Source organism: Hyla sarda, chromosome 9 (genome assembly GCF_029499605.1).
Source record: "Hyla sarda isolate aHylSar1 chromosome 9, aHylSar1.hap1, whole genome shotgun sequence".
Lineage (NCBI taxonomy): Eukaryota > Metazoa > Chordata > Amphibia > Anura > Hylidae > Hyla > Hyla sarda.
This window is the reverse complement of record NC_079197.1, coordinates 138,630,987-138,703,075: the sequence shown is the minus strand read 5'-3', so window position 1 is coordinate 138,703,075 and position 72,089 is coordinate 138,630,987.

The window sequence follows — 72,089 nt, the reverse complement described above, 5'->3', positions numbered from 1 at the left end:
CCTGACTCCTTCTGACTTCCCACAACAGAACCCTTGTCCCCTAATGTATTCCATGTCTCAGACCTGGGGGGGAAGGACCGCGACATGGAACACAAAAGGAGGCAAGGGCTTTGTTGGGGAAAGTCAAAAGATGCCAGTGGCTCTGTGAGTGGGCTTTGTGAGGGTAGGGGGCTAGAGGCAGAAGCCAGGAAGGGATGGGGATCTAGAAGGCAGAAAGGTTGAAGGAATGTTAGGAGAGGGGGTACAGAAGGTGGCAGGGGGACTGTGTGTGGTACGGGAAAGGGGGAGAGTAGGTGGCTTGAACATTGTCTAGGGCAGAAGCTCAGAAAGTGGTAGGCAGTCTTGAAGGGGAGGTGGGGACATGGATAGCGATGGAAGGTAAGAGGACGAAAGGGCTCTGTTAGAGGAACGGGGGGGAAGCAGTAGGGTTACAGTACTTTAGGGGAAGAGTACAGGGGGGTAATATGTTGCAGAAACAACAGTCTTCCACTCATCCACAGCCCAGAATGGCTTGGATTCACAATGAGTGGCGAAGGGTTAATGGCGGCTGTAATCATTAGGCTATGTTGCAGCAGCTAAGGGATAATGTGGCAGAGACTCTACTGGGTTCAAGGGTACAGAGAATTACGAGAACTATTCGATGGGGTGTAGCATCTGTGGGGGTAGGGAAGAATGGTGCAGAAGATGGAAGTCACCCTGTGGGGCAAAGGTGACATGGTCTCTGTGGAAGGACAGGGGGGGGGGGGGGCACAAAGTGACAGGACAGCAGTCTTCCGGCCTGGGACAGCTGCTTAGCCTGTCCTTAGTGACATCTTAGCAGGAACTGCTGTCCTCACTGCACAGGCAGACATCCGGACATCCACCACCGCTACCCAGCAGAGAGCGCTCCCCCTCCACACACAGATGCACATTGCATCACAATGAGGACAAGGAGAGTCTAGGGGTTAGCTAATTATTAAAGCTACTGACACATGGTGCCACAATGATAACCCCCCCATTATCACTGCAACAAGCCATGCTTGGGTAGCCACGACATGATTAAATAGAAACTTACCACATCATAGCAGCTCCTTGTCGGTTGGGGCAGATATCCGGTAATGCTGAGGCTGATGCAGAGATTGGTAGGATTACTCTCCTGGGTATGTGTCCAGAGTGAGGAGGTGGCGCCAAATGTTCCTGATAATAACAAAAATATATTAAAAATAAACTCTTTGCCGGGCTGTTGTGGCGGGAGTCGAGATGTCTGCCGGTGCAGTGAAGACAGCGGATCCAGCCAAGGAATCACTAATGACAGTCTAAGTTGCGGTCTCAAGTAAGAAGATTACTTGTCTGTCATTTCGTGCCTCTCTGTCCTTCCACAGAGGTACTGTCACCTTTCCCCCACAGAGTGCCTATCACCTTCTGTACCCATTTCCCCCACCCCTACAGAGGCTACTCCCCATCAAGAAGTCCTTGCAACTCTCTGTATCCTGAAACCCAGCAGACCCACTGCCAACATATGTCTCCCTGACCCCTAGGGCCCCTGTCACATTCTGTTCCCCTGAACTCTTCCCCTAAGGCACTGTACCCCTACCACCTTCTCCCTCCTCCTCTAACAGAGCCCTTACAAACTTACCTTCCATCGTAATCCATGGCCCCAGCTCCCCTTCAAGACTTCTTGCCTTCTTCTGAGCCCCGGTCCTAGGTAGAGCCATAGCCACCTACTTTCCCCTCTTTCTCATACCACACACAGTACCCCCTACCACTTTCTGTATCCCCTGCCCTAATAGCGGCCCTTCCACCTTTCTGCCTTCCAAATCCACAACTCCCTCTGGCATCTGTTTCAACCAACCTACCCCTACAAGCCCCCCCTCCACCCACAGAGCCCCTGACTTCTTCTGACTTCCCACAACAGAACCCTTGCCCCCTAATGTATTCCATATCTCAGACCTTGGGGGGAAGGACCGCGACATGGAACACAAAAGGAGGCAAGGGCTTTGTTGGGGAAAGTCAAAAGATGCCAGTGGCTCTGTGAGTGGGCTTTGTGAGGGTAGGGGGCTAGAGGCAGAAGCCAGGAAGGGTTGGGGATCTAGAAGGCAGAAAGGTTGAAGGAATGTTAGGAGAGGGGGTACAAAAGGTGGCAGGGGTACTGTGTGTGGTACTTGAAAGGGGGAGAGTAGGTGGCTAGAACTTTGTCTAGGGTAGAGGCTCAGAAAGTGGTAGGCAGTCTTGAAGGGGAGGTGGGGACATGGATAGCGATGGAAGGTAAGAGGACGAAAGGGCTCTGTTAGAGGAAGGGGGGGGAAGCAGTAGGGTTACAGTACTTTAGGGGAAGAGTACAGGGGGGTAATATGTGGCAGAAACAACAGTCTTCCACTCATCCACAGCCCAGAATGGCTTGGATTCACAATGAGTGGCGAAGGGTTAATGGCGGCTGTAATCATTAGGCTATGTTGCAGCAGCTAAGGGATAATGTGGCAGAGACTCTACTGGGTTCAAGGGTACAGAGAATTGCGAGAACTATTCGATGGGGTGTAGCATCTGTGGGGGTAGGGAAGAATGGTGCAGAAGATGGAAGTCACCCTGTGGGGCAAAGGTGACATGGTCTCTGTGGAAGGACAGGGGGGGGGGGGGGCACAAAGTGACAGGACAGCAGTCTTCCGGCCTGGGACAGCTGCTTAGCCTGCCCTTAGTGACATCTTAGCAGGAACTGCTGTCCTCACTGCACAGGCAGACATCCGGACATCCACCACCGCTACCCAGCAGAGAGCGCTCCCCCTCCACACACAGATGCACATTGCATAACAATGAGGACAAGGAGAGTCTAGGGGTTAGCTAATTATTAAAGCTACTGACACATGGTGCCACAATGATAACCCCCCCATTATCACTGCAACAAGCCATGCTTGGGTAGCCACGACATGATTAAATAGAAACTTACCACATCATAGCAGCTCCTTGTCGGTTGGGGCAGATATCCGGTAATGCTGAGGCTGATGCAGAGGTTGGTAGGATTACTCTCCTGGGTATGTGTCCAGAGTGAGGAGGTGGCGCCAAATGTTCCTGATAATAACAAAAATATATTAAAAATAAACTCTTTGCCGGGCTGTTGTGGCGGGAGTCGAGATGTCTGCCGGTGCAGTGAAAACAGCGGATCCAGCCAAGAAATCACTAAGGACAGTCTAAGTTGCGGTCTCAAGTAAGAAGATTACTTGTCTGTCATTTCGTGCCTCTCTGTCCTTCCACAGAGGTACTGTCACCTTTCCCCCACAGAGGGCCTATCACCTTCTGTACCCATTTCCCCCACCCCTACAGAGGCTACTCCCCATCAAGAAGTCCTTGCAACTCTCTGTATCCTGAAACCCAGCAGACCCACTGCCAACATATGTCTCCCTGACCCCTAGGGCCCCTGTCACATTCTGTTCCCCTGAACTCTTCCCCTAAGGCACTGTACCCCTACCACCTTCTCCCTCCTCCTCTAACAGAGCCCTTACAAACTTACCTTCCATCGTAATCCATGGCCCCAGCTCCCCTTCAAGACTTCTTGCCTCCTTCTGAGCCCCGGTCCAAGGTAGAGCCATAGCCACCTACTTTCCCCTCTATCTCATACCACACACAGTACCCCCTACCACTTTCTATATCCCCTGCCCTAACAGCAGCCCTTCCACCTTTCTGCCTTCCAAATCCACAACTACCTCTGGCATCTGTTTCAACCAACCTACCCCTACAAGCCCCCCCTCCACCCACAGAGCCCCTGACTCCTTCTAACTTCCCACAACAGAACCCTTGTCCCCTAATGTATTCCATGTCTCAGACCTGGGGGGAAGGACCGCGACATGGAACACAAAAGGAGGCAAGGGCTTTGTTGGGGAAAGTCAAAAGATGCCAGTGGCTCTGTGAGTGGCCTTTGTGAGGGTAGGGGGCTAGAGGCAGAAGCCAGGAAGGGATGGGGATCTAGAAGGCAGAAAGGTTGAAGGAATGTTAGGAGAGGGGGTACAGAAGGTGGCAGGGGTACTGTGTGTGGTACGGGAAAGGGGGAGAGTAGGTGGCTTGAACTTTGTCTAGGGCAGAAGCTCAGAAAGTGGTAGGCAGTCTTGAAGGGGAGGTGGGGACATGGATAGCGATGGAAGGTAAGAGGACGAAAGGGCTCTGTTAGAGGAAGGGGGGAGAAGCAGTAGGGTTACAGTACTTTAGGGGAAGAGTACAGGGGGGTAATATGTGGCAGAAACAACAGTCTTCCACTCATCCAAAGCCCAGAATGGCTTGGATTCACAATGAGTGGCTAAGGGTTAATGGCGGCTGTAATCATTAGGCTATGTTGCAGCAGCTAAGGGATAATGTGGCAGAGACTCTACTGGGTTCAAGGGTACAGAGAATTGCGAGAACTATTCGATGGGGTGCAGCATCTGTGGGGGTAGGGAAGAATGGTGCAGAAGATGGAAGTCACCCTGTGGGGCAAAGGTGACATGGTCTCTGTGGAAGGACAGGGGGGGGGGGCACAAAGTGACAGGACAGCAGTCTTCCGGCCTGGGACAGCTGCTTAGCCTGCCCTTAGTGACATCTTAGCAGGAACTGCTGTCCTCACTGCACAGGCAGACATCCGGACATCCACCACCGCTACCCAGCAGAGAGCGCTCCCCCTCCACACACAGATGCACATTGCATCACAATGAGGACAAGGAGAGTCTAGGGGTTAGCTAATTATTAAAGCTACTGACACATGGTGCCACAATGATAACCCCCCATTATCACTGCAACAAGCCATGCTTGGGTAGCCACGACATGATTAAATAGAAACTTACCACATCATAGCAGCTCCTTGTCGGTTGGGGCAGATATCCGGTAATGCTGAGGCTGATGCAGAGGTTGGTAGGATTACTCTCCTGGGTATGTGTCCAGAGTGAGGAGGTGGCGCCAAATGTTCCTGATAATAACAAAAATATATTAAAAATAAACTCTTTGCCGGGCTGTTGTGGCGGGAGTCGAGATGTCTGCCGGTGCAGTGAAGACAGCAGATCCAGCCAAGGAATCACTAAGGACAGTCTAAGTTGCGGTCTCAAGTAAGAAGATTACTTGTCTGTCATTTCGTGCCTCTCTGTCCTTCCACAGAGGTACTGTCACCTTTCCCCCACAGAGTGCCTATCACCTTCTGTACCCATTTCCCCCACCCCTACAGAGGCTACTCCCCATCAAGAAGTCCTTGCAACTCTCTGTATCCTGAAACCCAGCAGACCCACTGCCAACATATGTCTCCCTGACCCCTAGGGCCCCTGTCACATTCTGTTCCCCTGAACTCTTCCCCTAAGGCACTGTACCCCTACCACCTTCTCCATCCTCCTCTAACAGAGCCCTTACAAACTTACCTTCCATCGTAATCCATGGCCCCAGCTCCCCTTCAAGACTTCTTGCCTCCTTCTGAGCCCCGATCCTAGGTAGAGCCATAGCCACCTACTTTCCCCTCTTTCTCATACCACACACAGTAACCCCTACCATTTTCTGTATCCCCTGCCCTAACAGCGGCCCTTCCACCTTTCTGCCTTCCAAATCCACAACTCCCTCTGGCATCTGTTTCAACCAACCTACCCCTACAAGCCCCCCCTCCACCCACAGAGCCCCTGACTCCTTCTGACTTCCCACAACAGAACCCTTGTCCCCTAATGTATTCCATGTCTCAGACCTGGGGGGGAAGGACCGCGACATGGAACACAAAAGGAGGCAAGGGCTTTGTTGGGGAAAGTCAAAAGATGCCAGTGGCTCTGTGAGTGGGCTTTGTGAGGGTAGGGGGCTAGAGGCAGAAGCCAGGAAGGGTTGGGGATCTAGAAGGCAGAAAGGTTGAAGGAATGTTAGGAGAGGGGGTACAAAAGGTGGCAGGGGTACTGTGTGTGGTACGGGAAAGGGGGAGAGTAGGTGGCTAGAACTTTGTCTAGGGTAGAGGCTCAGAAAGTGGTAGGCAGTCTTGAAGGGGAGGTGGGGACATGGATAGCGATGGAAGGTAAGAGGACGAAAGGGCTCTGTTAGAGGAAGGGGGGGGAAGCAGTAGGGTTACAGTACTTTAGGGGAAGAGTACAGGGGGGTAATATGTGGCAGAAACAACAGTCTTCCACTCATCCACAGCCCAGAATGGCTTGGATTCACAATGAGTGGCGAAGGGTTAATGGCGGCTGTAATCATTAGGCTATGTTGCAGCAGCTAAGGGATAATGTGGCAGAGACTCTACTGGGTTCAAGGGTACAGAGAATTGCGAGAACTATTCGATGGGGTGTAGCATCTGTGGGGGTAGGGAAGAATGGTGCAGAAGATGGAAGTCACCCTGTGGGGCAAAGGTGACATGGTCTCTGTGGAAGGACAGGGGGGGGGGGGCACAAAGTGACAGGACAGCAGTCTTCCGGCCTGGGACAGCTGCTTAGCCTGCCCTTAGTGACATCTTAGCAGGAACTGCTGTCCTCACTGCACAGGCAGACATCCGGACATCCACCACCCCTACCCAGCAGAGAGCGCTCCCCCTCCACACACAGATGCACATTGCATCACAATGAGGACAAGGAGAGTCTAGGGGTTAGCTAATTATTAAAGCTACTGACACATGGTGCCACAATGATAACCCCCCCATTATCACTGCAACAAGCCATGCTTGGGTAGCCACTACATGATTAAATAGAAACTTACCACATCATAGCAGCTCCTTGTCGGTTGGGGCAGATATCCGGTAATGCTGAGGCTGATGCAGAGGTTGGTAGGATTACTCTCCTGGGTATGTGTCCAGAGTGAGGAGGTGGCGCCAAATGTTCCTGATAATAACAAAAATATATTAAAAATAAACTCTTTGCCGGGCTGTTGTGGCGGGAGTCGAGATGTCTGCCGGTGCAGTGAAAACAGCGGATCCAGCCAAGAAATCACTAAGGACAGTCTAAGTTGCGGTCTCAAGTAAGAAGATTACTTGTCTGTCATTTCGTGCCTCTCTGTCCTTCCACAGAGGTACTGTCACCTTTCCCCCACAGAGTGCCTATCACCTTCTGTACCCATTTCCCCCACCCCTACAGAGTCTACTCCCCATCAAGAAGTCCTTGCAACTCTCTGTATCCTGAAACCCAGCAGACCCACTGCCAACATATGTCTCCCTGACCCCTAGGGCCCCTGTCACATTCTGTTCCCCTGAACTCTTCCCCTAAGGCACTGTACCCCTACCACCTTCTCCCTCCTCCTCTAACAGAGCCCTTACAAACTTACCTTCCATCGTAATCCATGGCCCCAGCTCCCCTTCAAGACTTCTTGCCTTCTTCTGAGCCCCGGTCCTAGGTAGAGCCATAGCCACCTACTTTCCCCTCTTTCTCATACCACACACAGTACCCCCTACCACTTTCTGTATCCCCTGCCCTAATAGCGGCCCTTCCACCTTTCTGCCTTCCAAATCCACAACTCCCTCTGGCATCTGTTTCAACCAACCTACCCCTACAAGCCCCCCCTCCACCCACAGAGCCCCTGACTTCTTCTGACTTCCCACAACAGAACCCTTGTCCCCTAATGTATTCCATATCTCAGACCTTGGGGGGAAGGACCGCGACATGGAACACAAAAGGAGGCAAGGGCTTTGTTGGGGAAAGTCAAAAGATGCCAGTGGCTCTGTGAGTGGGCTTTGTGAGGGTAGGGGGCTAGAGGCAGAAGCCAGGAAGGGTTGGGGATCTAGAAGGCAGAAAGGTTGAAGGAATGTTAGGAGAGGGGGTACAAAAGGTGGCAGGGGTACTGTGTGTGGTACGGGAAAGGGGGAGAGTAGGTGGCTAGAACTTTGTCTAGGGTAGAGGCTCAGAAAGTGGTAGGCAGTCTTGAAGGGGAGGTGGGGACATGGATAGCGATGGAAGGTAAGAGGACGAAAGGGCTCTGTTAGAGGAAGGGGGGGGAAGCAGTAGGGTTACAGTACTTTAGGGGAAGAGTACAGGGGGGTAATATGTGGCAGAAACAACAGTCTTCCACTCATCCACAGCCCAGAATGGCTTGGATTCACAATGAGTGGCGAAGGGTTAATGGCGGCTGTAATCATTAGGCTATGTTGCAGCAGCTAAGGGATAATGTGGCAGAGACTCTACTGGGTTCAAGGGTACAGAGAATTGCGAGAACTATTCGATGGGGTGTAGCATCTGTGGGGGTAGGGAAGAATGGTGCAGAAGATGGAAGTCACCCTGTGGGGCAAAGGTGACATGGTCTCTGTGGAAGGACAGGGGGGGGGGGGCACAAAGTGACAGGACAGCAGTCTTCCGGCCTGGGACAGCTGCTTAGCCTGCCCTTAGTGACATCTTAGCAGGAACTGCTGTCCTCACTGCACAGGCAGACATCCGGACATCCACCACCCCTACCCAGCAGAGAGCGCTCCCCCTCCACACACAGATGCACATTGCATCACAATGAGGACAAGGAAAGTCTAGGGGTTAGCTAATTATTAAAGCTACTGACACATGGTGCCACAATGATAACCCCCCCCATTATCACTGCAACAAGCCATGCTTGGGTAGCCACGACATGATTAAATAGAAACTTACCACATCATAGCAGCTCCTTGTCGGTTGGGGCAGATATCCGGTAATGCTGAGGCTGATGCAGAGGTTGGTAGGATTACTCTCCTGGGTATGTGTCCAGAGTGTGGAGGTGGCGCCAAATGTTCCTGATAATAACAAAAATATATTAAAAATAAACTCTTTGCCGGGCTGTTGTGGCGGGAGTCGAGATGTCTGCCGGTGCATTGAAGACAGCGGATCCAGCCAAGGAATCACTAAGGACAGTCTAAGTTGCGGTCTCAAGTAAGAAGATTACTTGTCTGTCATTTCGTGCCTCTCTGTCCTTCCACAGAGGTACTGTCACCTTTCCCCCACAGAGTGCCTATCACCTTCTGTACCCATTTCCCCCACCCCTACAGAGGCTACTCCCCATCAAGAAGTCCTTGCAACTCTCTGTATCCTGAAACCCAGCAGACCCACTGCCAACATATGTCTCCCTGACCCCTAGGGCCCCTGTCACATTCTGTTCCCCTGAACTCTTCCCCTAAGGCACTGTACCCCTACCACCTTCTCCCTCCTCCTCTAACAGAGCCCTTACAAACTTACCTTCCATCGTAATCCATGGCCCCAGCTCCCCTTCAAGACTTCTTGCCTCCTTCTGAGCCCCGGTCCTAGGTAGAGCCATAGCCACCTACTTTCCCCTCTTTCTCATACCACACACAGTACCCCCTACCACTTTCTGTATCCCCTGCCCTAATAGCGGCCCTTCCACCTTTCTGCCTTCCAAATCCACAACTCCCTCTGGCATCTGTTTCAACCAACCTACCCCTACAAGCCCCCCCTCCACCCACAGAGCCCCTGACTCCTTCTGACTTCCCACAACAGAACCCTTGTCCCCTAATGTATTCCATATCTCAGACCTTGGGGGGAAGGACCGCGACATGGAACACAAAAGGAGGCAAGGGCTTTGTTGGGGAAAGTCAAAAGATGCCAGTGGCTCTGTGAGTGGGCTTTGTGAGGGTAGGGGGCTAGAGGCAGAAGCCAGGAAGGGTTGGGGATCTAGAAGGCAGAAAGGTTGAAGGAATGTTAGGAGAGGGGGTACAAAAGGTGGCAGGGGTACTGTGTGTGGTACGGGAAAGGGGGAGAGTAGGTGGCTAGAACTTTGTCTAGGGTAGAAGCTCAGAAAGTGGTAGGCAGTCTTGAAGGGGAGGTGGGGACATGGATAGCGATGGAAGGTAAGAGGACGAAAGGGCTCTGTTAGAGGAAGGGGGGAGAAGCAGTAGGGTTACAGTACTTTAGGGGAAGAGTACAGGGGGGTAATATGTGGCAGAAACAACAGTCTTCCACTCATCCAAAGCCCAGAATGGCTTGGATTCACAATGAGTGGCTAAGGGTTAATGGCGGCTGTAATCATTAGGCTATGTTGCAGCAGCTAAGGGATAATGTGGCAGAGACTCTACTGGGTTCAAGGGTACAGAGAATTGCGAGAACTATTCGATGGGGTGCAGCATCTGTGGGGGTAGGGAAGAATGGTGCAGAAGATGGAAGTCACCCTGTGGGGCAAAGGTGACATGGTCTCTGTGGAAGGACAGGGGGGGGGGGCACAAAGTGACAGGACAGCAGTCTTCCGGCCTGGGACAGCTGCTTAGCCTGCCCTTAGTGACATCTTAGCAGGAACTGCTGTCCTCACTGCACAGGCAGACATCCGGACATCCACCACCGCTACCCAGCAGAGAGCGCTCCCCCTCCACACACAGATGCACATTGCATCACAATGAGGACAAGGAGAGTCTAGGGGTTAGCTAATTATTAAAGCTACTGACACATGGTGCCACAATGATAACCCCCCCATTATCACTGCAACAAGCCATGCTTGGGTAGCCACGACATGATTAAATAGAAACTTACCACATCATAGCAGCTCCTTGTCGGTTGGGGCAGATATCCGGTAATGCTGAGGCTGATGCAGAGGTTGGTAGGATTACTCTCCTGGGTATGTGTCCAGAGTGAGGAGGTGGCGCCAAATGTTCCTGATAATAACAAAAATATATTAGAAATAAACTCTTTGCCGGGCTGTTGTGGCGGGAGTCGAGATGTCTGCCGGTGCAGTGAAGACAGCAGATCCAGCCAAGGAATCACTAAGGACAGTCTAAGTTGCGGTCTCAAGTAAGAAGATTACTTGTCTGTCATTTCGTGCCTCTCTGTCCTTCCACAGAGGTACTGTCACCTTTCCCCCACAGAGTGCCTATCACCTTCTGTACCCATTTCCCCCACCCCTACAGAGGCTACTCCCCATCAAGAAGTCCTTGCAACTCTCTGTATCCTGAAACCCAGCAGACCCACTGCCAACATATGTCTCCCTGACCCCTAGGGCCCCTGTCACATTCTGTTCCCCTGAACTCTTCCCCTAAGGCACTGTACCCCTACCACCTTCTCCATCCTCCTCTAACAGAGCCCTTACAAACTTACCTTCCATCGTAATCCATGGCCCCAGCTCCCCTTCAAGACTTCTTGCCTCCTTCTGAGCCCCGGTGCTAGGTAGAGCCATAGCCACCTACTTTCCCCTCTTTCTCATACCACACAAAGTAACCCCTACCATTTTCTGTATCCCCTGCCCTAACAGCGGCCCTTCCACCTTTCTGCCTTCCAAATCCACAACTCCCTCTGGCATCTGTTTCAACCAACCTACCCCTACAAGCCCCCCCTCCACCCACAGAGCCCCTGACTCCTTCTGACTTCCCACAACAGAACCCTTGTCCCCTAATGTATTCCATGTCTCAGACCTGGGGGGGAAGGACCGCGACATGGAACACAAAAGGAGGCAAGGGCTTTGTTGGGGAAAGTCAAAAGATGCCAGTGGCTCTGTGAGTGGGCTTTGTGAGGGTAGGGGGCTAGAGGCAGAAGCCAGGAAGGGATGGGGATCTAGAAGGCAGAAAGGTTGAAGGAATGTTAGGAGAGGGGGTACAGAAGGTGGCAGGGGTACTGTGTGTGGTACGGGAAAGGGGGAGAGTAGGTGGCTTGAACTTTGTCTAGGGCAGAAGCTCAGAAAGTGGTAGGCAGTCTTGAAGGGGAGGTGGGGACATGAATAGCGATGGAAGGTAAGAGGACGAAAGGGCTCTGTTAGAGGAAAGGGGGGAAGCAGTAGGGTTACAGTACTCTAGGGGAAGAGTACAGGGGGGTAATATGTGGCAGAAACAACAGTCTTCCACTCATCCACAGCCCAGAATGGCTTGGATTCACAATGAGTGGCGAAGGGTTAATGGCGGCTGTAATCATTAGGCTATGTTGCCGCAGCTAAGGGATAATGTGGCAGAGACTCTACTGGGTTCAAGGGTACAGAGAATTGCGAGAACTATTCGATGGGGTGTAGCATCTGTGGGGGTAGGGAAGAATGGTGCAGAAGATGGAAGGCACCCTGTGGGGCAAAGGTGACATGGTCTCTGTGGAAGGACAGGGGGGGGGGGCACAAAGTGACAGGACAGCAGTCTTCCGGCCTGGGACAGCTGCTTAGCCTGCCCTTAGTGACATCTTAGCAGGAACTGCTGTCCTCACTGCACAGGCAGACATCCGGACATCCACCACCGCTACCCAGCAGAGAGCGCTCCCCCTCCACATACAGATGCACATTGCATAACAATGAGGACAAGGAGAGTCTAGGGGTTAGCTAATTATTAAAGCTACTGACACATGGTGCAACAATGATAACCCCCCCATTATCACTGCAACAAGCCATGCTTGGGTAGCCACTACATGATTAAATAGAAACTTACCACATCATAGCAGCTCCTTGTCGGTTGGGGCAGATATCCGGTAATGCTGAGGCTGATGCAGAGGTTGGTAGGATTACTCTCCTGGGTATGTGTCCAGAGTGAGGAGGTGGCGCCAAATGTTCCTGATAATAACAAAAATATATTAAAAATAAACTCTTTGCCGGGCTGTTGTGGCGGGAGTCGAGATGTCTGCCGGTGCAGTGAAAACAGCGGATCCAGCCAAGAAATCACTAAGGACAGTCTAAGTTGCGGTCTCAAGTAAGAAGATTACTTGTCTGTCATTTCGTGCCTCTCTGTCCTTCCACAGAGGTACTGTCACCTTTCCCCCACAGAGGGCCTATCACCTTCTGTACCCATTTCCCCCACCCCTACAGAGGCTACTCCCCATCAAGAAGTCCTTGCAACTCTCTGTATCCTGAAACCCAGCAGACCCACTGCCAACATATGTCTCCCTGACCCCTAGGGCCCCTGTCACATTCTGTTCCCCTGAACTCTTCCCCTAAGGCACTGTACCCCTACCACCTTCTCCCTCCTCCTCTAACAGAGCCCTTACAAACTTACCTTCCATCGTAATCCATGGCCCCAGCTCCCCTTCAAGACTTCTTGCCTCCTTCTGAGCCCCGGTCCTAGGTAGAGCCATAGCCACCTACTTTCCCCTCTTTCTCATACCACACACAGTACCCCCTACCACTTTCTATATCCCCTGCCCTAACAGCAGCCCTTCCACCTTTCTGCCTTCCAAATCCACAACTACCTCTGGCATCTGTTTCAACCAACCTACCCCTACAAGCCCCCCCTCCACCCACAGAGCCCCTGACTCCTTCTAACTTCCCACAACAGAACCCTTGTCCCCTAATGTATTCCATATCTCAGACCTTGGGGGGAAGGACCGCGACATGGAACACAAAAGGAGGCAAGGGCTTTGTTGGGGAAAGTCAAAAGATGCCAGTGGCTCTGTGAGTGGGCTTTGTGAGGGTAGGGGGCTAGAGGCAGAAGCCAGGAAGGGATGGGGATCTAGAAGGCAGAAAGGTTGAAGGAATGTTAGGAGAGGGGGTACAGAAGGTGGCAGGGGTACTGTGTGTGGTACGGGAAAGGGGGAGAGTAGGTGGCTAGAACTTTGTCTAGGGCAGAAGCTCAGAAAGTGGTAGGCAGTCTTGAAGGGGAGGTGGGGATATGGATAGCGATGGAAGGTAAGAGGACGAAAGGGCTCTGTTAGAGGAAGGAGGGAGAAGCAGTAGGGTTACAGTACTTTAGGGGAAGAGTACAGGGGGGTAATATGTGGCAGAAACAACAGTCTTCCACTCATCCACAGCCCAGAATGGCTTGGATTCACAATGAGTGGCGAAGGGTTAATGGCGGCTGTAATCATTAGGCTATGTTGCAGCAGCTAAGGGATAATGTGGCAGAGACTCTACTGGGTTCAAGGGTACAGAGAATTGCGAGAACTATTCGATGGGGTGTAGCATCTGTGGGGGTAGGGAAGAATGGTGCAGAAGATGGAAGTCACCCTGTGGGGCAAAGGTGACATGGTCTCTGTGGAAGGACAGGGGGGGGGGGGCACAAAGTGACAGGACAGCAGTCTTCCGGCCTGGGACAGCTGCTTAGCCTGCCCTTAGTGACATCTTAGCAGGAACTGCTGTCCTCACTGCACAGGCAGACATCCGGACATCCACCACCGCTACCCAGCAGAGAGCGCTCCCCCTCCACACACAGATGCACATTGCATCACAATGAGGACAAGGAGAGTCTAGGGGTTAGCTAATTATTAAAGCTACTGACACATGGTGCCACAATGATAACCCCCCCATTATCACTGCAACAAGCCATGCTTGGGTAGCCACGACATGATTAAATAGAACCTTACCACATCATAGCAGCTCCTTGTCGGTTGGGGCAGATATCCGGTAATGCTGAGGCTGATGCAGAGGTTGGTAGGATTACTCTCCTGGGTATGTGTCCAGAGTGAGGAGGTGGCGCCAAATGTTCCTGATAATAACAAAAATATATTAAAAATAAACTCTTTGCCGGGCTGTTGTGGCGGGAGTCGAGATGTCTGCCGGTGCAGTGAAGACAGCGGATCCAGCCAAGGAATCACTAAGGACAGTCTAAGTTGCGGTCTCAAGTAAGAAGATTACTTGTCTGTCATTTCGTGCCTCTCTGTCCTTCCACAGAGGTACTGTCACCTTTCCCCCACAGAGTGCCTATCACCTTCTGTACCCATTTCCCCCACCCCTACAGAGGCCACTCCCCATCAAGAAGTCCTTGCAACTTTCTGTATCCTGAAACCCAGCAGACCCACTGCCAACATATGTCTCCCTGACCCCTAGGGCCCCTGTCACATTCTGTTCCCCTGAACTCTTCCCCTAAGGCACTGTACCCCTACCACCTTCTCCATCCTCCTCTAACAGAGCCCTTACAAACTTACCTTCCATCGTAATCCATGGCCCCAGCTCCCCTTCAAGACTTCTTGCCTCCTTCTGAGTCCCGGTCCTAGGTAGAGCCATAGCCACCTACTTTCCCCTCTTTCTCATACCACACACAGTAACCCCTACCATTTTCTGTATCCCCTGCCCTAACAGCGGCCCTTCCACCTTTCTGCCTTCCAAATCCACAACTCCCTCTGGCATCTGTTTCAACCAACCTACCCCTACAAGCCCCCCCCTCCACCCACAGAGCCCCTGACTCCTTCTGACTTCCCACAACAGAACCCTTGTCCCCTAATGTATTCCATATCTCAGACCTTGGGGGGAAGGACCGCGACATGGAACACAAAAGGAGGCAAGGGCTTTGTTGGGGAAAGTCAAAAGATGCCAGTGGCTCTGTGAGTGGGCTTTGTGAGGGTAGGGGGCTAGAGGCAGAAGCCAGGAAGGGTTGGGGATCTAGAAGGCAGAAAGGTTGAAGGAATGTTAGGAGAGGGGGTACAGAAGGTGGCAGGGGTACTGTGTGTGGTACGGGTAAGGGGGAGAGTAGGTGGCTAGAACTTTGTCTAGGGTAGAGGCTCAGAAAGTGGTAGGCAGTCTTGAAGGGGAGGTGGGGACATGGATAGCGATGGAAGGTAAGAGGACGAAAGGGCTCTGTTAGAGGAAGGGGGGGGGGGAAGCAGTAGGGTTACAGTACTTTAGGGGAAGAGTACAGGGGGGTAATATGTGGCAGAAACAACAGTCTTCCACTCATCCACAGCCCAGAATGGCTTGGATTCACAATGAGTGGCGAAGGGTTAATGGAGGCTGTAATCATTAGGCTATGTTGCAGCAGCTAAGGGATAATGTGGCAGAGACTCTACTGGGTTCAAGGGTACAGAGAATTGCGAGAACTATTCGATGGGGTGTAGCATCTGTGGGGGTAGGGAAGAATGGTGCAGAAGATGGAAGTCACCCTGTGGGGCAAAGGTGACATGGTCTCTGTGGAAGGACAGGGGGGGGGGGCACAAAGTGACAGGACAGCAGTCTTCCGGCCTGGGACAGCTGCTTAGCCTGCCCTTAGTGACATCTTAGCAGGAACTGCTGTCCTCACTGCACAGGCAGACATCCGGACATCCACCACCGCTACCCAGCAGAGAGCGCTCCCCCTCCACACACAGATGCACATTGCATAACAATGAGGACAAGGAGAGTCTAGGGGTTAGCTAATTATTAAAGCTACTGACACATGGTGCCACAATGATAACCCCCCCATTATCACTGCAACAAGCCATGCTTGGGTAGCCACTACATGATTAAATAGAAACTTACCACATCATAGCAGCTCCTTGTCGGTTGGGGCAGATATCCGGTAATGCTGAGGCTGATGCAGAGGTTGGTAGGATTACTCTCCTGGGTATGTGTCCAGAGTGAGGAGGTGGCGCCAAATGTTCCTGATAATAACAAAAATATATTAAAAATAAACTCTTTGCCGGGCTGTTGTGGCGGGAGTCGAGATGTCTGCCGGTGCAGTGAAAACAGCGGATCCAGCCAAGAAATCACTAAGGACAGTCTAAGTTGCGGTCTCAAGTAAGAAGATTACTTGTCTGTCATTTCGTGCCTCTCTGTCCTTCCACAGAGGTACTGTCACCTTTCCCCCACAGAGGGCCTATCACCTTCTGTACCCATTTCCCCCACCCCTACAGAGGCTACTCCCCATCAAGAAGTCCTTGCAACTCTCTGTATCCTGAAACCCAGCAGACCCACTGCCAACATATGTCTCCCTGACCCCTAGGGCCCCTGTCACATTCTGTTCCCCTGAACTCTTCCCCTAAGGCACTGTACCCCTACCACCTTCTCCCTCCTCCTCTAACAGAGCCCTTACAAACTTACCTTCCATCGTAATCCATGGCCCCAGCTCCCCTTCAAGACTTCTTGCCTCCTTCTGAGCCCCGGTCCTAGGTAGAGCCATAGCCACCTACTTTCCCCTCTTTCTCATACCACACACAGTACCCCCTACCACTTTCTATATCCCCTGCCCTAACAGCAGCCCTTCCACCTTTCTGCCTTCCAAATCCACAACTACCTCTGGCATCTGTTTCAACCAACCTACCCCTACAAGCCCCCCCTCCACCCACAGAGCCCCTGACTCCTTCTAACTTCCCACAACAGAACCCTTGTCCCCTAATGTATTCCATGTCTCAGACCTGGGGGGAAGGACCGCGACATGGAACACAAAAGGAGGCAAGGGCTTTGTTGGGGAAAGTCAAAAGATGCCAGTGGCTCTGTGAGTGGGCTTTGTGAGGGTAGGGGGCTAGAGGCAGAAGCCAGGAAGGGATGGGGATCTAGAAGGCAGAAAGGTTGAAGGAATGTTAGGAGAGGGGGTACAGAAGGTGGCAGGGGTACTGTGTGTGGTACGGGAAAGGGGGAGAGTAGGTGGCTTGAACTTTGTCTAGGGCAGAAGCTCAGAAAGTGGTAGGCAGTCTTGAAAGGGAGGTGGGGACATGGATAGCGATGGAAGGTAAGAGGACGAAAGGGCTCTGTTAGAGGAAGGGGGGAGAAGCAGTAGGGTTACAGTACTTTAGGGGAAGAGTACAGGGGGGTAATATGTGGCAGAAACAACAGTCTTCCACTCATCCACAGCCCAGAATGGCTTGGATTCACAATGAGTGGCTAAGGGTTAATGGCGGCTGTAATCATTAGGCTATGTTGCAGCAGCTAAGGGATAATGTGGCAGAGACTCTACTGGGTTCAAGGGTACAGAGAATTGCGAGAACTATTCGATGGGGTGCAGCATCTGTGGGGGTAGGGAAGAATGGTGCAGAAGATGGAAGTCACCCTGTGGGGCAAAGGTGACATGGTCTCTGTGGAAGGACAGGGGGGGGGGGCACAAAGTGACAGGACAGCAGTCTTCCGGCCTGGGACAGCTGCTTAGCCTGCCCTTAGTGACATCTTAGCAGGAACTGCTGTCCTCACTGCACAGGCAGACATCCGGACATCCACCACCGCTACCCAGCAGAGAGCGCTCCCCCTCCACACACAGATGCACATTGCATCACAATGAGGACAAGGAGAGTCTAGGGGTTAGCTAATTATTAAAGCTACTGACACATGGTGCCACAATGATAACCCCCCCATTATCACTGCAACAAGCCATGCTTGGGTAGCCACGACATGATTAAATAGAAACTTACCACATCATAGCAGCTCCTTGTCGGTTGGGGCAGATATCCGGTAATGCTGAGGCTGATGCAGAGGTTGGTAGGATTACTCTCCTGGGTATGTGTCCAGAGTGAGGAGGTGGCGCCAAATGTTCCTGATAATAACAAAAATATATTAAAAATAAACTCTTTGCCGGGCTGTTGTGGCGGGAGTCGAGATGTCTGCCGGTGCAGTGAAGACAGCAGATCCAGCCAAGGAATCACTAAGGACAGTCTAAGTTGCGGTCTCAAGTAAGAAGATTACTTGTCTGTCATTTCGTGCCTCTCTGTCCTTCCACAGAGGTACTGTCACCTTTCCCCCACAGAGTGCCTATCACCTTCTGTACCCATTTCCCCCACCCCTACAGAGGCTACTCCCCATCAAGAAGTCCTTGCAACTCTCTGTATCCTGAAACCCAGCAGACCCACTGCCAACATATGTCTCCCTGACCCCTAGGGCCCCTGTCACATTCTGTTCCCCTGAACTCTTCCCCTAAGGCACTGTACCCCTACCACCTTCTCCATCCTCCTCTAACAGAGCCCTTACAAACTTACCTTCCATCGTAATCCATGGCCCCAGCTCCCCTTCAAGACTTCTTGCCTCCTTCTGAGCCCCGGTCCTAGGTAGAGCCATAGCCACCTACTTTCCCCTCTTTCTCATACCACACACAGTAACCCCTACCATTTTCTGTATCCCCTGCCCTAACAGCGGCCCTTCCACCTTTCTGCCTTCCAAATCCACAACTCCCTCTGGCATCTGTTTCAACCAACCTACCCCTACAAGCCCCCCCTCCACCCACAGAGCCCCTGACTCCTTCTGACTTCCCACAACAGAACCCTTGTCCCCTAATGTATTCCATGTCTCAGACCTTGGGGGGAAGGACCGCGACATGGAACACAAAAGGAGGCAAGGGCTTTGTTGGGGAAAGTCAAAAGATGCCAGTGGCTCTGTGAGTGGGCTTTGTGAGGGTAGGGGGCTAGAGGCAGAAGCCAGGAAGGGATGGGGATCTAGAAGGCAGAAAGGTTGAAGGAATGTTAGGAGAGGGGGTACAGAAGGTGGCAAGGGGACTGTGTGTGGTACGGGAAAGGGGGAGAGTAGGTGGCTTGAACATTGTCTAGGGCAGAAGCTCAGAAAGTGGTAGGCAGTCTTGAAGGGGAGGTGGGGACATGGATAGCGATGGAAGGTAAGAGGACGAAAGGGCTCTGTTAGAGGAACGGGGGGGAAGCAGTAGGGTTACAGTACTTTAGGGGAAGAGTACAGGGGGGTAATATGTTGCAGAAACAACAGTCTTCCACTCATCCACAGCCCAGAATGGCTTGGATTCACAATGAGTGGCGAAGGGTTAATGGCGGCTGTAATCATTAGGCTATGTTGCAGCAGCTAAGGGATAATGTGGCAGAGACTCTACTGGGTTCAAGGGTACAGAGAATTGCGAGAACTATTCGATGGGGTGTAGCATCTGTGGGGGTAGGGAAGAATGGTGCAGAAGATGGAAGTCACCCTGTGGGGCAAAGGTGACATGGTCTCTGTGGAAGGACAGGGAGGGGGGGGCACAAAGTGACAGGACAGCAGTCTTCCGGCCTGGGACAGCTGCTTAGCCTGTCCTTAGTGACATCTTAGCAGGAACTGCTGTCCTCACTGCACAGGCAGACATCCGGACATCCACCACCGCTACCCAGCAGAGAGCGCTCCCCCTCCACACACAGATGCACATTGCATCACAATGAGGACAAGGAGAGTCTAGGGGTTAGCTAATTATTAAAGCTACTGACACATGGTGCCACAATGATAACCCCCCCATTATCACTGCAACAAGCCATGCTTGGGTAGCCACGACATGATTAAATAGAAACTTACCACATCATAGCAGCTCCTTGTCGGTTGGGGCAGATATCCGGTAATGCTGAGGCTGATGCAGAGGTTGGTAGGATTACTCTCCTGGGTATGTGTCCAGAGTGAGGAGGTGGCGCCAAATGTTCCTGATAATAACAAAAATATATTAAAAATAAACTCTTTGCCGGGCTGTTGTGGCGGGAGTCGAGATGTCTGCCGGTGCAGTGAAGACAGCGGATCCAGCCAAGGAATCACTAAGGACAGTCTAAGTTGCGGTCTCAAGTAAGAAGATTACTTGTCTGTCATTTCGTGCCTCTCTGTCCTTCCACAGAGGTACTGTCACCTTTCCCCCACAGAGTGCCTATCACCTTCTGTACCCATTTCCCCCACCCCTACAGAGGCTACTCCCCATCAAGAAGTCCTTGCAACTCTCTGTATCCTGAAACCCAGCAGACCCACTGCCAACATATGTCTCCCTGACCCCTAGGGCCCCTGTCACATTCTGTTCCCCTGAACTCTTCCCCTAAGGCACTGTACCCCTACCACCTTCTCCCTCCTCCTCTAACAGAGCCCTTACAAACTTACCTTCCATCGTAATCCATGGCCCCAGCTCCCCTTCAAGACTTCTTGCCTTCTTCTGAGCCCCGGTCCTAGGTAGAGCCATAGCCACCTACTTTCCCCTCTTTCTCATACCACACACAGTACCCCCTACCACTTTCTGTATCCCCTGCCCTAATAGCGGCCCTTCCACCTTTCTGCCTTCCAAATCCACAACTCCCTCTGGCATCTGTTTCAACCAACCTACCCCTACAAGCCCCCCCCTCCACCCACAGAGCCCCTGACTTCTTCTGACTTCCCACAACAGAACCCTTGCCCCCTAATGTATTCCATATCTCAGACCTTGGGGGGAAGGACCGCGACATGGAACACAAAAGGAGGCAAGGGCTTTGTTGGGGAAAGTCAAAAGATGCCAGTGGCTCTGTGAGTGGGCTTTGTGAGGGTAGGGGGCTAGAGGCAGAAGCCAGGAAGGGTTGGGGATCTAGAAGGCAGAAAGGTTGAAGGAATGTTAGGAGAGGGGGTACAAAAGGTGGCAGGGGTACTGTGTGTGGTACTTGAAAGGGGGAGAGTAGGTGGCTAGAACTTTGTCTAGGGTAGAGGCTCAGAAAGTGGTAGGCAGTCTTGAAGGGGAGGTGGGGACATGGATAGCGATGGAAGGTAAGAGGACGAAAGGGCTCTGTTAGAGGAAGGGGGGGGGGGGAAGCAGTAGGGTTACAGTACTTTAGGGGAAGAGTACAGGGGGGTAATATGTGGCAGAAACAACAGTCTTCCACTCATCCACAGCCCAGAATGGCTTGGATTCACAATGAGTGGCGAAGGGTTAATGGCGGCTGTAATCATTAGGCTATGTTGCAGCAGCTAAGGGATAAAGTGGCAGAGACTCTACTGGGTTCAAGGGTACAGAGAATTGCGAGAACTATTCGATGGGGTGTAGCATCTGTGGGGGTAGGGAAGAATGGTGCAGAAGATGGAAGGCACCCTGTGGGGCAAAGGTGACATGGTCTCTGTGGAAGGACAGGGGGGGGGGGGGCACAAAGTGACAGGACAGCAGTCTTCCGGCCTGGGACAGCTGCTTAGCCTGCCCTTAGTGACATCTTAGCAGGAACTGCTGTCCTCACTGCACAGGCAGACATCCGGACATCCACCACCGCTACCCAGCAGAGAGCGCTCCCCCTCCACACACAGATGCACATTGCATCACAATGAGGACAAGGAGAGTCTAGGGGTTAGCTAATTATTAAAGCTACTGACACATGGTGCCACAATGATAACCCCCCATTCTCACTGCAACAAGCCATGCTTGGGTAGCCACGACATGATTAAATAGAAACTTACCACATCATAGCAGCTCCTTGTCGGTTGGGGCAGATATCCGGTAATGCTGAGGCTGATGCAGAGGTTGGTAGGATTACTCTCCTGGGTATGTGTCCAGAGTGAGGAGGTGGCGCCAAATGTTCCTGATAATAACAAAAATATATTAAAAATAAACTCTTTTCCGGGCTGTTGTGGCGGGAGTCGAGATGTCTGCCGGTGCAGTGAAGACAGCAGATCCAGCCAAGGAATCACTAAGGACAGTCTAAGTTGCGGTCTCAAGTAAGAAGATTACTTGTCTGTCATTTCGTGCCTCTCTGTCCTTCCACAGAGGTACTGTCACCTTTCCCCCACAGAGTGCCTATCACCTTCTGTACCCATTTCTCCCACCACTACAGAGGCTACTCCCCATCAAGAAGTCCTTGCAACTCTCTGTATCCTGAAACCCAGCAGACCCACTGCCAACATATGTCTCCCTGACCCCTAGGGCCCCTGTCACATTCTGTTCCCCTGAACTCTTCCCCTAAGGCACTGTACCCCTACCACCTTCTCCATCCTCCTCTAACAGAGCCCTTACAAACTTACCTTCCATCGTAATCCATGGCCCCAGCTCCCCTTCAAGACTTCTTGCCTCCTTCTGAGCCCCGGTCCTAGGTAGAGCCATAGCCACCTACTTTCCCCTCTTTCTCATACCACACACAGTAACCCCTACCATTTTCTGTATCCCCTGCCCTAACAGCGGCCCTTCCACCTTTCTGCCTTCCAAATCCACAACTCCCTCTGGCATCTGTTTCAACCAACCTACCCCTACAAGCCCCCCCCTCCACCCACAGAGCCCCTGACTCCTTCTGACTTCCCACAACAGAACCCTTGTCCCCTAATGTATTCCATGTCTCAGACCTGGGGGGGAAGGACCGCGACATGGAACACAAAAGGAGGCAAGGGCTTTGTTGGGGAAAGTCAAAAGATGCCAGTGGCTCTGTGAGTGGGCTTTGTGAGGGTAGGGGGCTAGAGGCAGAAGCCAGGAAGGGATGGGGATCTAGAAGGCAGAAAGGTTGAAGGAATGTTAGGAGAGGGGGTACAGAAGGTGGCAGGGGGACTGTGTGTGGTACGGGAAAGGGGGAGAGTAGGTGGCTTGAACATTGTCTAGGGCAGAAGCTCAGAAAGTGGTAGGCAGTCTTGAAGGGGAGGTGGGGACATGGATAGCGATGGAAGGTAAGAGGACGAAAGGGCTCTGTTAGAGGAACGGGGGGGAAGCAGTAGGGTTACAGTACTTTAGGGGAAGAGTACAGGGGGGTAATATGTTGCAGAAACAACAGTCTTCCACTCATCCACAGCCCAGAATGGCTTGGATTCACAATGAGTGGCGAAGGGTTAATGGCGGCTGTAATCATTAGGCTATGTTGCAGCAGCTAAGGGATAATGTGGCAGAGACTCTACTGGGTTCAAAGGGTACAGAGAATTGCGAGAACTATTCGATGGGGTGTAGCATCTGTGGGGGTAGGGAAGAATGGTGCAGAAGATGGAAGTCACCCTGTGGGGCAAAGGTGACATGGTCTCTGTGGAAGGACAGGGGGGGGGGGGGGGCACAAAGTGACAGGACAGCAGTCTTCCGGCCTGGGACAGCTGCTTAGCCTGTCCTTAGTGACATCTTAGCAGGAACTGCTGTCCTCACTGCACAGGCAGACATCCGGACATCCACCACCGCTACCCAGCAGAGAGCGCTCCCCCTCCACACACAGATGCACATTGCATCACAATGAGGACAAGGAGAGTCTAGGGGTTAGCTAATTATTAAAGCTACTGACACATGGTGCCACAATGATAACCCCCCCATTATCACTGCAACAAGCCATGCTTGGGTAGCCACGACATGATTAAATAGAAACTTACCACATCATAGCAGCTCCTTGTCGGTTGGGGCAGATATCCGGTAATGCTGAGGCTGATGCAGAGGTTGGTAGGATTACTCTCCTGGGTATGTGTCCAGAGTGAGGAGGTGGCGCCAAATGTTCCTGATAATAACAAAAATATATTAAAAATAAACTCTTTGCCGGGCTGTTGTGGCGGGAGTCGAGATGTCTGCCGGTGCAGTGAAGACAGCGGATCCAGCCAAGGAATCACTAAGGACAGTCTAAGTTGCGGTCTCAAGTAAGAAGATTACTTGTCTGTCATTTCGTGCCTCTCTGTCCTTCCACAGAGGTACTGTCACCTTTCCCCCACAGAGTGCCTATCACCTTCTGTACCCATTTCCCCCACCCCTACAGAGGCTACTCCCCATCAAGAAGTCCTTGCAACTCTCTGTATCCTGAAACCCAGCAGACCCACTGCCAACATATGTCTCCCTGACCCCTAGGGCCCCTGTCACATTCTGTTCCCCTGAACTCTTCCCCTAAGGCACTGTACCCCTACCACCTTCTCCCTCCTCCTCTAACAGAGCCCTTACAAACTTACCTTCCATCGTAATCCATGGCCCCAGCTCCCCTTCAAGACTTCTTGCCTCCTTCTGAGCCCCGGTCCAAGGTAGAGCCATAGCCACCTACTTTCCCCTCTTTCTCATACCACACACAGTACCCCCTACCATTTTCCGTATCCCCTGCCCTAACAGCGGCCCTTCCACCTTTCTACCTTCCAAATCCACAACTCCCTCTGGCATCTGTTTCAACCAACCTACCCCTACAAGCCCCCCCTCCACCCACAGAGCCCCTGACTCCTTCTGACTTCCCACAAGAGAACCCTTGTCCCCTAATGTATTCCATGTCTCAGACCTGGGGGGGAAGGACCATGACATGGAACACAAAAGGAGGCAGGGGCTTTGTTGGGGAAAGTCAAAAGATGCCAGTGGCTCTGTGAGTGGGCTTTGTGAGGGTAGGGGGCTAGAGGCAGAAGCCAGGAAGGGATGGGGATCTAGAAGGCAGAAAGGTTGAAGGAATGTTAGGAGAGGGGGTACAGAAGGTGGCAGGGGTACTGTGTGTGGTACGGGAAAGGGGGAGAGTAGGTGGCTTGAACTTTGTCTAGGGCAGAAGCTCAGAAAGTGGTAGGCAGTCTTGAAGGGGAGGTGGGGACATGGATAGCGATGGAAGGTAAGAGGACGAAAGGGCTCTGTTAGAGGAAAGGGGGGAAGCAGTAGGGTTACAGTACTCTAGGGGAAGAGTACAGGGGGGTAATATGTGGCAGAAACAACAGTCTTCCACTCATCCACAGCCCAGAATGGCTTGGATTCACAATGAGTGGCGAAGGGTTAATGGCGGCTGTAATCATTAGGCTATGTTGCAGCAGCTAAGGGATAATGTGGCAGAGACTCTACTGGGTTCAAGGGTACAGAGAATTGCGAGAACTATTCGATGGGGTGTAGCATCTGTGGGGGTAGGGAAGAATGGTGCAGAAGATGGAAGGCACCCTGTGGGGCAAAGGTGACATGGTCTCTGTGGAAGGACAGGGGGGGGGGGGCACAAAGTGAAAGGACAGCAGTCTTCCGGCCTGGGACAGCTGCTTAGCCTGCCCTTAGTGACATCTTAGCAGGAACTGCTGTCCTCACTGCACAGGCAGACATCCGGACATCCACCACCGCTACCCAGCAGAGAGCGCTCCCCCTCCACACACAGATGCACATTGCAGAACAATGAGGACAAGGAGAGTCTAGGGGTTAGCTAATTATTAAAGCTACTGACACATGGTGCAACAATGATAACCCCCCCATTATCACTGCAACAAGCCATGCTTGGGTAGCCACTACATGATTAAATAGAAACTTACCACATCATAGCAGCTCCTTGTCGGTTGGGGCAGATATCCGGTAATGCTGAGGCTGATGCAGAGGTTGGTAGGATTACTCTCCTGGGTATGTGTCCAGAGTGAGGAGGTGGCGCCAAATGTTCCTGATAATAACAAAAATATATTAAAAATAAACTCTTTGCCGGGCTGTTGTGGCGGGAGTCGAGATGTCTGCCGGTGCAGTGAAAACAGCGGATCCAGCCAAGAAATCACTAAGGACAGTCTAAGTTGCGGTCTCAAGTAAGAAGATTACTTGTCTGTCATTTCGTGCCTCTCTGTCCTTCCACAGAGGTACTGTCACCTTTCCCCCACAGAGTGCCTATCACCTTCTGTACCCATTTCCCCCACCCCTACAGAGTCTACTCCCCATCAAGAAGTCCTTGCAACTCTCTGTATCCTGAAACCCAGCAGACCCACTGCCAACATATGTCTCCCTGACCCCTAGGGCCCCTGTCACATTCTGTTCCCCTGAACTCTTCCCCTAAGGCACTGTACCCCTACCACCTTCTCCCTCCTCCTCTAACAGAGCCCTTACAAACTTACCTTCCATCGTAATCCATGGCCCCAGCTCCCCTTCAAGACTTCTTGCCTTCTTCTGAGCCCCGGTCCTAGGTAGAGCCATAGCCACCTACTTTCCCCTCTTTCTCATACCACACACAGTACCCCCTACCACTTTCTGTATCCCCTGCCCTAATAGCGGCCCTTCCACCTTTCTGCCTTCCAAATCCACAACTCCCTCTGGCATCTGTTTCAACCAACCTACCCCTACAAGCCCCCCCTCCACCCACAGAGCCCCTGACTTCTTCTGACTTCCCACAACAGAACCCTTGTCCCCTAATGTATTCCATATCTCAGACCTTGGGGGGAAGGACCGCGACATGGAACACAAAAGGAGGCAAGGGCTTTGTTGGGGAAAGTCAAAAGATGCCAGTGGCTCTGTGAGTGGGCTTTGTGAGGGTAGGGGGCTAGAGGCAGAAGCCAGGAAGGGTTGGGGATCTAGAAGGCAGAAAGGTTGAAGGAATGTTAGGAGAGGGGGTACAGAAGGTGGCAGGGGTACTGTGTGTGGTACGGGTAAGGGGGAGAGTAGGTGGCTAGAACTTTGTCTAGGGTAGAGGCTCAGAAAGTGGTAGGCAGTCTTGAAGGGGAGGTGGGGACATGGATAGCGATGGAAGGTAAGAGGACGAAAGGGCTCTGTTAGAGGAAGGGGGGGGGGGAAGCAGTAGGGTTACAGTACTTTAGGGGAAGAGTACAGGGGGGTAATATGTGGCAGAAACAACAGTCTTCCACTCATCCACAGCCCAGAATGGCTTGGATTCACAATGAGTGGCGAAGGGTTAATGGCGGCTGTAATCATTAGGCTATGTTGCAGCAGCTAAGGGATAAAGTGGCAGAGACTCTACTGGGTTCAAGGGTACAGAGAATTGCGAGAACTATTCGATGGGGTGTAGCATCTGTGGGGGTAGGGAAGAATGGTGCAGAAGATGGAAGGCACCCTGTGGGGCAAAGGTGACATGGTCTCTGTGGAAGGACAGGGGGGGGGGGCACAAAGTGACAGGACAGCAGTCTTCCGGCCTGGGACAGCTGCTTAGCCTGCCCTTAGTGACATCTTAGCAGGAACTGCTGTCCTCACTGCACAGGCAGACATCCGGACATCCACCACCGCTACCCAGCAGAGAGCGCTCCCCCTCCACACACAGATGCACATTGCATAACAATGAGGACAAGGAGAGTCTAGGGGTTAGCTAATTATTAAAGCTACTGACACATGGTGCCACAATGATAACCCCCCCATTATCACTGCAACAAGCCATGCTTGGGTAGCCACTACATGATTAAATAGAAACTTACCACATCATAGCAGCTCCTTGTCGGTTGGGGCAGATATCCGGTAATGCTGAGGCTGATGCAGAGGTTGGTAGGATTACTCTCCTGGGTATGTGTCCAGAGTGAGGAGGTGGCGCCAAATGTTCCTGATAATAACAAAAATATATTAAAAATAAACTCTTTGCCGGGCTGTTGTGGCGGGAGTCGAGATGTCTGCCGGTGCAGTGAAAACAGCGGATCCAGCCAAGAAATCACTAAGGACAGTCTAAGTTGCGGTCTCAAGTAAGAAGATTACTTGTCTGTCATTTCGTGCCTCTCTGTCCTTCCACAGAGGTACTGTCACCTTTCCCCCACAGAGGGCCTATCACCTTCTGTACCCATTTCCCCCACCCCTACAGAGGCTACTCCCCATCAAGAAGTCCTTGCAACTCTCTGTATCCTGAAACCCAGCAGACCCACTGCCAACATATGTCTCCCTGACCCCTAGGGCCCCTGTCACATTCTGTTCCCCTGAACTCTTCCCCTAAGGCACTGTACCCCTACCACCTTCTCCCTCCTCCTCTAACAGAGCCCTTACAAACTTACCTTCCATCGTAATCCATGGCCCCAGCTCCCCTTCAAGACTTCTTGCCTCCTTCTGAGCCCCGGTCCTAGGTAGAGCCATAGCCACCTACTTTCCCCTCTTTCTCATACCACACACAGTACCCCCTACCACTTTCTATATCCCCTGCCCTAACAGCAGCCCTTCCACCTTTCTGCCTTCCAAATCCACAACTACCTCTGGCATCTGTTTCAACCAACCTACCCCTACAAGCCCCCCCTCCACCCACAGAGCCCCTGACTCCTTCTAACTTCCCACAACAGAACCCTTGTCCCCTAATGTATTCCATGTCTCAGACCTGGGGGGAAGGACCGCGACATGGAACACAAAAGGAGGCAAGGGCTTTGTTGGGGAAAGTCAAAAGATGCCAGTGGCTCTGTGAGTGGGCTTTGTGAGGGTAGGGGGCTAGAGGCAGAAGCCAGGAAGGGATGGGGATCTAGAAGGCAGAAAGGTTGAAGGAATGTTAGGAGAGGGGGTACAGAAGGTGGCAGGGGTACTGTGCGTGGTACGGGAAAGGGGGAGAGTAGGTGGCTTGAACTTTGTCTAGGGCAGAAGCTCAGAAAGTGGTAGGCAGTCTTGAAGGGGAGGTGGGGACATGGATAGCGATGGAAGGTAAGAGGACGAAAGGGCTCTGTTAGAGGAAGGGGGGAGAAGCAGTAGGGTTACAGTACTTTAGGGGAAGAGTACAGGGTAGTAATATGTGGCAGAAACAACAGTCTTCCACTCATCCAAAGCCCAGAATGGCTTGGATTCACAATGAGTGGCTAAGGGTTAATGGCGGCTGTAATCATTAGGCTATGTTGCAGCAGCTAAGGGATAATGTGGCAGAGACTCTACTGGGTTCAAGGGTACAGAGAATTGCGAGAACTATTCGATGGGGTGCAGCATCTGTGGGGGTAGGGAAGAATGGTGCAGAAGATGGAAGTCACCCTGTGGGGCAAAGGTGACATGGTCTCTGTGGAAGGACAGGGGGGGGGGGGGGGGCACAAAGTGACAGGACAGCAGTCTTCCGGCCTGGGACAGCTGCTTAGCCTGCCCTTAGTGACATCTTAGCAGGAACTGCTGTCCTCACTGCACAGGCAGACATCCGGACATCCACCACCGCTACCCAGCAGAGAGCGCTCCCCCTCCACACACAGATGCACATTGCATCACAATGAGGACAAGGAGAGTCTAGGGGTTAGCTAATTATTAAAGCTACTGACACATGGTGCCACAATGATAACCCCCCATTATCACTGCAACAAGCCATGCTTGGGTAGCCACGACATGATTAAATAGAAACTTACCACATCATAGCAGCTCCTTGTCGGTTGGGGCAGATATCCGGTAATGCTGAGGCTGATGCAGAGGTTGGTAGGATTACTCTCCTGGGTATGTGTCCAGAGTGAGGAGGTGGCGCCAAATGTTCCTGATAATAACAAAAATATATTAAAAATAAACTCTTTGCCGGGCTGTTGTGGCGGGAGTCGAGATGTCTGCCGGTGCAGTGAAGACAGCAGATCCAGCCAAGGAATCACTAAGGACAGTCTAAGTTGCGGTCTCAAGTAAGAAGATTACTTGTCTGTCATTTCGTGCCTCTCTGTCCTTCCACAGAGGTACTGTCACCTTTCCCCCACAGAGTGCCTATCACCTTCTGTACCCATTTCCCCCACCCCTACAGAGGCTACTCCCCATCAAGAAGTCCTTGCAACTCTCTGTATCCTGAAACCCAGCAGACCCACTGCCAACATATGTCTCCCTGACCCCTAGGGCCCCTGTCACATTCTGTTCCCCTGAACTCTTCCCCTAAGGCACTGTACCCCTACCACCTTCTCCATCCTCCTCTAACAGAGCCCTTACAAACTTACCTTCCATCGTAATCCATGGCCCCAGCTCCCCTTCAAGACTTCTTGCCTCCTTCTGAGCCCCGGTCCTAGGTAGAGCCATAGCCACCTACTTTCCCCTCTTTCTCATACCACACACAGTAACCCCTACCATTTTCTGTATCCCCTGCCCTAACAGCGGCCCTTCCACCTTTCTGCCTTCCAAATCCACAACTCCCTCTGGCATCTGTTTCAACCAACCTACCCCTACAAGCCCCCCCTCCACCCACAGAGCCCCTGACTCCTTCTGACTTCCCACAACAGAACCCTTGTCCCCTAATGTATTCCATGTCTCAGACCTGGGGGGGAAGGACCGCGACATGGAACACAAAAGGAGGCAAGGGCTTTGTTGGGGAAAGTCAAAAGATGCCAGTGGCTCTGTGAGTGGGCTTTGTGAGGGTAGGGGGCTAGAGGCAGAAGCCAGGAAGGGATGGGGATCTAGAAGGCAGAAAGGTTGAAGGAATGTTAGGAGAGGGGGTACAGAAGGTGGCAGGGGGACTGTGTGTGGTACGGGAAAGGGGGAGAGTAGGTGGCTTGAACATTGTCTAGGGCAGAAGCTCAGAAAGTGGTAGGCAGTCTTGAAGGGGAGGTGGGGACATGGATAGCGATGGAAGGTAAGAGGACGAAAGGGCTCTGTTAGAGGAACGGGGGGGAAGCAGTAGGGTTACAGTACTTTAGGGGAAGAGTACAGGGGGGTAATATGTGGCAGAAACAACAGTCTTCCACTCATCCACAGCCCAGAATGGCTTGGATTCACAATGAGTGGCGAAGGGTTAATGGCGGCTGTAATCATTAGGCTATGTTGCAGCAGCTAAGGGATAATGTGGCAGAGACTCTACTGGGTTCAAGGGTACAGAGAATTGCGAGAACTATTCGATGGGGTGTAGCATCTGTGGGGGTAGGGAAGAATGGTGCAGAAGATGGAAGTCACCCTGTGGGGCAAAGGTGACATGGTCTCTGTGGAAGGACAGGGGGGGGGGGGGGCACAAAGTGACAGGACAGCAGTCTTCCGGCCTGGGACAGCTGCTTAGCCTGTCCTTAGTGACATCTTAGCAGGAACTGTTGTCCTCACTGCACAGGCAGACATCCGGACATCCACCACCGCTACCCAGCAGAGAGCGCTCCCCCTCCACACACAGATGCACATTGCATCACAATGAGGACAAGGAGAGTCTAGGGGTTAGCTAATTATTAAAGCTACTGACACATGGTGCCACAATGATAACCCCCCCATTATCACTGCAACAAGCCATGCTTGGGTAGCCACGACATGATTAAATAGAAACTTACCACATCATAGCAGCTCCTTGTCGGTTGGGGCAGATATCCGGTAATGCTGAGGCTGATGCAGAGGTTGGTAGGATTACTCTCCTGGGTATGTGTCCAGAGTGAGGAGGTGGCGCCAAATGTTCCTGATAATAACAAAAATATATTAAAAATAAACTCTTTGCCGGGCTGTTGTGGCGGGAGTCGAGATGTCTGCCGGTGCAGTGAAGACAGCGGATCCAGCCAAGGAATCACTAAGGACAGTCTAAGTTGCGGTCTCAAGTAAGAAGATTACTTGTCTGTCATTTCGTGCCTCTCTGTCCTTCCACAGAGGTACTGTCACCTTTCCCCCACAGAGTGCCTATCACCTTCTGTACCCATTTCCCCCACCCCTACAGAGGCTACTCCCCATCAAGAAGTCCTTGCAACTCTCTGTATCCTGAAACCCAGCAGACCCACTGCCAACATATGTCTACCTGACCCCTAGGGCCCCTGTCACATTCTGTTCCCCTGAACTCTTCCCCTAAGGCACTGTACCCCTACCACCTTCTCCCTCCTCCTCTAACAGAGCCCTTACAAACTTACCTTCCATCGTAATCCATGGCCCCAGCTCCCCTTCAAGACTTCTTGCCTCCTTCTGAGCCCCGGTCCAAGGTAGAGCCATAGCCACCTACTTTCCCCTCTTTCTCATACCACACACAGTACCCCCTACCATTTTCCGTATCCCCTGCCCTAACAGCGGCCCTTCCACCTTTCTACCTTCCAAATCCACAACTCCCTCTGGCATCTGTTTCAACCAACCTACCCCTACAAGCCCCCCCTCCACCCACAGAGCCCCTGACTCCTTCTGACTTCCCACAAGAGAACCCTTGTCCCCTAATGTATTCCATGTCTCAGACCTGGGGGGGAAGGACCATGACATGGAACACAAAAGGAGGCAGGGGCTTTGTTGGGGAAAGTCAAAAGATGCCAGTGGCTCTGTGAGTGGGCTTTGTGAGGGTAGGGGGCTAGAGGCAGAAGCCAGGAAGGGATGGGGATCTAGAAGGCAGAAAGGTTGAAGGAATGTTAGGAGAGGGGGTACAGAAGGTGGCAGGGGTACTGTGTGTGGTACGGGAAAGGGGGAGAGTAGGTGGCTTGAACTTTGTCTAGGGCAGAAGCTCAGAAAGTGGTAGGCAGTCTTGAAGGGGAGGTGGGGACATGGATAGCGATGGAAGGTAAGAGGACGAAAGGGCTCTGTTAGAGGAAAGGGGGGAAGCAGTAGGGTTACAGTACTCTAGGGGAAGAGTACAGGGGGGTAATATGTGGCAGAAACAACAGTCTTCCACTCATCCACAGCCCAGAATGGCTTGGATTCACAATGAGTGGCGAAGGGTTAATGGCGGCTGTAATCATTAGGCTATGTTGCAGCAGCTAAGGGATAATGTGGCAGAGACTCTACTGGGTTCAAGGGTACAGAGAATTGCGAGAACTATTCGATGGGGTGTAGCATCTGTGGGGGTAGGGAAGAATGGTGCAGAAGATGGAAGGCACCCTGTGGGGCAAAGGTGACATGGTCTCTGTGGAAGGACAGGGGGGGGGGGGGGGCACAAAGTGACAGGACAGCAGTCTTCCGGCCTGGGACAGCTGCTTAGCCTGCCCTTAGTGACATCTTAGCAGGAACTGCTGTCCTCACTGCACAGGCAGACATCCGGACATCCACCACCGCTACCCAGCAGAGAGCGCTCCCCCTCCACACACAGATGCACATTGCATAACAATGAGGACAAGGAGAGTCTAGGGGTTAGCTAATTATTAAAGCTACTGACACATGGTGCAACAATGATAACCCCCCCATTATCACTGCAACAAGCCATGCTTGGGTAGCCACTACATGATTAAATAGAAACTTACCACATCATAGCAGCTCCTTGTCGGTTGGGGCAGATATCCGGTAATGCTGAGGCTGATGCAGAGGTTGGTAGGATTACTCTCCTGGGTATGTGTCCAGAGTGAGGAGGTGGCGCCAAATGTTCCTGATAATAACAAAAATATATTAAAAATAAACTCTTTGCCGGGCTGTTGTGGCGGGAGTCGAGATGTCTGCCGGTGCAGTGAAAACAGCGGATCCAGCCAAGAAATCACTAAGGACAGTCTAAGTTGCGGTCTCAAGTAAGAAGATTACTTGTCTGTCATTTCGTGCCTCTCTGTCCTTCCACAGAGGTACTGTCACCTTTCCCCCACAGAGTGCCTATCACCTTCTGTACCCATTTCCCCCACCCCTACAGAGTCTACTCCCCATCAAGAAGTCCTTGCAACTCTCTGTATCCTGAAACCCAGCAGACCCACTGCCAACATATGTCTCCCTGACCCCTAGGGCCCCTGTCACATTCTGTTCCCCTGAACTCTTCCCCTAAGGCACTGTACCCCTACCACCTTCTCCCTCCTCCTCTAACAGAGCCCTTACAAACTTACCTTCCATCGTAATCCATGGCCCCAGCTCCCCTTCAAGACTTCTTGCCTTCTTCTGAGCCCCGGTCCTAGGTAGAGCCATAGCCACCTACTTTCCCCTCTTTCTCATACCACACACTGTACCCCCTACCACTTTCTGTATCCCCTGCCCTAATAGCGGCCCTTCCACCTTTCTGCCTTCCAAATCCACAACTCCCTCTGGCATCTGTTTCAACCAACCTACCCCTACAAGCCCCCCCTCCACCCACAGAGCCCCTGACTTCTTCTGACTTCCCACAACAGAACCCTTGTCCCCTAATGTATTCCATATCTCAGACCTTGGGGGGAAGGACCGCGACATGGAACACAAAAGGAGGCAAGGGCTTTGTTGGGGAAAGTCAAAAGATGCCAGTGGCTCTGTGAGTGGGCTTTGTGAGGGTAGGGGGCTAGAGGCAGAAGCCAGGAAGGGTTGGGGATCTAGAAGGCAGAAAGGTTGAAGGAATGTTAGGAGAGGGGGTACAAAAGGTGGCAGGGGTACTGTGTGTGGTACGGGAAAGGGGGAGAGTAGGTGGCTAGAACTTTGTCTAGGGTAGAGGCTCAGAAAGTGGTAGGCAGTCTTGAAGGGGAGGTGGGGACATGGATAGCGATGGAAGGTAAGAGGACGAAAGGGCTCTGTTAGAGGAAGGGGGGGGGGAAGCAGTAGGGTTACAGTACTTTAGGGGAAGAGTACAGGGGGGTAATATGTGGCAGAAACAACAGTCTTCCACTCATCCACAGCCCAGAATGGCTTGGATTCACAATGAGTGGCGAAGGGTTAATGGCGGCTGTAATCATTAGGCTATGTTGCAGCAGCTAAGGAATAATGTGGCAGAGACTCTACTGGGTTCAAGGGTACAGAGAATTGCGAGAACTATTCGATGGGGTGTAGCATCTGTGGGGGTAGGGAAGAATGGTGCAGAAGATGGAAGTCACCCTGTGGGGCAAAGGTGACATGGTCTCTGTGGAAGGACAGGGGGGGGGGCACAAAGTGACAGGACAGCAGGCTTCCGGCCTGGGACAGCTGCTTAGCCTGCCCTTAGTGACATCTTAGCAGGAACTGCTGTCCTCACTGCACAGGCAGACATCCGGACATCCACCACCGCTACCCAGCAGAGAGCGCTCCCCCTCCACACACAGATGCACATTGCATCACAATGAGGACAAGGAAAGTCTAGGGGTTAGCTAATTATTAAAGCTACTGACACATGGTGCCACAATGATAACCCCCCCCATTATCACTGCAACAAGCCATGCTTGGGTAGCCACGACATGATTAAATAGAAACTTACCACATCATAGCAGCTCCTTGTCGGTTGGGGCAGATATCCGGTAATGCTGAGGCTGATGCAGAGGTTGGTAGGATTACTCTCCTGGGTATGTGTCCAGAGTGTGGAGGTGGCGCCAAATGTTCCTGATAATAACAAAAATATATTAAAAATAAACTCTTTGCCGGGCTGTTGTGGCGGGAGTCGAGATGTCTGCCGGTGCATTGAAGACAGCGGATCCAGCCAAGGAATCACTAAGGACAGTCTAAGTTGCGGTCTCAAGTAAGAAGATTACTTGTCTGTCATTTCGTGCCTCTCTGTCCTTCCACAGAGGTACTGTCACCTTTCCCCCACAGAGGGCCTATCACCTTCTGTACCCATTTCCCCCACCCCTACAGAGGCTACTCCCCATCAAGAAGTCCTTGCAACTCTCTGTATCCTGAAACCCAGCAGACCCACTGCCAACATATGTCTCCCTGACCCCTAGGGCCCCTGTCACATTCTGTTCCCCTGAACTCTTCCCCTAAGGCACTGTACCCCTACCACCTTCTCCCTCCTCCTCTAACAGAGCCCTTACAAACTTACCTTCCATCGTAATCCATGGCCCCAGCTCCCCTTCAAGACTTCTTGCCTCCTTCTGAGCCCCGGTCCTAGGTAGAGCCATAGCCACCTACTTTCCCCTCTTTCTCATACCACACACAGTACCCCCTACCACTTTCTGTATCCCCTGCCCTAATAGCGGCCCTTCCACCTTTCTGCCTTCCAAATCCACAACTCCCTCTGGCATCTGTTTCAACCAACCTACCCCTACAAGCCCCCCCTCCACCCACAGAGCCCCTGACTCCTTCTGACTTCCCACAACAGAACCCTTGTCCCCTAATGTATTCCATGTCTCAGACCTGGGGGGAAGGACCGCGACATGGAACACAAAAGGAGGCAAGGGCTTTGTTGGGGAAAGTCAAAAGATGCCAGTGGCTCTGTGAGTGGGCTTTGTGAGGGTAGGGGGCTAGAGGCAGAAGCCAGGAAGGGATGGGGATCTAGAAGGCAGAAAGGTTGAAGGAATGTTAGGAGAGGGGGTACAGAAGGTGGCAGGGGTACTGTGTGTGGTACGGGAAAGGGGGAGAGTAGGTGGCTTGAACTTTGTCTAGGGCAGAAGCTCAGAAAGTGGTAGGCAGTCTTGAAGGGGAGGTGGGGACATGGATAGCGATGGAAGGTAAGAGGACGAAAGGGCTCTGTTAGAGGAAGGGGGGAGAAGCAGTAGGGTTACAGTACTTTAGGGGAAGAGTACAGGGGGGTAATATGTGGCAGAAACAACAGTCTTCCACTCATCCACAGCCCAGAATGGCTTGGATTCACAATGAGTGGCTAAGGGTTAATGGCGGCTGTAATCATTAGGCTATGTTGCAGCAGCTAAGGGATAATGTGGCAGAGACTCTACTGGGTTCAAGGGTACAGAGAATTGCGAGAACTATTCGATGGGGTGTAGCATCTGTGGGGGTAGGGAAGAATGGTGCAGAAGATGGAAGTCACCCTGTGGGGCAAAGGTGACATGGTCTCTGTGGAAGGACAGGGGGGGGGGGGGGCACAAAGTGACAGGACAGCAGTCTTCCGGCCTGGGACAGCTGCTTAGCCTGCCCTTAGTGACATCTTAGCAGGAACTGCTGTCCTCACTGCACAGGCAGACATCCGGACATCCACCACCGCTATCCAGCAGAGAGCGCTCCCCCTCCACACACAGATGCACATTGCATCACAATGAGGACAAGGAGAGTCTAGGGGTTAGCTAATTATTAAAGCTACTGACACATGGTGCCACAATGATAACCCCCCCATTATCACTGCAACAAGCCATGCTTGGGTAGCCACGACATGATTAAATAGAACCTTACCACATCATAGCAGCTCCTTGTCGGTTGGGGCAGATATCCGGTAATGCTGAGGCTGATGCAGAGGTTGGTAGGATTACTCTCCTGGGTATGTGTCCAGAGTGAGGAGGTGGCGCCAAATGTTCCTGATAATAACAAAAATATATTAAAAATAAACTCTTTGCCGGGCTGTTGTGGCGGGAGTCGAGATGTCTGCCGGTGCAGTGAAGACAGCGGATCCAGCCAAGGAATCACTAAGGACAGTCTAAGTTGCGGTCTCAAGTAAGAAGATTACTTGTCTGTCATTTCGTGCCTCTCTGTCCTTCCACAGAGGTACTGTCACCTTTCCCCCACAGAGTGCCTATCACCTTCTGTACCCATTTCCCCCACCCCTACAGAGGCCACTCCCCATCAAGAAGTCCTTGCAACTCTCTGTATCCTGAAACCCAGCAGACCCATTGCCAACATATGTCTCCCTGACCCCTAGGGCCCCTGTCACATTCTGTTCCCCTGAACTCTTCCCCTAAGGCACTGTTACCCCTACCACCTTCTCCCTCCTCCTCTAACAGAGCCCTTACAAACTTACCTTCCATCGTAATCCATGGCCCCAGCTCCCCTTCAAGACTTCTTGCCTCCTTCTGAGCCCCGGTCCAAGGTAGAGCCATAGCCACCTACTTTCCCCTCTTTCTCATACCACACACAGTACCCCCTACCATTTTCTGTATCCCCTGCCCTAACAGCGGCCCTTCCACCTTTCTGCCTTCCAAATCCACAACTCCCTCTGGCATCTGTTTCAACCAACCTACCCCTACAAGCCCCCCCTCCACCCACAGAGCCCCTGACTCCTTCTGACTTCCCACAAGAGAACCCTTGTCCCCTAATGTATTCCATGTCTCAGACCTGGGGGGGAAGGACCATGACATGGAACACAAAAGGAGGCAGGGGCTTTGTTGGGGAAAGTCAAAAGATGCCAGTGGCTCTGTGAGTGGGCTTTGTGAGGGTAGGGGGCTAGAGGCAGAAGCCAGGAAGGGATGGGGATCTAGAAGGCAGAAAGGTTGAAGGAATGTTAGGAGAGGGGGTACAGAAGGTGGCAGGGGTACTGTGTGTGGTACGGGAAAGGGGGAGAGTAGTTGGCTTGAACTTTGTCTAGGGCAGAAGCTCAGAAAGTGGTAGGCAGTCTTGAAGGGGAGGTGGGGACATGGATAGCGATGGAAGGTAAGAGGACGAAAGGGCTCTGTTAGAGGAAAGGGGGGAAGCAGTAGGGTTACAGTACTCTAGGGGAAGAGTACAGGGGGGTAATATGTGGCAGAAACAACAGTCTTCCACTCATCCACAGCCCAGAATGGCTTGGATTCACAATGAGTGGCGAAGGGTTAATGGCGGCTGTAATCATTAGGCTATGTTGCAGCAGCTAAGGGATAATGTGGCAGAGACTCTACTGGGTTCAAGGGTACAGAGAATTGCGAGAACTATTCGATGGGGTGTAGCATCTGTGGGGGTAGGGAAGAATGGTGCAGAAGATGGAAGGCACCCTGTGGGGCAAAGGTGACATGGTCTCTGTGGAAGGACAGGGGGGGGGGGCACAAAGTGACAGGACAGCAGTCTTCCGGCCTGGGACAGCTGCTTAGCCTGCCCTTAGTGACATCTTAGCAGGAACTGCTGTCCTCACTGCACAGGCAGACATCCGGACATCCACCACCGCTACCCAGCAGAGAGCGCTCCCCCTCCACACACAGATGCACATTGCATAACAATGAGGACAAGGAGAGTCTAGGGGTTAGCTAATTATTAAAGCTACTGACACATGGTGCAACAATGATAACCCCCCCCATTATCACTGCAACAAGCCATGCTTGGGTAGCCACTACATGATTAAATAGAAACTTACCACATCATAGCAGCTCCTTGTCGGTTGGGGCAGATATCCGGTAATGCTGAGGCTGATGCAGAGGTTGGTAGGATTACTCTCCTGGGTATGTGTCCAGAGTGTGGAGGTGGCGCCAAATGTTCCTGATAATAACAAAAATATATTAAAAATAAACTCTTTGCCGGGCTGTTGTGGCGGGAGTCGAGATGTCTGCCGGTGCAGTGAAGACAGCGGATCCAGCCAAGGAATCACTAAGGACAGTCTAAGTTGCGGTCTCAAGTAAGAAGATTACTTGTCTGTCATTTCGTGCCTCTCTGTCCTTCCACAGAGGTACTGTCACCTTTCCCCCACAGAGTGCCTATCACCTTCTGTACCCATTTCCCCCACCCCTACAGAGGCTACTCCCCATCAAGAAGTCCTTGCAACTCTCTGTATCCTGAAACCCAGCAGACCCACTGCCAACATATGTCTCCCTGACCCCTAGGGCCCCTGTCACATTCTGTTCCCCTGAACTCTTCCCCTAAGGCACTGTACCCCTACCACCTTCTCCCTCCTCCTCTAACAGAGCCCTTACAAACTTACCTTCCATCGTAATCCATGGCCCCAGCTCCCCTTCAAGACTTCTTGCCTCCTTCTGAGCCCCGGTCCAAGGTAGAGCCATAGCCACCTACTTTCCCCTCTTTCTCATACCACACACAGTACCCCCTACCATTTTCTGTATCCCCTGCCCTAACAGCGGCCCTTCCACCTTTCTGCCTTCCAAATCCACAACTCCCTCTGGCATCTGTTTCAACCAACCTACCCCTACAAGCCCCCCCTCCACCCACAGAGCCCCTGACTCCTTCTGACTTCCCACAACAGAACCCTTGTCCCCTAATGTATTCCATGTCTCAGACCTGGGGGGGAAGGACCACGACATGGAACACAAAAGGAGGCAGGGGCTTTGTTGGGGAAAGTCAAAAGATGCCAGTGGCTCTGTGAGTGGGCTTTGTGAGGGTAGGGGGCTAGAGGCAGAAGCCAGGAAGGGATGGGGATCTAGAAGGCAGAAAGGTTGAAGGAATGTTAGGAGAGGGGGTACAGAAGGTGGCAGGGGTACTGTGTGTGGTACGGGAAAGGGGGAGAGTAGGTGGCTTGAACTTTGTCTAGGGCAGAAGCTCAGAAAGTGGTAGGCAGTCTTGAAGGGAAGGTGGGGACATGGATAGCGATGGAAGGTAAGAGGACGAAAGGGCTCTGTTAGAGGAAATGGGGGAAGCAGTAGGGTTACAGTACTTTAGGGGAAGAGTACATGGGGGTAATATGTGGCAGAAACAACAGTCTTCCACTCATCCACAGCCCAGAATGGCTTGGATTCACAATGAGTGGCGAAGGGTTAATGGCGGCTGTAATCATTAGGCTATGTTGCAGCAGCTAAGGGATAATGTGGCAGAGACTCTACTGGGTTCAAGGGTACAGAGAATTGCGAGAACTATTCGATGGGGTGTAGCATCTGTGGGGGTAGGGAAGAATGGTGCAGAAGATGGAAGTCACCCTGTGGGGCAAAGGTGACATGGTCTCTGTGGAAGGACAGGGGGGGGGGGGGGGGGGCACAAAGTGACAGGACAGCAGTCTTCCGGCCTGGGACAGCTGCTTAGCCTGCCCTTAGTGACATCTTAGCAGGAACTGCTGTCCTCACTGCACAGGCAGACATCCGGACATCCACCACCGCTACCCAGCAGAGAGCGCTCCCCCTCCACACACAGATGCACATTGCATAACAATGAGGACAAGGAGAGTCTAGGGGTTAGCTAATTATTAAAGCTACTGACACATGGTGCAACAATGATAACCCCCCCATTATCACTGCAACAAGCCATGCTTGGGTAGCCACTACATGATTAAATAGAAACTTACCACATCATAGCAGCTCCTTGTCGGTTGGGGCAGATATCCGGTAATGCTGAGGCTGATGCAGAGGTTGGTAGGATTACTCTCCTGGGTATGTGTCCAGAGTGAGGAGGTGGCGCCAAATGTTCCTGATAATAACAAAAATATATTAAAAATAAACTCTTTGCCGGGCTGTTGTGGCGGGAGTCGAGATGTCTGCCGGTGCAGTGAAAACAGCGGATCCAGCCAAGAAATCACTAAGGACAGTCTAAGTTGCGGTCTCAAGTAAGAAGATTACTTGTCTGTCATTTCGTGCCTCTCTGTCCTTCCACAGAGGTACTGTCACCTTTCCCCCACAGAGGGCCTATCACCTTCTGTACCCATTTCCCCCACCCCTACAGAGGCTACTCCCCATCAAGAAGTCCTTGCAACTCTCTGTATCCTGAAACCCAGCAGACCCACTGCCAACATATGTCTCCCTGACCCCTAGGGCCCCTGTCACATTCTGTTCCCCTGAACTCTTCCCCTAAGGCACTGTACCCCTACCACCTTCTCCCTCCTCCTCTAACAGAGCCCTTACAAACTTACCTTCCATCGTAATCCATGGCCCCAGCTCCCCTTCAAGACTTCTTGCCTCCTTCTGAGCCCCGGTCCTAGGTAGAGCCATAGCCACCTACTTTCCCCTCTTTCTCATACCACACACAGTACCCCCTACCACTTTCTATATCCCCTGCCCTAACAGCAGCCCTTCCACCTTTCTGCCTTCCAAATCCACAACTACCTCTGGCATCTGTTTCAACCAACCTACCCCTACAAGCCCCCCCTCCACCCACAGAGCCCCTGACTCCTTCTAACTTCCCACAACAGAACCCTTGTCCCCTAATGTATTCCATGTCTCAGACCTGGGGGAAGGACCGCGACATGGAACACAAAAGGAGGCAAGGGCTTTGTTGGGGAAAGTCAAAAGATGCCAGTGGCTCTGTGAGTGGGCTTTGTGAGGGTAGGGGGCTAGAGGCAGAAGCCAGGAAGGGATGGGGATCTAGAAGGCAGAAAGGTTGAAGGAATGTTAGGAGAGGGGGTACAGAAGGTGGCAGGGGTACTGTGTGTGGTACGGGAAAGGGGGAGAGTAGGTGGCTTGAACTTTGTCTAGGGCAGAAGCTCAGAAAGTGGTAGGCAGTCTTGAAGGGGAGGTGGGGACATGGATAGCGATGGAAGGTAAGAGGACGAAAGGGCTCTGTTAGAGGAAGGGGGGAGAAGCAGTAGGGTTACAGTACTTTAGGGGAAGAGTACAGGGGGGTAATATGTGGCAGAAACAACAGTCTTCCACTCATCCACAGCCCAGAATGGCTTGGATTCACAATGAGTGGCTAAGGGTTAATGGCGGCTGTAATCATTAGGCTATGTTGCAGCAGCTAAGGGATAATGTGGCAGAGACTCTACTGGGTTCAAGGGTACAGAGAATTGCGAGAACTATTCGATGGGGTGTAGCATCTGTGGGGGTAGGGAAGAATGGTGCAGAAGATGGAAGTCACCCTGTGGGGCAAAGGTGACATGGTCTCTGTGGAAGGACGGGGGGGGGGGGGGGGGGGGGCACAAAGTGACAGGACAGCAGTCTTCCGGCCTGGGACAGCTGCTTAGCCTGCCCTTAGTGACATCTTAGCAGGAACTGCTGTCCTCACTGCACAGGCAGACATCCGGACATCCACCACCGCTATCCAGCAGAGAGCGCTCCCCCTCCACACACAGATGCACATTGCATCACAATGAGGACAAGGAGAGTCTAGGGGTTAGCTAATTATTAAAGCCACTGACACATGGTGCCACAATGATAACCCCCCCATTATCACTGCAACAAGCCATGCTTGGGTAGCCACGACATGATTAAATAGAACCTTACCACATCATAGCAGCTCCTTGTCGGTTGGGGCAGATATCCGGTAATGCTGAGGCTGATGCAGAGGTTGGTAGGATTACTCTCCTGGGTATGTGTCCAGAGTGAGGAGGTGGCGCCAAATGTTCCTGATAATAACAAAAATATATTAAAAATAAACTCTTTGCCGGGCTGTTGTGGCGGGAGTCGAGATGTCTGCCGGTGCAGTGAAGACAGCGGATCCAGCCAAGGAATCACTAAGGACAGTCTAAGTTGCGGTCTCAAGTAAGAAGATTACTTGTCTGTCATTTCGTGCCTCTCTGTCCTTCCACAGAGGTACTGTCACCTTTCCCCCACAGAGTGCCTATCACCTTCTGTACCCATTTCCCCCACCCCTACAGAGGCCACTCCCCATCAAGAAGTCCTTGCAACTCTCTGTATCCTGAAACCCAGCAGACCCATTGCCAACATATGTCTCCCTGACCCCTAGGGCCCCTGTCACATTCTGTTCCCCTGAACTCTTCCCCTAAGGCACTGTTACCCCTACCACCTTCTCCCTCCTCCTCTAACAGAGCCCTTACAAACTTACCTTCCATCGTAATCCATGGCCCCAGCTCCCCTTCAAGACTTCTTGCCTCCTTCTGAGCCCCGGTCCAAGGTAGAGCCATAGCCACCTACTTTCCCCTCTTTCTCATACCACACACAGTACCCCCTACCATTTTCTGTATCCCCTGCCCTAACAGCGGCCCTTCCACCTTTCTGCCTTCCAAATCCACAACTCCCTCTGGCATCTGTTTCAACCAACCTACCCCTACAAGCCCCCCCTCCACCCACAGAGCCCCTGACTCCTTCTGACTTCCCACAAGAGAACCCTTGTCCCCTAATGTATTCCATGTCTCAGACCTGGGGGGGAAGGACCATGACATGGAACACAAAAGGAGGCAGGGGCTTTGTTGGGGAAAGTCAAAAGATGCCAGTGGCTCTGTGAGTGGGCTTTGTGAGGGTAGGGGGCTAGAGGCAGAAGCCAGGAAGGGATGGGGATCTAGAAGGCAGAAAGGTTGAAGGAATGTTAGGAGAGGGGGTACAGAAGGTGGCAGGGGTACTGTGTGTGGTACGGGAAAGGGGGAGAGTAGTTGGCTTGAACTTTGTCTAGGGCAGAAGCTCAGAAAGTGGTAGGCAGTCTTGAAGGGGAGGTGGGGACATGGATAGCGATGGAAGGTAAGAGGACGAAAGGGCTCTGTTAGAGGAAAGGGGGGAAGCAGTAGGGTTACAGTACTCTAGGGGAAGAGTACAGGGGGGTAATATGTGGCAGAAACAACAGTCTTCCACTCATCCACAGCCCAGAATGGCTTGGATTCACAATGAGTGGCGAATGGTTAATGGCGGCTGTAATCATTAGGCTATGTTGCAGCAGCTAAGGGATAATGTGGCAGAGACTCTACTGGGTTCAAGGGTACAGAGAATTGCGAGAACTATTCGATGGGGTGTAGCATCTGTGGGGGTAGGGAAGAATGGTGCAGAAGATGGAAGTCACCCTGTGGGGCAAAGGTGACATGGTCTCTGTGGAAGGACAGGGGGGGGGGCACAAAGTGACAGGACAGCAGTCTTCCGGCCTGGGACAGCTGCTTAGCCTGCCCTTAGTGACATCTTAGCAGGAACTGCTGTCCTCACTGCACAGGCAGACATCCGGACATCCACCACCGCTACCCAGCAGAGAGCGCTCCCCCTCCACACACAGATGCACATTGCATAACAATGAGGACAAGGAGAGTCTAGGGGTTAGCTAATTATTAAAGCTACTGACACATGGTGCAACAATGATAACCCCCCCATTATCACTGCAACAAGCCATGCTTGGGTAGCCACTACATGATTAAATAGAAACTTACCACATCATAGCAGCTCCTTGTCGGTTGGGGCAGATATCCGGTAATGCTGAGGCTGATGCAGAGGTTGGTAGGATTACTCTCCTGGGTATGTGTCCAGAGTGTGGAGGTGGCGCCAAATGTTCCTGATAATAACAAAAATATATTAAAAATAAACTCTTTGCCGGGCTGTTGTGGCGGGAGTCGAGATGTCTGCCGGTGCAGTGAAGACAGCGGATCCAGCCAAGGAATCACTAAGGACAGTCTAAGTTGCGGTCTCAAGTAAGAAGATTACTTGTCTGTCATTTCGTGCCTCTCTGTCCTTCCACAGAGGTACTGTCACCTTTCCCCCACAGAGTGCCTATCACCTTCTCTTCCCATTTCCCCCACCCCTACAGAGGCTACTCCCCATCAAGAAGTCCTTGCAACTCTCTGTATCCTGAAACCCAGCAGACCCACTGCCAACATATGTCTCCCTGACCCCTAGGGCCCCTGTCACATTCTGTTCCCCTGAACTCTTCCCCTAAGGCACTGTACCCCTACCACCTTCTCCCTCCTCCTCTAACAGAGCCCTTACAAACTTACTTTCCATCGTAATCCATGGCCCCAGCTCCCCTTCAAGACTTCTTGCCTCCTTCTGAGCCCCGGTCCTAGGTAGAGCCATAGCCACCTACTTTCCCCTCTTTCTCATACCACACACAGTACCCCCTACCACTTTCTGTATCCCCTGCCCTAATAGCGGCCCTTCCACCTTTCTGCCTTCCAAATCCACAACTCCCTCTGGCATCTGTTTCAACCAACCTACCCCTACAAGCCCCCCCTCCACCCACAGAGCCCCTGACTCCTTCTGACTTCCCACAACAGAACCCTTGTCCCCTAATGTATTCCATATCTCAGACCTTGGGGGAAAGGACCGCGACATGGAACACAAAAGGAGGCAAGGGCTTTGTTGGGGAAAGTCAAAAGATGCCAGTGGCTCTGTGAGTGGGCTTTGTGAGGGTAGGGGGCTAGAGGCAGAAGCCAGGAAGGGTTGGGGATCTAGAAGGCAGAAAGGTTGAAGGAATGTTAGGAGAGGGGGTACAAAAGGTGGCAGGGGTACTGTGTGTGGTACGGGAAAGGGGGAGAGTAGGTGGCTTGAACTTTGTCTAGGGCAGAAGCTCAGAAAGTGGTAGGCAGTCTTGAAGGGGAGGTGGGGACATGGATAGCGATGGAAGGTAAGAGGACGAAAGGGCTCTGTTAGAGGAAGGGGGGAGAAGCAGTAGGGTTACAGTACTTTAGGGGAAGAGTACAGGGGGGTAATATGTGGCAGAAACAACAGTCTTCCACTCATCCACAGCCCAGAATGGCTTGGATTCACAATGAGTGGCTAAGGGTTAATGGCGGCTGTAATCATTAGGCTATGTTGCAGCAGCTAAGGGATAATGTGGCAGAGACTCTACTGGGTTCAAGGGTACAGAGAATTGCGAGAACTATTCGATGGGGTGTAGCATCTGTGGGGGTAGGGAAGAATGGTGCAGAAGATGGAAGTCACCCTGTGGGGCAAAGGTGACATGGTCTCTGTGGAAGGACAGGGGGGGGGGGGCACAAAGTGACAGGACAGCAGTCTTCCGGCCTGGGACAGCTGCTTAGCCTGCCCTTAGTGACATCTTAGCAGGAACTGCTGTCCTCACTGCACAGGCAGACATCCGGACATCCACCACCGCTACCCAGCAGAGAGCGCTCCCCCTCCACACACAGATGCACATTGCATCACAATGAGGACAAGGAGAGTCTAGGGGTTAGCTAATTATTAAAGCTACTGACACATGGTGCCACAATGATAACCCCCCCATTATCACTGCAACAAGCCATGCTTGGGTAGCCACGACATGATTAAATAGAACCTTACCACATCATAGCAGCTCCTTGTCGGTTGGGGCAGATATCCGGTAATGCTGAGGCTGATGCAGAGGTTGGTATGATTACTCTCCTGGGTATGTGTCCAGAGTGAGGAGGTGGCGCCAAATGTTCCTGATAATAACAAAAATATATTAAAAATAAACTCTTTGCCGGGCTGTTGTGGCGGGAGTCGAGATGTCTGCCGGTGCAGTGAAGACAGCGGATCCAGCCAAGGAATCACTAAGGACAGTCTAAGTTGCGGTCTCAAGTAAGAAGATTACTTGTCTGTCATTTCGTGCCTCTCTGTCCTTCCACAGAGGTACTGTCACCTTTCCCCCACAGAGTGCCTATCACCTTCTGTACCCATTTCCCCCACCCCTACAGAGGCCACTCCCCATCAAGAAGTCCTTGCAACTCTCTGTATCCTGAAACCCAGCAGACCCACTGCCAACATATGTCTCCCTGACCCCTAGGGCCCCTGTCACATTCTGTTCCCCTGAACTCTTCCCCTAAGGCACTGTACCCCTACCACCTTCTCCATCCTCCTCTAACAGAGCCCTTACAAACTTACCTTCCATCGTAATCCATGGCCCCAGCTCCCCTTCAAGATTTCTTGCCTCCTTCTGAGCCCCGGTCCTAGGTAGAGCCATAGCCACCTACTTTCCCCTCTTTCTCATACCACACACAGTACCCCCTACCATTTTCTGTATCCCCTGCCCTAACAGCGGCCCTTCCACCTTTCTGCCTTCCAAATCCACAACTCCCTCTGGCATCTGTTTCAACCAACCTACCCCTACAAGCCCCCCCTCCACCCACAGAGCCCCTGACTCCTTCTGACTTCCCACAACAGAACCCTTGTCCCCTAATGTATTCCATGTCTCAGACCTGGGGGGGAAGGACCGCGACATGGAACACAAAAGGAGGCAAGGGCTTTGTTGGGGAAAGTCAAAAGATGCCAGTGGCTCTGTGACTGGGCTTTGTGAGGGTAGGGGGCTAGAGGCAGAAGCCAGGAAGGGATGGGGATCTAGAAGGCAGAAAGGTTGAAGGAATGTTAGGAGAGGGGGTACAGAAGGTGGCAGGGGGACTGTGTGTGGTACGGGAAAGGGGGAGAGTAGGTGGCTTGAACATTGTCTAGGGCAGAAGCTCAGAAAGTGGTAGGCAGTCTTGAAGGGGAGGTGGGGACATGGATAGCGATGGAAGGTAAGAGGACGAAAGGGCTCTGTTAGAGGAAAGGGGGGAGAAGCAGTAGGGTTACAGTACTTTAGGGGAAGAGTACAGGGGGGTAATATGTGGCAGAAACAACAGTCTTCCACTCATCCACAGCCCAGAATGGCTTGGATTCACAATGAGTGGCGAAGGGTTAATGGCGGCTGTAATCATTAGGCTATGTTGCAGCAGCTAAGGGATAATGTGGCAGAGACTCTACTGGGTTCAAGGGTACAGAGAATTGCGAGAACTATTCGATGGGGTGTAGCATCTGTGGGGGTAGGGAAGAATGGTGCAGAAGATGGAAGTCACCCTGTGGGGCAAAGGTGACATGGTCTCTGTTGAAGGACAGGGGGGGGCACAAAGTGACAGGACAGCAGTCTTCCGGCCTGGGACAGCTGCTTAGCCTGTCCTTAGTGACATCTTAGCAGGAACTGCTGTCCTCACTGCACAGGCAGACATCCGGACATCCACCACCGCTACCCAGCAGAGAGCGCTCCCCCTCCACACACAGATGCACATTGCATCACAATGAGGACAAGGAGAGTCTAGGGGTTAGCTAATTATTAAAGCTACTGACACATGGTGCCACAATGATAACCCCCCCATTATCACTGCAACAAGCCATGCTTGGGTAGCCACTACATGATTAAATAGAAACTTACCACATCATAGCAGCTCCTTGTCGGTTGGGGCAGATATCCGGTAATGCTGAGGCTGATGCAGAGGTTGGTAGGATTACTCTCCTGGGTATGTGTCCAGAGTGAGGAGGTGGCGCCAAATGTTCCTGATAATAACAAAAATATATTAAAAATAAACTCTTTGCCGGGCTGTTGTGGCGGGAGTCGAGATGTCTGCCGGTGCAGTGAAAACAGCGGATCCAGCCAAGAAATCACTAAGGACAGTCTAAGTTGCGGTCTCAAGTAAGAAGATTACTTGTCTGTCATTTCGTGCCTCTCTGTCCTTCCACAGAGGTACTGTCACCTTTCCCCCACAGAGTGCCTATCACCTTCTGTACCCATTTCCCCCACCCCTACAGAGGCTACTCCCCATCAAGAAGTCCTTGCAACTCTCTGTATCCTGAAACCCAGCAGACCCACTGCCAACATATGTCTCCCTGACCCCTAGGGTCCCTGTCACATTCTGTTCCCCTGAACTCTTCCCCTAAGGCACTGTACCCCTACCACCTTCTCCCTCCTCCTCTAACAGAGCCCTTACAAACTTACCTTCCATCGTAATCCATGGCCCCAGCTCCCCTTCAAGACTTCTTGCCTCCTTCTGAGCCCCGGTCCAAGGTAGAGCCATAGCCACCTACTTTCCCCTCTTTCTCATACCACACACAGTAACCCCTACCATTTTCTGTATCCCCTGCCCTAACAGCGGCCCTTCCACCTTTCTGCCTTCCAAATCCACAACTCCCTCTGGCATCTGTTTCAACCAACCTACCCCTACAAGCCCCCCCTCCACCCACAGAGCCCCTGACTCCTTCTGACTTCCCACAAGAGAACCCTTGTCCCCTAATGTATTCCATGTCTCAGACCTGGGGGGGAAGGACCACGACATGGAACACAAAAGGAGGCAGGGGCTTTGTTGGGGAAAGTCAAAAGATGCCAGTGGCTCTGTGAGTGGGCTTTGTGAGGGTAGGGGGCTAGAGGCAGAAGCCAGGAAGGGATGGGGATCTAGAAGGCAGAAAGGTTAAAGGAATGTTAGGAGAGGGGGTACAGAAGGTGGCAGGGGTACTGTGTGTGGTACGGGAAAGGGGGAGAGTAGGTGGCTTGAACTTTGTCTAGGGCAGAAGCTCAGAAAGTGGTAGGCAGTCTTGAAGGGGAGGTGGGGACATGGATAGCGATGGAAGGTAAGAGGACGAAAGGGCTCTGTTAGAGGAAAGGGGGGAAGCAGTAGGGTTACAGTACTTTAGGGGAAGAGTACAGGGGGGTAATATGTGGCAGAAACAACAGTCTTCCACTCATCCACAGCCCAGAATGGCTTGGATTCACAATGAGTGGCGAAGGGTTAATGGCGGCTGTAATCATTAGGCTATGTTGCAGCAGCTAAGGGATAATGTGGCAGAGACTCTACTGGGTTCAAGGGTACAGAGAATTGCGAGAACTATTCGATGGGGTGTAGCATCTGTGGGGGTAGGGAAGAATGGTGCAGAAGATGGAAGTCACCCTGTGGGGCAAAGGTGACATGGTCTCTGTGGAAGGACAGGGGGGGGGGGGCACAAAGTGACAGGACAGCAGTCTTCTGGCCTGGGACAGCTGCTTAGCCTGCCCTTAGTGACATCTTAGCAGGAACTGCTGTCCTCACTGCACAGGCAGACATCCGGACATCCACCACCGCTACCCAGCAGAGAGCGCTCCCCCTCCACACACAGATGCACATTGCATCCCAATGAGGACAAGGAGAGTCTATGGGTTAGCTAATTATTAAAGCTACTGACACATGGTGCCACAATGATAACCCCCCCATTATCACTGCAACAAGCCATGCTTGGGTAGCCACGACATGATTAAATAGAAACTTACCACATCATAGCAGCTCCTTGTCGGTTGGGGCAGATATCCGGTAATGCTGAGGCTGATGCAGAGGTTGGTAGGATTACTCTCCTGAGTATGTGTCCAGAGTGAGGAGGTGGCGCCAAATGTTCCTGATAATAACAAAAATATATTGAAAATAAACTCTTTGCCGGGCTGTTGTGGCGGGAGTCGAGATGTCTGCCGGTGCAGTGGAGACAGCGGATCCAGCCAAGGAATCACTAAGGACAGTCTAAGTTGCGGTCTCAAGTAAGAAGATTACTTGTCTGTCATTTCGTGCCTCTCTGTCCTTCCACAGAGGTACTGTCACCTTTCCCCCACAGAGTGCCTATCACCTTCTGTACCCATTTCCCCCACCCCTACAGAGGCTACTCCCCATCAAGAAGTCCTTGCAACTCTCTGTATCCTGAAACCCAGCAGACCCACTGCCAACATATGTCTCCCTGACCCCTAGGGCCCCTGTCACATTCTGTTCCCCTGGACTCTTCCCCTAAGGCACTGTACCCCTACCACCTTCTCCCTCCTCCTCTAACAGAGCCCTTACAAACTTACCTTCCATCGTAATCCATGGCCCCAGCTCCCCTTCAAGACTTCTTGCCTCCTTCTGAGCCCCGGTCCAAGGTAGAGCCATAGCCACCTACTTTCCCCTCTTTCTCATACCACACACAGTACCCCCTACCACATTCTGTATCCCCTGCCCTAACAGCGGCCCTTCCACCTTTCTGCCTTCCAAATCCACAACTCCCTCTGGCATCTGTTTCAACCAACCTACCCCTACAAGCCCCCCCTCCACCCACAGAGCCCCTGACTCCTTCTGACTTCCCACAACAGAACCCTTGTCCCCTAATGTATTCCATGTCTCAGACCTGGGGGGGAAGGACCACTACATGGAACACAAAAGGAGGCAGGGGCTTTGTTGGGGAAAGTCAAAAGATGCCAGTGGCTCTGTGAGTGGGCTTTGTGAGGGTAGGGGGCTAGAGGCAGAAGCCAGGAAGGGATGGGGATCTAGAAGGCAGAAAGGTTGAAGGAATGTTAGGAGAGGGGGTACAGAAGGTGGCAGGGGTACTGTGTGTGGTACGGGAAAGGGGGAGAGTAGGTGGCTTGAACTTTGTCTAGGGCAGAAGCTCAGAAAGTGGTAGGCAGTCTTGAAGGGGAGGTGGGGACATGGATAGCGATGGAAGGTAAGAGGACGAAAGGGCTCTGTTAGAGGAAGGGGGGGAAGCAGTAGGGTTACAGTACTTTAGGGGAAGAGTACAGGGGGGTAATATGTGGCAGAAACAACAGTCTTCCACTCATCCACAGCCCAGAATGGCTTGGATTCACAATGAGTGGCGAAGGGTTAATGGCGGCTGTAATCATTAGGCTATGTTGCAGCAGCTAAGGGATAATGTGGCAGAGACTCTACTGGGTTCAAGGGTACAGAGAATTGCGAGAACTATTCGATGGGGTGTAGCATCTGTGGGGGTAGGGAAGAATGGTGCAGAAGATGGAAGGCACCCTGTGGGGCAAAGGTGACATGGTCTCTGTGGAAGGACAGGGGGGGCACAAAGTGACAGGACAGCAGTCTTCCGGCCTGGGACAGCTGCTTAGCCTGCCCTTAGTGACATCTTAGCAGGAACTGCTGCTGTCCTCACTGCACAGGCAGACATCCGGACATCCACCACCGCTACCCAGCAGAGAGCGCTCCCCCTCCACACACAGATGCACATTGCATAACAATGAGGACAAGGAGAGTGTAGGGGTTAGCTAATTATTAAAGCTACTGACACATGGTGCCACAATGATAACCCCCCCATTATCACTGCAACAAGCCATGCTTGGGTAGCCACTACATGATTAAATAGAAACTTACCACATCATAGCAGCTCCTTGTCGGTTGGGGCAGATATCCGGTAATGCTGAGGCTGATGCAGAGGTTGGTAGGATTACTCTCCTGGGTATGTGTCCAGAGTGAGGAGGTGGCGCCAAATGTTCCTGATAATAACAAAAATATATTAAAAATAAACTCTTTGCCGGGCTGTTGTGGCGGGAGTCGAGATGTCTGCCGGTGCAGTGAAGACAGCGGATCCAGCCAAGAAATCACTAAGGACAGTCTAAGTTGCGGTCTCAAGTAAGAAGATTACTTGTCTGTCATTTCGTGCCTCTCTGTCCTTCCACAGAGGTACTGTCACCTTTCCCCCACAGAGTGCCTATCACCTTCTGTACCCATTTCCCCCACCCCTACAGAGTCTACTCCCCATCAAGAAGTCCTTGCAACTCTCTGTATCCTGAAACCCAACAGACCCACTGCCAACATATGTCTACCTGACCCCTAGGGCTCCTGTCACATTCTGTTCCCCTGAACTCTTCCCCTAAGGCACTGTACCCCTACCACCTTCTCCCTCCTCCTCTAACAGAGCCCTTACAAACTTACCTTCCATCATAATCCAAAGTGGAAAAAAAAAAGTGAATAAAGATCATTTAACTCGTCCCCTATTAAAAGTTTGAATCACCCCCCTTTTCCCATAAAAAATAAAAATAAATAATAATAAACATATGTGGTATCGATGGGTGCGGAAATGTCTGAATTATAAAAAATATATCATTAATTAAACCGCACGGTCAATGGCGTGCGCGCAAAAAAATTCAAAAGTCCAAAATAGTGCATTTTTGGTCACTTTTTATATCATGAAAAAATGAATAAAAAGCGACCAATAAGTCCTATCAATACAAAAATGCTACCACTAAAAACTTCAGATCACGGTGCAAAAATTTAGCTCTCATACTGCCCCATACACAGAAAAATTAAAAAGTTATAGGGGTCAGAAGATGACAATTTTAAACGTATAAATTTTCCTGCATGTAGTTATGATTTTTTCCAGAAGTCCGACAAAATCAAACCTATATAAGTAGGGTATCATTTTAACTGTATGGACCTACAGAATAAAAAGAAGGTGTCATTTTTACCGAAAAATTTACTGTGCAGAAACGGAAGCCCCCAAAATTTACAAAATGGTGTTTTGTTTTTTTTATTATTTTGTCTCACATTGATTTTTTTTTTACTGTTTTGCTGTAGATTTTTGGGTAAAATGACTGACGTCATTACAAAGTAGAATTGGTGGTGCAAAAAATAAGCCATCATATGGATTTGTAGGTGAAAGATTGAAAGAGTTATGATTTTTTTAAGTTAACCCCTTAAGGACCAAGGAAGTACCGGTACGTTCTTGGTCATTCTCTCCTGATATAACGCGGGGTTACAGAGTAACCCCGCGTCATATGACGGCGGGCCCGGCGTCATAGTGACGCCGGGACCCGCCTCTAATAGCGCGCAGCGCTGATTGCGGCGCCGCGCGCTATTAACCCTTTAGCTGCGCGCTCAGAGCTGAGCCGTGCGGTTAAAAGTGAAAGTGAAAGTTGCCGGCTAGCTCAGTCGGGCTGTTCGGGATAGCCGCGGCGAAATCGCAGCATCCCGAACAGCTTACAGGACAGCAGGAGGGTCCCTACCTGCCTCCTCGCTGTCCGATCGCCGAATGACTACTCAGTGCCTGAGATCCAGGCATGAGCAGTCATGTGGCAGAATCGTCAATCAGTGATGAAGATGAAGATCAGTGTGTGCAGTGTTATAGGTCCCTATGGGACCTATAACACTGCAAAAAAAAAGTGAAAAAAAAAAGTGAATAAAGATCATTTAACTCCTCCCCTATTAAAAGTTTGAATCACCCCCCTTTTCCAAAAAAAAAAAACACAGTGTAAATAAAAATAAACATATGTGGTATCACCGCGTGCGGAAATGTCTGAATTATAAAAATATACCGAAAAATGTACTACGTAGAAACAGAAGCCCCCAAAAGTTACAAAACTGCGTTTTTTTTTTTCAATTTTGTCACACAATGATTTTTTTTTCCGTTTCACCGTAGATTTTGGGGCAAAATGACTGACGTCATTACAAAGTAGAATTGGTGGCGCAAAAATAAGCCATCATATGGATTTTTAGGTGCAAAATTGAAAGAGTTATGATTTTTTAAAGGCAAGGAGCAAAAAATGAAAATGCAAAAACGGAAAAACCTCCGGTCCTTAAGGGGTTAAGGAGGAAAAAATGTAAATGCTAAAACGGAAAAACCCTGGGTCTTAAGGACCACGGGTTTTTCCGTTTTTGCATTCGTTTTTTCCTCCTCACCTTTTAAAAATCCTAACCCTTTCAATTTTGCACCTAAAAATCCAGAAACGGCGAAACGGAGAGGCATCACTTCTGGTGTAAAGACGGAGATTCAAGTAGGCCATTTAGCACTCTGCGGGCTTCCGGGTACAAAAACATGCAAATTAGCTCACCACACCACCTTCACAGGTAGTGCATCCTGCAAAACAGCTCAGGATCCAATTAAGAAGTCTCAGAACTTATTGGGATTCATGCCAAGCCAGAACTCTCTTTCCAGAAGGAAAGAGGACCCATCTGCAGACAGCTGTTTCAGGTTTCTTGAAAGAGCTTTATTATCCGTTCAGTCATTACAAGTTATACAATAAATTGCAATCACACAAAGCATGACAGTAAAATACACAGCAAAGGTTCCCTAAGCTATACATCGCACCTCATGCCACTCTAACACTCCGCTCAATCCTGTAATAGAAAGGCACAAGAGATAGAATAACAAAACAATACAATCTGTGATCAGGGTAGGGGCGTGGGCTGTGGGGCGGAGGCATGGGGGTATGGGCGACTATGTGGGGGTGGGGAGGGGGCGGATCACAGGGCCAAACTGCTGGGCTGTATCTTCAAGGAGACATGGGAGAAGGAGAGGGGTCTTCCCTCCTCTTCTTCCTCATCGATGGCCGGGCTGCCCAAGATGGAATAGTCTCTAAGCAGACTCTTGATGAACCTGCGGCAGTCCCGGACGGACATGTTCTCCCTGTTGATCACGAGGCGATTCCTGGCAAGCCACACTGCGTCCTTAAAACAGTTCATAAGGCGCCAGGCCTCATGGATGGCCTCCACGTCGCGGGTCCCAGGGAACAGACAGTAAAGCACCGAATGGTACGATAGGTAGCTCCTGGGCACAGAGACTCTGAGTTCATGTTTCAGGGTGTCCAACAGACCCTGTGCAAAGGGGCACTGCCAAAACACGTGCAAAGATGTTTCCTCCACGTAGGGGCACCGGGAGCAGTAACGGGTTGTGCACAGGTTGCGGGCATGCATGAACGACCTGCTGTTTCGGGGTGTTTGCCCCTCGTCAGTACAGAGCAGGGTAATCTGGCTTGGCTGAGGTGAGAGGCCTGTGACTAGTTAAATGGGGTCAGTATTTTCCTCAGGGAGAGGCACCACTTCTGGTGTAAAGACGGAGATTCAAGTAGGCCATTAGCACTCTGCGGGTTTCTGGGTACAAAAACATGCAAATTAGCTCACCATACAACCTTCATAGGTAGTGCATTCTGCAAAACAGCTCAGGCTCCAATTAAGAAGTCTCAGAACTGATTGGGATTCATGCCAAGCCAGAACTCTCTCTCCAGAAGGAAAGAGGACCCATCTGCAGACAGCTGTTTCGGGGTGCTTGCCCTTCGTCAGTACAGAGCAGGGTAATATATTTATATATACTGTATCTATATCTATCTATCTATATATGCACAAAAAAAAATATTTATATATTTATATATCAGTGTTTTACTAGCAGGGTGCCTCCAGCTGTTGCAAAACTACAATTTCCATCATGCCCGAGCATGCTGGGAGGTGTAGTTTTGCAACAGCTGGAGGCACCCTTCTAGAAAAACACTGATACATGCACACATATATATATATTTTTTTTTTCTTGTATGTGTGTGTGTATATATATATATATATATATATATATATATATATATATATATATTGTGTATGAGGGGGCCGGTACCTACAATAGGGAGAAAAACTGTATGCTTTATTTATTAAATTTTTGGTCCACAAAAAAAGAAAAAAACTTATTTTATATATGTACCTTTTATGACTAATATACTGTAACGTTCCCGTTATCCTCTTCTGCCTTCTTTCTTCTCTCTGTCTGGTGGAGATTCGCTCGCAGGACAGTTCGCGGGACCTGAGGCAGGGAGGAAGCGTGCTGCGCAGGTGCACTGAGGAGGCAGACGGCGGCGGGAGCAAGCGCTCACTGGGGGAGCGAGCGCTTGCCTGGATAAGACGCGGCTGTGCGCACGTTAGATGAGCTGAGGGGGGCATGCGCTGGGCCCTGTGTGTCAATCACACAGCGGTCTCAGCGCTGACACAGGCGGCGGGTCATAGCGTACCTCACGCCACATCTATTCGACTGTGTGTGACTGTGATCAAAAGCATTTTTTAGGGTGATGAAAGACTGCAAAAATAAGGTTAAAAACAATGCTGTACACACCGTCTGCACACAGTACAAAGGCTGTGTGTAGGTTATAGCACCCAGAGTTCATGAGAGTTGCGCTTTAAGGACTGCCATGCACAGTCCCCAGGTCAATTCAACTTTTGTACTTTATTTACAGACCAGAAATTCATTGCTTCCTGTATTAATAAACCGAATATTCTTCATTATTCTCGCCTAAGAATTTATATTCGAACAAACCCCCTTGAATATCCCTGCCTGAATTTTCCCTGCCTTTCTAAGCACTAAATTATATATTGAATACCTAAAAGATGTAGGGATAGTAGAGATGAGCGAACTTACAGTAAATTTGATTCGTCACGAACTTCTCGGCTCGGCAGTTGATACTTTTCCTGCTTTAATTAGTTCAGCCTTCAGGTGCTCCCGTGGGCTGGAAAAGGTGGATACAGTCCTAGTAGACTATTTCCTAGGAATGTATCCACCTTTTCCAGCCCACCGGAGCACCTGAAAGCTGAACTAATTTATGCATGATAAATCATCAACTGCCGAGCCGAGAAGTTCGTGACGAATTGAATTTACTGTAAGTTCGCTCATCTCTAAGGGATAGTAAAATGAATAAACTATATAAATTTCCGCTTATCGCATGGGGTTGTGTAACCCATACCCAACAGTGGTACTGGCGAGTATAGGTAGCGGTATCATTGTGAACTGCAGCTTTCCTGCCGAAAACAATCACAATTAACCAGAAGGAGTACTTCTCAAAGTATGGCAGAAATGGAACTGGACATGACCACCAGGTAAAAGGAACAGGAATGTTTATTAGACCATCATGCAACATGTTTCACTGCGCTCAGGCAACTTCATCAGGCATTTGAGTTACTTGATGTAACTAACAACTTATATGGTCTGCAGAGCCTGTGGAGAGTTGGCATCTACCTTACTGCATGAAAGAATATTGCTCTGTAAATAGTGGATTTTATTCTATAACTGTATAGCTGTATTATCCAATACTTATATGGTGTAATGGTAGTGGTCATATTGTGTTCCTTTGCCGAATAAAAGATGTAGATGATCTGCTAGTTGAAAGCTTGGGATCTAGTGATCACTAGTCCGTGTGTTTTAAAGGGGTAAAAAACATTTATTTATTTTTTTTATCAACTGGTGCCAGAAAGTTAAACAGATTTGTAAATTACTTCTATTAAAAAAATATTTGTCCTTCCAGTACCTATTAGCATTAACTGGAAGGGTTAAGATTTTTTAATAGAAGTATTTTACAAATCTGTTTAAAGGGGTACTCCAGTGGAAAACTTTTTTTTTTTTTTTTTAAATGAACTGGTGCCAGAAAGTTAAACAGATTTGTAAATGAATTCTATTTAAAAATCTTAATCCTTCCAGTACTTATTAGCAGCTGTATACTACAGAGGAAATTCTTTTGCTTTTTGAATTTTTTTGTCTTGTCCACAGTGCTCTCTGCTGACACCTGATGCTCGTATTAGGAACTGTCCAAACACGGACAGAGCTGACACGGACAGAGGTGTCTGCAGAGAGCGCTGTGGAAAAGACAAAAAAGAAATTCAAAAAGAAAGGAATTTCCTCTGTAGCATACAGCTGCTAATAAATACTGGAAGGATTAAGAATTTTAAATAGAAGTCATTTACAAATCTTTTTAACTTTCTGGCACCAGTTCATTTAAAAAAAAAAAAAAAAAACTTTTCCACTGGAGTACCCCTTTAACCCCTTGGGGACGGAGCCCATTATGACCCTAAGGACGGGAGCATTTTTTGCAAATCTGACCACTGTCACTTTAAGCATTAATAACTCTGGGATGCTTTTACTTATACATTTGATTCAGAGATTATTTTTTCATGACATATTCTTCTTTATGTTAGTGGTAAATTTTCGTCGATACTTGCATCCTTTCTTGGTGAAAAATTAAAAAATTTCATGAAAAATTTGAGCAGCAATTTTCCAATTTTCCGCAAAATTTTCAAAATCAGAATTTTTCGGGGACCAGTTCAGGTTTGAAGTGGATTTGAAGGGTCTTCTGGTTAGAAATACCCCATAAATGACCCCATTATAAAAACTGCACCCCTCAAAGTATTCAAAATGACATTCAGTAAGTGCGTTAACCCTTTAGGTGTTTCACAGGAATAGCAGCAAAGTGAAGGTAAAATTCAAAATCTTAATTTTTTACACTCGCATGTTCTTGTAGACCCAGTTTTTGAATTTTTACAAGGGGTAAAAGGAAAAAAATCCTCTCAAAATGTGTAACCCAATTTCTCTCGAGTAAGGAAATACCTCATATGTGTATGTCAAGTGTTCGGCGGGTGCAGTAGAGGGCTCAGAAGCGAAGGAGCCACAATTTGATTTAGGAGAGTGAGTTTTTCTGAAATGGTTTTTGGGGGGCATGTCCCATTTAGGAAGCCCCTATGGTGCCAGGACAGCAAAAAAAAACACATCACACACTATTATGGAAACGACACCCCTCAAGGAACGTAACAAGGGGTACGGTGAGCCATAACACCCCACCGGTGTTTGACAACTTTTTGTTAAAGTCGGATGTGTAAATGAAAAAAAAAATTTCCACAAAAATGATGGTTTTTCCCCAAATTTTACTTTTTTACAAAGGGTAGTAGGAGAAAATGCCCCCCAAAATTTGTAACCCCATTTCTTCTGAGTATGGAAATACCCCATGTTTGGACGTCAAGTGCACTGCGAGCGAACTACAATGCTCAGAAGAGAAAGAGCGCCATTGAGCTTTTAGAGATATTTGTTTGGAATGGAAGTCGGGGGCCATGTGCATTTACAAAGCCCCCCGTGGTGCCAGAACAGTGGACCCCCCACATGTGACCCCATTTTGGAAACTACACCCCTCCCGGAATGTAATAAGGGGTACAGTGAGCATTTACACCCCACTGGCGTTTGACAGATCTTTGGAACAGTGGGCTGTGCAAACAAAAAAAATTACATTTTTCATTTTCAGGGATCACTGTTCCAAAAATTTGTCAGACACTTGTGGGGCGTAAATGCTCACTATACCCCTTGTTACATTCCGTGAGGGGTGTAGTTTCCAAAATGGGGTCACATGTGGATATTTATTTTTTTGAGTTTATGGCAGAACCGCTGTAAAATCAGCCACCCCTGTGCAAATCACCAATTTCGGCCTCAAATGTACATAGTGCGCTCTCACTCCTGAGCCTTGTTGTGCGCCCGCAGAGCATTTTACGCCCACATATGGGGTATTTCCGTACTCAGGAGAAATTGCGTTACAAATTTTGGGGGTCTTTTTTTCCTTGTACCTCTTGTGAAAATAAAAAGTAAAGGGCAACACCAGCATGTTAGTGTAAAAAAATTTTTTTTTTTACACTAACAGGCTGGTGTAGACCCCAACTTTTCCTTTTCATAAGGGGTAAAAGGAGAAAAAGCCCCCAAAATTAGTAGTGCAATTTCTCCCGAGTACGGCGATACCCCATATGTGGCCCTAAACTGTTTCCTTGAAATACGACAGGGCTCCGAAGTGAGAGAGCGCCATGCGCATTTGAGGACTAAATTAGGGATTACATAGAGGTATTCTATGCCAGTGATTCCCAAACAGGGTGCCTCCAGCTGTTGCTAAACTCCCAGCATGCCTGGAAAGTCAGTGGCTGTCGGGAAATGCTGGGAGTTGTTTTTTTGCAACAGCTGGAGGCTCCGTTTTGGAAACACTGCCGTACAATATGTTTTTCATTTTTATTGGGGGGGGGGGGGGGGCGGGTGGGACAGTGTAAGGGGGTGTATATGTAGTGTTTTACTCTTTATTATGTGTTAGTGTAATGTAGTGTAGTGTTTTTAGGGTACATTCACACTGGCGGGTTACGGCGAGTTTCCTGCTAGGAATTTGCGCAGCGGCGAAAAATTTGCAGCAGCTCATACTTGAAGCAGGAAACTTGCTGTAAACCCGCCCGTGTGAATGTACCCTGTACGTTCACATGGGGGGGGCAAACCTCCAGCTGTTTCAAAACTACAACACCCAGCATGTACTGACAGACCGTGCATGCTGGGAGTTGTAGTTTTGCAACAGCTGGAGGCACACTGGTTGGAAAACCTTCAGTTAGGTTCTGTTACCTAACTCAGTATTTTCCAACCAGTGTGCCTCCAGCTGTTGCAAAACTACAATTCCCAGCATGTACTGATCACAGAAGGGCATGCTGGGAGATGTAGTTATGCAATAGCTGGAGGTACAAAACTACAACTCCCAGCATGCCGAGACAGCTGTTTTCTGTGTGGGCATGCTGGAATTTGTAGTTTTGCAACATCTGGACTGCTACAATTTAGAGATCACTGAACAGTTTTCTCCAAACTGTGGACCTCCAGATGTTGCAAAACTACAACTCCCAGCATGCCCAGACAGCAAACATCTGTGTGGGCATGCTAGGAGTTGTAGTTTTGCAAGATCTAGAGGGCAGTATAGAGATCACTGTACAGTGGTCTCTAAACTGTAGACCTCCAGCTGTTGCAAAACTACAAATTCCAGCATGTCCACACAGCAAACAGCTGTCTGGGCATGCTGGGAGTTGTAGTTTTGCAATATCTGGAGGGCTACAGTCTAGAGACCACTGTACAGTGATCTCTATACTGCCCTCTAGATGTTGCTAGGCAACTACTCACCGGCTTCCGTCGAATCCGGGAGCCGTCCTCTTCTGCCGCCCGCCGATCGCCGTCGCTCCGCAGCCTCCGGAGGGGTAAGTGGACTCCGGTGCCGCTCCTCTTCGTTTTCCCCGTTCTGCCCAGCCTATTGTGGGAGGGCAGGACGGGGAAAACGAAAGTAAACCCCCCCCCGCCCCAGATCTGCTATTGGTGGTCGCGTCTAGACCACCAATAGCAGGGATAGGAGGGGTGGCAACACTGCCACCTCACTCCTATCGCTTTAGGGGGATCGTGGGTGTCTTAGACACCCGCGATCCCCCTTCTATTCCGGGTCACCATAGACCCGTAATGACCCGTAATCGGCGCAAATCGCAAGTGTGAATTCACTTGCGATTTGCGCCGATCGCCGACATGGGGGGGACGCGCGGCGGGGACCGAAATTCCCACGGGGGCGTATGCATACGCCCTTCGTCCCCAACAGGTTAAACAGATTTCTAAATTACATCTATTAAAAAATCTTGCACTTATACAGTACCCGGAAGTACCGAAATGGGCCGCAGGCTGCAGCGGGGGATCGGCCAAGCCGATTTCCACAAGGAGGACCTCTATTGACAGGTATTTATATGCCCTGTGTTATGGTGCTTTTTTTTGGGGGGGGGGTATGCTAATCCTTTAATAGGAGACTGACTATTTGATGAACCATTTGAAATATGTCCAGCACTGAAAGGGTGTGTGATTCTGGTTCTGGAGTTAAGAAAACAAGATTTAACAACAGTTTTTGTCATAAACAATCTGATTAATGGGGGTTATCCAGGATTAGGAAAAACACAGCTGATTTCTTCCAAAAACAGCACCACACCTGTTGTAAGGTCGTGTTTGGTATTGCAGCTCAGTTTCATTGAAGTTAAAGGGGATCTCTGGTGGAAAATAAAAATTTCAAATCAACTGGCTCCAGAAAGTTAAACAGATTTGAAAATTACTTCTATTAAAAAAAAAACATAACCCTTCCAGTACTTATCAGCTGCTGTGAAGTTCTTTCCAGTCTAACAACAGTGCTCTCTGCTGACACCTCTGTCCGTGTCAGGAACGGTCAAAATTAGAAGCAAATTCCCATAGAAAACCTCTCCTACTCTGGACAGTTCCCGATATGGACAGCCGAGAGCACTGTGGTCCGACTGGAAAGAACTTCACAAATTTCTCTGTAGTATATCTGTAGTATACAGCAGCTGATAAGTACTGGAAGGGTTATGTTTTTTTTTAATAGAAGTAGTTTTCAAATCTGATAGAAATGGGATATTAGTCCTCAGCTCAATATCAAAAAGATTAAATGGTGGATGTCTGGTATCAATAATAGAGAAAACAAAATTGGTATATAAATGGTATTTAATATGTATCAAATAGTGTGTTCCCGCAGGGCCCTACGGTGGTGCACAAATGGTTAAAAGATAATAAATATAAAAATGCAACAAGTTGTTACACTACAGAGCGAACATGTGTAGTACTAATAACACTCTTAATAACAATGTATCTATTATGGATACACTGAATGATACTGTAACATATAGTGTTACACTGATCAGGATGGTAGTAGACTCAGTGTGCACAAAAATAAAATAGGAACGTTCCTCCTGGAAAGGTAATGGCTTGATATCAAAAAAATAAATAAATGTACAAAATTTCCTGTGAATGGTTAAGATGACAGTCCTATAGATGGTAAAGTTGTATCCTGTAAAATAAATCCTAGGATTGTCCTGAAACAATGTCCTGTGATATAATCATATGATGTAACAATTATGACATACAGATCAGTTTGTATCACGGGTATTGAAGCTAGATCGCTGTTACCGGTTTCTCCACTCTACAACCAAATGGCCTGCAAATGAAAATATGATAGCTGGCACAATTGTGCCACTCACCGCACCGCTGGTGGACAGATGGGTGATGGACAGATGCCCTCTAGCCGGGGCGGCGTGATGGTCGCAGGATGCGCAGCCGCTCTCACCGGCGAGCTGTCCCTTGGTGTCAGGTGTACTCTAGCCGGGGATGGAGTGTTGATCGCAAAGTGTACAGCCGCTCTCACCAGCGAGTTGTCCCTTGGCGTCAGGTATACTCTAGCCGAGGCGGAGTGTTGATCGCAAAGTGTACAGCCGCTCTCACCGGCGAGTTGTCTCTTGGCGTCTGACGAAGCAGGTCAGCTGATGGCAGGTCAGCTGACCTTGTGCGGGAGGCTAGTTGATACTGAATGACGTTAAATGTCAATAATACGTGCAGATAGAAGTGGAGGGCTCTGCACCGGTTCAGCAGATGGATTTGAATGCAAGACCATGTAGTGAGTGGATGATGGATGATAAGTAGAGTCTCTCCACAGAGGAACTGTCCGATCAGTGCTTGCATAACCGCAACTGTAGTGTGAACTGGACAGATATGCAAGGCTCAATCACAGTCACCAAACACGTTTCGGGGGTTCAAAGCAGATTAGTAGTTACCAATGATTTTCTCTATGGTTATCACTTTTACTTTTTTTTTTTTCTTATTTTTCTTATTTATTTATATTTCATTTAACATTTATTAGATACATTTGTTATTAAGAGTGTTATTAGTACTACACATGTTCACTCTGTAGTGTAACAACTTGTTGCATTTTTATATTTATTATCTTTTAACCATTTGTGCGCCACCGTAGGGCCCTGCGGGAACACACTATTTGATACATATTAAATACTATTTTTATATACCATATTTGTTTTCTCTATTATTGATACCAGACATCCACCATTTAATCTTTTTGATATTGAGCTGAGGACTAATATCCCATTTCTATCACTTTTTTAGATCTCTCTGTGGGGGAGAGCTTTTAGTTAACCTCGCTCATTTTTTGTGGTTGAGCTACACATATCTGTATATCCATAATTTTCAAATCTGTTTAACTTTCTGGAGCCAGTTGATTTGAAATTTTTATTTTCCACCAGAGATCCCATTTAACTTTAATGAAACTGAGCTGCAATACCAAACACGACCTTACAACAGGTGTGGTGCTGTTTTTGGAAGAAATCTGCTGTGTTTTTCCTAATCCTGGATAACCCCCATTAACCAGATTGTTTATGACAAAAACTGTTGTTAAATCTTGCTTTCTTAACTCCAGAACAAGAATCACACACCCTTTCAGTGCTGGACACATTTCAAATGGTTCATCAAATAGTCAGTCTCCTATTAAAGGATTAGCATACCCAAAAAAAAAAAAAAAAAAAAAAAAAAAAAAAGCACCATAACACAGGGCGTGTAAATACCTGTCAATAGAGGTCCTCCTTGTGGAAATCGGTTTGGCCGATCCCCCGCTGCAGCCTGCGGCCCATTTCGGTACTTCCGGGTACTGTATAAGTGCATCTGACATCATGAATGAGGTTTTCCGGCTCTCAAGCCCTTTCTGCCTCCTGTGCATCAGACCGCCACCCCCAGCCACTACGCCATCTCTTCTCACTATGCCCAGCATATGCCTAACACTCATCATAACCAACCAATGGTATTTTCTAAATTATGAGTTTAAAAAAAAAAGTGTAAAAAAATCAAAGTAAAAAAAAAATTATTATATATATATGCACATATACATACACACAGTATGGGGGAGATTTATCATTAGGTGTCTATTGTAGACACAGTTCTACCCCTTTACACTGCTGACTAATGTACACTCTTGCTCAAGATTTACTAAAGTTGTGCACGTCCTTTGATCAATTTTATGCAAATATAGAAACGCCCCCCCCCCCCCCCGCTCTACCGTACACTTCTTCTCTACCTCACACTTCACAGAGCTGTGGCATTTCCCACTGTACACTGCCCACATAGCTAGAAGTGCAGGAGCAGCAGTGTGCACCAATTTTGCAATCAATTTTGGTGCGAAAAGTATCCATTTTCAAAGAGCTTTGTGCTGCGATTTACACTGTTCATGTCAGTTTTGTAAAAGTGGGCGTGTCCACGTTTATTGTCTGCTTTACATGATATTTTCAAAGGGGTGAGAGTCCAGTTTATAGCTTTTTGATAGTGTAGAAATTACAGAAATAGTTGTAGTTTTATTGTTTTTGTTTTCTTCTCATTTTAGATACGTGAATGCAGAGGACTACGTCAGATTTGGCGGATTGGGATGATGAACAGCGTTATTTTAAATGTCAATAAAAGGGTTAGTGAGGGCTGTGGGGGAGTATTTTTTTTTAAATACATTTTTTTTTTCAATATGTTGTAATTGAATTTTCAGGCTTAGTAGTGGAAGCCATCTTGTAGACAGAATCCATTACTAAGCTAGAGCTTAGCGCTAGTCCCAAAATAGCCGGGAAGAGCCAGTGCTGGGAAGAGCCAGTACCAACAGGCCCGGAGCGCCAAAAATGGCGCTCCTGGGCCTAGGAGGTAACACGCGTTATTTAGGCTGGGGAGGGCCAGTAACAATGGTCCTGGCCCACCCTGGTAACGTCAGACTGTTGCTGCTTGGTTGGTATCTGGCTGATAATGAAAAAATGGGGGAACCATACAGGGTTTTTTTTTTTATTTTTTTTAAATAAAAAATAAATAAAACTCGCATACGGTTTCCCCTATTTTCAGTATCAGCCAGATACAAACAAAGCAGCAGCAGCCTGACGTTACTAGTGTGGGCGAGGACCATTGTTACTGGCCCTCCTCAGCCTAAATAACGACAGCCTGTTACCGCCTAGGCCCAGGAGCACCATTTTTGATGCACCGGGCCTGTTGGCACCGGCTCTTCCCAACACCCCTGTGGTGGTGGGTACCAGGGTAATAATTAGAGGTTAGCGTTAGCTGATTTTGGGGCTAACGCTAAGCCCTGGCATAGTAATGGATTTGATCTATAAGACAACCTCCACTACTAAGCCTGAAAATTCAATTATAAAAAACACAACACATTGAGAAAAATGTTTTATTTAAAAAAATCTATAAGCATAAACACACACATTATATTTTTTAACTTTATAGATTCGTCCATATATATGTTTATATATGCGTCAATGTATATGTGTATATATGGGTCTGTATATGTGTGTGAATATATATATATATATATATATATATATATATATATTTATATAAATATGCTTATCTTCACACAGATATATACACATATACATTAACGCACATATATAAACATATATATGGACGCATCTATAAAAAATATAATTATATATATATACACATACACACATACTCGAGTATAAGCCGACCCGAATATAAGCCGAGGCCCCTAATTTCACCCCAAAATCCCAGGAAAAGTTATGGACTCGAGTATAAGCCTAGAGTGGGAAATACATCATTCCCCCCTGTCATCATCCAGACCCTCATCATCATCACCCTGTCATCATCCCCTTGTCATCATCCCACACCCCCCCCTTCATCATCACCGCCTGTCATCATCCCACACACCTCCTTCATCATCACCGCCTGTCATCATCCCCTTATCATCATCCCACCCCCCCCCCTTCATCATCCCCTTGTCATCATCCCCACCCCCCTTCATCATCCCCTTGTCATCATCCCCCCTCTCCCCCCCTTTAGTTCTGTACTCACCTCCGCTCTGCGCTGGTCCGGTGCTGCAGGACTGTCCGGTGGGATAGTGGTTCCGGGCTGCCATCTTCACCGGGGGGCCTCTTCTCCGCGCTTCGGGCCTGGAATAGAGGCGTTGCCTTGACGACGACGCAGAGGTACATTGGTACATACAGGTCCCCTTGTCATCATCCCACACCCCCCCTTCATCATCCCCTTGTCATCATCACCACATGCCATCAGTCCCCCCCACCTTCATCATCACCGCTCGTCAATGTCTGATACAGTGGTCTTCAAACTGCGGACCTCCAGATGTTTCAAAACTACAACTCTCAGCAAGCCCGGGCAGCCATCAGCTGTGTGGGCATGCTGGGTGTTGTAGTTTTGAAACCTCTGGAGGTCCGCAGGTTGAAGACCACTGCGGCCTTCGACATCATCCAGCCCCCTCTCACCCCCTTTAGTTCTGTACTCACCTCCACTCGGCGCTGGTCCGGTGATGCAGGTCCGGTGGGGAGGTTGTCCGGTGGGATAGTGGTTCCGGGCTGCCATCTTCACCGGGGGGCCTCTTCTCCGCGCTTCGGGCCCGGAATAGAGGCGTTGCCTTGACGACGACGCAGAGGTACATTGGTAATGAATGTTCCTCTGTGTCGTCGTCAAGGCAACGAGACTATTCCAGGGCCGGGCCCGAAGCGCGAAGAAGAGGCCTGCCAGTGAAGATGGCAGCCCGAAACCACTATCCCACCGGACGACCTCCCCACCGGACATTCCTGCAGCACCGGACCAGCGCACCCTAACGTCCCCCCGAGCGGAGGGGAGTACAGAACTAAAGGGGGTGAGGGGCTGGATGATGTCGAAGACCGCAGTGGTCTTCAACCTGCGGACCTCCAGAGGTTTCAAAACTACAACTCCCAGCAAGCCCGGACAGCCGATGGCTGTCCGGGCTTGCTGGGAGTTGTAGTTTTGAAACATCTGGAGGTCCGCAGGTTGAAGACCACTGAGGGCGGAGAGTTCACTCGAGTATAAGCCAAGGGGGGTGTTTTCAGCACGAAAAATCGTGCTTAAAAACTCGGCTTATACTCGAGTATATACGGTACACACACACACACACACACACACACACACGCGCCACCCCACACCATTACTGACCCACCCCATCAAACCAGTCACGCTGGTGGATGTTGCAGGCAGAAAAACGTTCTCCATGGAGTCTCCAGACTCTGTCACATGTGCTCAGTGTGAACCTGCTTTCATCTGTGAAGAGCACAGGGCGCCAGTGGTGAATTTGCCGATATTGGTGTTCTCTGGCAAATGTCAAACGTCCTGCACGGTGTTGGGCTGTAAGCACAACCCCCACCTGTGGACGTTGGGCCCTCATACCACGCTCATGTAGTCAGTTTCGAACGGTTTTAGTGAACACATGCACATTTGTGGACTGCTGGAGGTCATTTTGCAGGGCTCTGGCAGTGCTCCTCCTTGCAAAAAGGGGTAGGTAGCGGTCCTTCTGCTGGATTGTTGCTCTCCTACGGCTTCCTCCACATCTCCTGGTAGTGCCTCCATGCTCTGGACACTACGCTGACACAGCAAACCTTCTTGCCACAGCTCGCATTGATGTGCCATCCTGGATGAGCTGCACTACCTGAGCGACTTGTGTGGGTTGTAGACTCCGTCTCATGCTACCACTAGAGTGAAAGCACCGCCAGCATTCAAAAGGGACCAAAACATCAGCCAGGAAGCATAGGAACTGAGAAGTGGTCTGTGGTCACCACCTGCAGAACCACTACTTTATTGGGGGGTGTCTTGCTAATTGCCTATAATTTCCACCTGTTGTCTGTTCCATTTGCACAACAGCATGTGAAATTGATTATCAATCAGTGTTGCTTCCTGAGTGGACAGTGTGATTTCACAGAAGTGTGATTGACTTGGAGTTACATTGTGTTGTTTAAGTGTTCCCTTTATTTTTTTGGGCAGTGTGTGTGTGTGTGTGTGTGTGTATATATATATACATACATATATATATACATACAGCAACAGAAGATTATTCTTTGTCTATATATATACACACACACACACACATATAATATATATTTCTCCAAGACACCCTCCGCTCTCCCACACACCCTCTCCCTCTTTATTCTGACCACGCTATTGTCTCTTGGGCACCCTCCGCTCTCCCACACACCCTCTCCCTCTTTATTCTGACCACGCTATTGTCTCTTGGGCACCCTCCGCTCTCCCACATACCCTCTTTATCCTGACCAAGCCAAGTCTTCTGGGCACCCTCCGCTCTCCCACACACCCTCTCCCTCTTTATCCTGACCATGCTACTTCACTTGGGCACCCTCCGCTCTCTCACATACCCTCTCCCTCTTTAACCTGATCACGCTAAGTCTCTTGGGCGCCCTCTGCTTTCCCACACTCCCTGTCTCCTGACCACGCTATTGTCTCTTGGCACCCTCCGCTCACCCACACACCTTCTCCCTCTTTCTTCTGACCATGATAATGTCTCTTGGGCACCCTCTACTCTCCCACACAGTTTTTTCTATTTATTTTGACGAGTTAAATTTTTTTTAAACAGTCTGATGAAGAAATAGTTTTTGATGAGCAATCCATTGGCCCTGGAACAGTTACAACTTCACTAGAATGGAATTCAGGTTAAATAAGTATCTATAATTTTTATTGCATAAAACATTTCTATCTTATTAAATATTTAAAGTATATCTAAATCTTTTTTAGTATTTACTATTGTTCATGCTAGGTGTCTGCAGATAGTGAAGAGGATCAAGGAGAAAATGTAGGCACTACATCATCTCGTCGACTGAGAATAGTAACATAGTTCATAAGGTTGAAAAAAGACCAGAGTCCATCAAGTTCATCCTATAACCCTAATAAGTCCCTTTTGAGTTGATCCAGAGGAAGGCAAAAAAAAAAAACTCATACTAGAGGTAAAAATTCCTTCCAGACTCCAAATATGGCATCAGAATAAATCCCTGGATCAACCTTCTGTCCCTATAAATCTAGTATACATAACCTGTAATGTTATTAATTTCCAAAAATTAATCCAGACCCTTTTAGAACTCTATTACAGAGTTCACCATGACCACCTCCTCAGGCAGAGAATTCCATAGTCTCACTGCTCTTACAGTTAAGAACCCAGGTCTGTACTGGTGTATAAACCTTCTTTCCTCTAGACGTAGAGGATGTCCCCTTGTTATAGATACAGTCCAGGGTATAAATAGATCATGGGAGAGATCTCTGTACGGTCCCCTGATATAATTATACATAGTTATTAGGTCTCCCCTAAGCCTTCTTTTTTCTAAACTAAATAACCCTAATTCTGATAATCTTTCTGGGTACTGTAGTCCCCCCATTCCCCGTATTACCCTGGTTGCCCGTCTTTGAACCCTCTCCAGCTCCACTATATCTTTCTTGTACACTGGTGCCCAGTACTGTACACAGTATTCCATGTGTGGTCTGACCAGTACTGGATACAGTATTCTATGTGTGATCTGACCAGTACTGTACACAGTATTCCATGTGTGGTCTGACCAGTACTGTACACAGTATTCCATGTGTGGTCTGACCAGTACTGGACACAGTATTCTATGTGTGATCTGACCAGTACTGTACACAGTATTCTATGTGTGGTCTGACCAGTACTGTACACAGTATTCCATGTGTGGTCTGACCAGTACTGGACACAGTATTCCATGTGTGGTCTGACCAGTACTGGACACAGTATTCTATGTGTGATCTGACCAGTACTGTACACAGTATTCTATGTCATGTTTTAGTAATTTAAATGCTTTATTTTTGTCATTTATTGCCCCCTTAACATTTTATTCATCCATATTGGTTTTATTTCATTTCTGACCCCTTTATTCCCATAAGGTATATACATCTTACAGTGAAAATATAAGATATTTTTAAAAGTCTCCCATTTAGTGTCAGTATTGTTCTTTTTGAGGAAATTATCCCAATTTATATTGTTAAGGGCTTCTCTGAGTTGATCGAACTTTGCCTTCCTAAAGTTAATTGTTTTTGTGGCCCCTCAAGAGATTCCCTTATTGAAGAACAAGTTATATTATATTATGATCACTTTTTCCTAGGTGTCCATCTACTTGCACATTAATTACTCTATCAGGTCTGTTGGTTAATATTAAGTCTAGTAGGGCGCCCCCCTCTGGTTGGGCTCTGCACCATTTGGGACAGATAATTGTCTTTAGTTATAGTCAGAAACCTGTTTCCTTTATGAGATTCACAGGTCTCAGTCTCCCAGTTTATATCAGGATAGTTAAAGTCCCCCATTATTATCACATCATTCTGATTTGCTGCCTTGTTTATTTGCCTCAGTAATTGATCTTCTGCCTCTTCCATTATGTTTGGTGGCTTATAGCAAACCCCTATCAGAATTTTTTTTTTTATCTCCATATATTTCTACCCATAATGACTCCACATTATCGTTTCCCTCCCATATATCCTCCAGCAGTGCAGCCTTCAAATTGGACTTTACATAAAGACAAACTCATCCACCTTTCCATTTTGTCCGATCCTTCCTGAATAGACTATAACCCTGTATGTTGACCACCCAGTCACAGCTATCGTCCAACCAAGTCTCTGTTATACCGACTATGTCATAATCCTCCTCAGAAATTTTCAACTCCAGTTCGTCAGTTTTATTGGACAGACTTCTGGCATGGTGTATGTTTTTTGTTTTCCTATGATGCCTATCCCTATTAACTATTCTAACCCCTCCCCTCCACCCCCAGGTACATAATTAAGTTCCCCCCCTTTATCTACACTGTCTTCCCCCTCTATGTTGTAGGTTCCCTCCCCCCCCCCCAGTCCCTAGTTTAAACACTCCTCCACCCTTCTAGCCATCTTCTCCCCAAGCACAGCTGCACCGTCCCCCTTGAGGTAGAGGCGGTAACCGACAGCGAAGTCAGCCCAGTTCTCCATGAACCCAAACCCCTCCTTCCTACACCAGCTTCTGAGCCACTTGTTTACCTCCCTGATCTCCCGCTGCCTCTCTGGTGTGGCTCGTGGTACAGGTAATATTTCAGAAAATACTACCTTGGAGGTCCTTGCCTTAAGCTTGCAGCCTAAGTCCCTGAAATCATTTTTAAGGACACTCCACCTACCTCTTACTTTGTCATTGGTGCCAATATGTACCTCTTCAGCCCCACCCAACCTGTCAACCCGATCTGCGATGTGCCGAACTCGACCGCCAGGAAGACAACACACTGTTCAGCGATTCCGGTCTTTGTGATAGATCGCCCTGTCTGTCCCCCACTACCAGTATCTGTCTGGCCTGCCCTGCTCTCCTCCCTCCCTCCTTACTTGAGCAGACACCCCCTGGCAGTCAGAGTCCTGCTGCAGTACTGCTAGCTCTGAAATGGCATCTCCCTCATCTGCCAACTGGGCAAACTTGTTGGGGTGTACCAGTTCAGGACTAGCCTTCCTGACACTTTTCCCTCTACCCCATTTTCTAACTGTAACCCAGCTACCTGCCTGACTGTCCTGCACCTCCGTCCCACTATCCTCCCCCACCTCTACCCCCGAAAGTACTTGCTCACTGAGCAGGAGACTCCTCTCTGGGTTGCCAATGCATCTCAGTGTTGCCAGTTGCTCCTCTAGATCCAGGATCTGGGCTTCCAAATGAACAACTCGCACACATCTCGCACAACAATATGTACCCTCAAACTGCTGTTCAAGGATTGCATACATTGTGCAAGATGCACACTGGACTGCCTTTTCCAACATGGAGGTCATACTAGATTTGGGGGTAGCAAAAATTAACAGAAAAGAAAAAAAAAAAAAAAACATATATTTCAATTTAAACTTCCTGAATTTAAAGTCCCTTAATTTTAAGTCCCCTCACTTTTATACTCACTCACTTGTATACTTCCCACTCTTGTATACAGACACACAATCAATAGCTCAGACAATCACAAGATATACTTGGTTTTATAGTTACCAAACAGCACCTCTTTCTTCACAGTTGAAAACACGGCAAATCAGTTTTTGTTCATTACTAATTTTATTTACAATGTCCATCCTCTATCATA